Source organism: Bactrocera tryoni, chromosome 3 (assembly GCF_016617805.1).
Source record: "Bactrocera tryoni isolate S06 chromosome 3, CSIRO_BtryS06_freeze2, whole genome shotgun sequence".
In the NCBI taxonomy this organism is placed as follows: domain Eukaryota; kingdom Metazoa; phylum Arthropoda; class Insecta; order Diptera; family Tephritidae; genus Bactrocera; species Bactrocera tryoni.
In genome coordinates this window covers 58,525,787-58,586,734 of record NC_052501.1, presented here as the reverse complement: position 1 = coordinate 58,586,734, position 60,948 = coordinate 58,525,787, and the positions used below count along the sequence as shown (strand labels likewise).

The following is a 60,948-nucleotide window of genomic DNA, read 5'->3' as shown; positions in this document are numbered from 1 at the left end:
GATATTTGTATTAAAATCAATATAATTAACTCAAGGGGTATACCAATATACATATTACGCTTATGCGAAAAATATTAACCAAATATAAACGGAAACCAGTATACATATGTATACCAGTATATATATGTTAAGGAATTTCGACCAGAGCTCGACCGAGTTCCCTCATATTCTGTCTAAACCATATTATGTTTAGGAATCGACCAACATAAACGGATTAAAATCAACTGGAAAGTGATAAATCATTATGTCGGGAGTATTTGGATTGGTCTGGATTGATTGCATTAACTTTTTCCTTTTGACAATGCTCAAGAATACTAGTGAAGATGTTTCCAATCAATATTATGAAGTTAACTCACACGCTGGCATGCATATACGGGATAAAGTTTGCTGGAATAACAAACATGTGAGCTTGGATAATTTGTTGACCGATTTTACTTAATTTTTTTAGATTTTCTTACATATTGATCGATATATATTATATATTTTTTGGGGCTAGGGAATTACGGACCCGATTTTATTGATTTTTGGCTTTATGACGTGCTATTGACCAAAATTAAAACGGAAAGTTAGAAAATACTTATGTTAGGGCTAGGTAAAGTATTCGCCCTTTGTTTCATTTTCGGCACAAATATGCACTGTTGTTAGAAAAAGAAAGATTCCTTCTGTTTCATTAGATAACTTAAATATTTACCGTTATATACAATATAAAGTCAACATATTCGATATCTGGGGGCTTAAAAAGTTACTTTCCAATTTCGACAATTTTTTGACGTAAGGTACCTAAACTTCAGGGCACTCTTTGTAAAAAGTAGCCCGATATCTTCATTGGTACTGTAAAGTTATCTAGTCGTATGAAAATAAAAAAGAAGGAGGAGTAAAACAAAACTTAGTACAGAAATTGTATTTGATTCCCAAGATTGTTTAATAATAAATATTTAATTCATTTGCGAAATTTCTATACTTTCGAACATGTTGCACAAACCAGAAGATCGAAATTTTCATCTAATACTCTTTTTTGTAGAACCTTACACAAATAATATCTTCAAGAAAAGGAGTCTCCCATTTTAGAATGTTCGAAATCGGGCTATGCTTTTTCAAAGCCACATATACGGGATATGTTTAAAACGAAGCGCTTCTGGCTAACTTTGTTCCCAAAACCTCATTCTGAACAAATTTTTCTAAGAGCTTATGGGTTTAAAACCGGTTTCTAGCCAGCGATTATCAAGGCACGTTTAAAAAATTTTAATAATCGGTTGTAAGGAAAATCTCTCCGACTCTAAACAATTATCACTAGAATGTGAAAATGCATTTTTGTATGTATTAAATTTCATTCGGATATCTCAAAAACGAACGAACAAATTTTTATGATCCTTAAAATACTTCGCCTTAAAAATCGCTGTCTTGAAACCAGTTTTAGACCCATAGTCTATTAGGCAAAATTGTTTGGAATGATCCGTAGAACATTTTCCGCATATACTTTTCCGTCTTTTGGGTTCTCTGTAAATCGACTCGCTCTACTGTATATAGATAAAATTAGTTCAGTAGTTCGCATAGCCTCCATATACATATGTATCTAACATAAAGATTTTCAAACATTCGGTGGACTTAATATAGTGACCAATATGTATTACATCTTAGCAGAATTTAAGTGAACGTATACATATCTTGGATACACTAAAATTGGGTGCCGAAATTAGATGAAATCGGTCTATAAATTGCCCCATATGGAACATTTAATGATTTTCGTTATTCAAGTGGAGCTTCTACCTGTTATTAAAAATGGTTCATTATACCCTAAAATAGCCCTTTGTTTCTGTAATGTTTTGTGATAAGGCAATATTAAACTAATAATAAAATACTGTTGTGTTGCCCAGTGTAAATTGGCTTTCAAAGTAATTCTAAAGAGGCAAAATTGCGCGGATTATCTTATCTCCTTGCCATACATAACAAAAAAAGGCAAAATGTTTATGAAAAATTGAATAAGATGAAAGTACCAGTGCATATAACGACACAACTGATAATGAATGATTGTATGGTAATGCGATGAACGAAGCCATACAGTTCAGCAGAGAGTATTGATGTCTATAGTATAGTCCATTTAGAATCACACCATCTGGCAACAAATCGAGACATAAAACGCTTCTAACTACACTTCACACGGAAATAACAGAATATCTTTAAAGTCAAGACGAAGGTGTGGTGTATAAACAAAAAACCGAAAACTATTTATATGTATACAACACTTGCATAAGGCGCTGTAAGAGAAATAATAAAATCTTTAATGCTATTACAATAAGGAGAAATAACAATTTAAATTTAAATTTAATTTTGTACGAAATCAACGATTGCTCTTACGAAAAATACCAAATCGATAAACCAAAATCTTAGCAAACAGAAATAAAATGCTTATCAACAATGTATTCAAATTAATGAGTAGCAGGTAAGTGTGTATACGGATATTTATAGTTTAAATGTACATATACATATACATACATACATACATATATGTAAACACAAACGGATTGTTTGTATTTAGCTAATTTGTTTGTCACGAAAAGTCAAATTAGAAATCGAATTAGTCTGAAAAGTGAAAGTTCGCAACCAGTATTATCGGAGCTGGACCGAAAATACCAGATTTGTACCAACCATGAAGTGTTATAATAAAGAGTTATATAATTGGACTTAAAGAGTTAAATATATGTAATTATGCTTTATCTTTTCAGTTTGTTTACGACTTTAATTTACAAGATGAAGTTAGTGTGTAAAAGGATAAACCCTACCCCAGCCGGGATGACTAGTTGTTCAATTGGTTCATATGTATTAGTTGTTAGTTCATTGTATAGAATATCTGTACAGCTGTTTACTTGTTGTCATTGGAAGTTTTGAAGTCAAAATCCTGACTATTTTAATATATGGTATATACAGTGTATATTTTGCTAAAACCTTCGAATACAGATGTGGTAAAACGAATATAAAATGCAAAATATATGCATTGCACATACATTCTTCTTTACTGGCGTAGACACCGCTTACGCGATTATAGCCGAGTTAACAACAGCGAGCCAGTCGTTTTCTTTTTTCGCTACGTGGCGCCAATTGGTTATTCCAAGCGAGGCCAGGTCCTTCTCCACTTGGTCCTTCCAACGGAGTGGAGGTCTTCCTCTTCCACTGCTTCCCCCGGCGGGTACTGCATCGAAAGCTTTCAGAGCTGGAGTGTTTTCGTTCATTCGGACCACATGACCTAGCCAGCGTATCCGCTGTCTTTTAATTCGCTGAACTATGTCAATGTCGTCGTATATCTCGTACAGCTCATCGTTCCATCAAATGCGATATTCGACGTGGCCAATGCGCAAAGGACCGTAAATCTTTCGCAGAACCTTTCTCTCGAAATCTCGCAACGTCGACTCATCAGTTGTTGTCATCGTCCAAACCTCTGCACCATACAACTTCAAAGTTATGACTGTCAACAGTGACGTGAGAGCCAAGTCGCGAGTGCGGCGACTGTTTGTCTGATGACAAGAGATATTTCGTCTTGCCCTCGTTCACTGCCAGACCCAGTCTGGAGAAAGCAGAACTAACGCCACGGGTGTTGGGCCGATGATATCAATATCATCGACATACGCCAGAAGCTGTACACTCTTTAAAAGATTGTACCTGCTCGATTAAGTTTTGCAGCTCGAATTATTTTCTCCAGCAGCAGATTGAAGAAGTTGGCACGATAGGGAGTCGCCTTTTCTGAAACATCGTTTGGTATCGAAAGTTAGTTCACACAGACGTATTAGTTTAGCGAGTTTTGCACATACATATGTACATACGTAGGAATTAGGAGGGAAAGCACAAAGTATTTTAAATGAACATATTTATATCAACACACTCTATTTAATTTGGATCATACATACTTCGTGTGATTTCACACTTGTAAAATGTGCAAGGGAACAGTAATCGTTTCTGAAATTTCTTGTAATGCAAATTACATGTTAATAAGCGAGGTTTTTGTATACTAAGAAAAAAGGTCAAACGGCTATTTATTGTTTAAGAAAATGCATTGGTGAGTCGGGGTGGCTATAGTTCAAATGGGTTGCGCAAAATCAACAACGCTGTAATTTGGTTAGTAGCTATTTGCAATTTTGATTGGTCAAAAATATTTTATTCCATTAACAATTCATATTCATGATCAATCTGGAAATTCAGTTTTTTTTTTAATGGACTTGTAATACCTATTGTAACAAAACTTAGTTTCACAAGTGATAAAAAATCATTTATCATTTTATTTACATATATTCAAAGTTAAAAAATTCACCAGTTTTAATATCTGAAACTTTAAGTTTTAATTAAGAAATTTTTTATTATTAATGGGCTTTTTTATGTATATTAACACTTCACTAATTTGTTCCAATAATTATTTTTTATTAAATATTGAAAATAATATTATTGTTGTATTTGTTTTTTGTTTTGCCAACGAAAGAACAAAAATTAAATTTATATACACAAAATGGCTACTAAAATTTGAATAGAAAAATATTTTTCAATTAAATAACAACAAAAACGGATTTACGGTTCATATATGTGTGACCTGGTCTACGAAAAAGGGGCGTAGGTGTCAAAAAAAGGAGAACAATTAATGAGATAACGAGAAACTGACGATTATTTTTAACAGTTTTTCCCAAAAAACTAGTTTTCGCACGTTAGCCCCCTTTTCGTAGACCAGGTCACATGTATGCTTTTTATTGTCCCCAAAAGATTAACGTAGGGATCCTCGTGGTTTTTTGTTATTGATTTTCTTCATAAATATTCAATAATCATATGAATACAATTCTGCAGATTGCAATAATTATCTTAAAAAACCAAATTATAACACTCTATCCGTTGAGTATGTGTTCCGTCCAATAGTCCAGTCATTTAAGCTTAAATTAGTTAGAATCTCGGAATTCGATAACCCATTTATATTATATGTCTGTAAATACTTGTATATTGACACCCTAAAGGTATACCTACCATATGTAGGTTTGAGACAACTTTAGGGTGTCAATATACAAGTAATTACAGACATATAAATGGGTATATCGAATTCCGAGGTGAACTTACAATAATGACTGGACTACTATGCTACAAAAGTGTTGTCGGGATCACTATAATTTACTCTTCGATTCTCCTACCCATAGTCGGATAAGCAATTGTATGCTCTCCAATAATAAGTACATATAATTAACCCTTCTGCCACGTTCTTCTTTATTGTGGGTATGAGCCCATCGGCAGATTGTTGGGAAAAACTTCTAAACGCAAATCATGTCTCATTTAATGTACATATGTACATATACACATATTATTACTTTTTATTATTTTATATTTCCCTTTTTCACTTATTTACTGAGTTCTCTAATTTTCCAATCGCTTCGGGCTGGTTAATTTGGCATAGCATATCATAATAATGTAGTGTTCAAGGTACATTATAGAATCATACAAGTAACAAAATAATCATATGGTCGTCAACAGCTGAGATCACCTGATTGAAATAGTTGATTTTTCGGCACAGGGATTTAAAAAACAGAACTTAAAAATAGTAAAGAGGTTGCAATATAGGCGCGTTACCGATTTTTTTGGGGTGTTCGGTTCCCCAGGTTGCCTATTTTCATATTGTATATAATATATACAATACTAAATAAAACTACTTGTAATAATTTAAACAAAAATAGATATATTCTTTAAATATTTTTAATAAAATAGGAATGATTTACCAATATTTTGTTACAATAAATAAAATTTTAATCAAAACTAGGTAAATTACATCTTTATGAATTTTAATTATCGAAATATGTATATTTGAAAATTTAAAAAAACGTATTTAAACTAATAAATTGGATAGCATAACACGGCAACACACTCTTGCCTTTTTTAAGGCATTTGGCCGTTTTAGTAGTAAAATATTTATGTAGGAAACCCTAATAAAGTGTCTGGCCTTTTGCCCTGAGTCTCCCTCATTCTATGGCATTCTTAATGTAATTTCTGTCATTCTATAAGCTTTCGCCTGTGTATTTATGGGTGAAGATTATAGGATTTGTTACTTGTAGGTTTATACAATGTCAAGGTGTACGGACGTGTTTTTAATTCGCTCCGTGAATTCTGTGTATAGTAAAAGCAAAGAAGCAAAATGTAAAAACAAAAAATTTATTAAATTGAAAACAATGCCGTAGGCATTCTTTAAATCAGGAATAATGGGATGATCAACTCCTCTCTCACTGGAAGTGAGAGAACAATTGCTAAACGTCAAAACCACCTAAACTTTGACAGTTGACTGGATTGGGGAGGTTTTGACGTTTAGCAATTGGAAACGAGCGATGGCCTGATTGAAATCTTACCAAAAAAGTATGTAAACGGAGGGATTTGTTGCATCGTTCAAGACCTCTTATAAAAAATGTAAAACAATTAAAATTAAATAAATTTGTGAAATTCAAAGGTATCTGATGAAACGTTTTGTAATTTGAAGCATCATAGTTGTATTTTCAATGGAAAATTATTAAAAACATTTAATGATTGAGAGCTATAAGCTGAAATCCTATCATTGGGTATTGAAAGGACAAAAGTCAGTTGTTATAATATTTTTTAAAAAGATTTAAATAGTTTCTCCATATAATAAATAACCACTATTTAGTATTTTTTATTCGTACTAAATGTTGGGTATTGGGTTGATAAATGCCCAAAAATTCTTATTTTGTTCGATCTGGCCACAATGGAAAATGTTATAAAAAACGCTTATTTTGAGACGCTCTCACACTGGAATAAGTTGGGCATCCCATTATTCCTGCTTTAAATGCCAACTTTAGCTTTGTCGAGCCAACAAAAGCAACTAAGCAAGCGCAGTCAACAGAGAACAGCAATCGGGCAACAACAAATGCGCTGACAGCAACCAGTATGCAGGGACCAGCAAGCACCCGGGCAGCGAAGTAAAACAAAAGGCAGGGTGGGAATGTACCAAGCAAAAAAGAGCCGTCTGTTCAGACTGGTATTGATCGCTATATTAACGTAAAAAGGAAATTAAAGTCTCAATTTGTGACTAGTTACTATTCACTAAACAGTCTCTAGCGTTATTTCCTCAAATTTGAGACCTGATAGTTAGCAGGTCAAAAAACTAAAAAGAACTCTTGTCTGCCATTTTGAATATACCGAATAGAGATCATCTTAGATATTAATCGATTGTCGTTTTTTATATAAGCATACTCAAACACGAAAAGGTTAAAAATAAATAAATTTTACATAAATTTCGTAAACATTATGAAACAAAGTCAACATATATTATTATTTTTATTGATATTTATGTTTTTTGACTTTGTTATAGAAAATTTAATATTTGTTATCGACATATTTATTTTCATTCAAGTGTAAAAACGTCTCTGAATAATGAAATGTAATAGATTTTGTGACTGTCACTTACAGAATAGCAAAATCGTCTCAAGTCTCAAAAATTGTCTCTAACTTAAAATCTCAAATTTAGAGACTTGAGACTGTATCATAGTACAGAATCGTACGGTAAGTCCAGTTAAATCAGCGGTCAATACCAAAAAATTTCAACCAGGCACGCCAAATGATAAAAAGCAAGAAATCCTAAATTGCAACATATTTGCTTTATTTGCGTGAGCGTAGCTCAAATGCACTTGTCTCAAAAATAAGCATTTAATAGGCTCAAACAATTTTCATAATGTGCCCTTGAAAAAAGGTAACATAGATGAAACAAAAATTCAAACATATACTGAAAAATGTTTCATGGATATTGAAAAGTACTTTTCAAACAATAACAAGAATTACTACTCTTACCAGCTGAAGAGCTCAAAAGGCCTAGTTGCTGTCATAAAAGAGTACAATGTACAAACTGCCAAGAGTATGGACACACGAAAGTAAGTATATTGCACTCTACGCAGTGTCTGTGTGGTGTGTGGTGTGATGCTAACTCATCTAGCCATTCCGGCCTCCCTAGGCGAATACTAGCCTAGCAGTCGCTGTAATTACTACAGCGTGGCAACAACACTGCTGAGGTCAGTGGAGCGGTGGTATGACGTCCGAGGCTGTCGACGCCGTGATGATGCTTCACTTCGCCTCGATATGGTTGAAGGAGGGGCTATTAGCCTTCTTTGCCGACCCGGACGGCTGATCTGCTGCGATCTGCGCGCGGAAAGTTGGCGCATTACGGCCCGTTTTGAGGTGCGATGCAGCATAGTGCGATCCAGCATAGTGTTGTGTGGCCGGTTGCACAGTTGGCAGAGGGTGGCTGACGTACACTCCTGCGTGTTGTGTGCCGTCGCCAAACAATTCAGGCAGTGTCCGTGAGCCTGAGCAACCTTCTGGCGTTGTAAGGACTGCATGCCACGGAAAATGCTACAATGCTGTAGCCGATGAGAGCGCCGACACAGGGGACATCGGCAGCGCGGAAGCTTCGCGGCTGGTGCTGAGGACGGTGGTAGTGGTCGCGTACCACTACGAGAAGCGGTTGCAGGAGGCGTATCGCTGGATCTGCCCCAGGGCGTGGCACAGTAATGGTGGACCTCACTGTTGGCGTTGGCACGCTGGGCATATCCACATCCATATTGATTTGTATGAAGAAGTTATTATAATTACAAATTTGTTGCATGCAAATTTATATGGCGATTGTGCCACGGTATGTGGCAAGAATGAGTCGTCATGTAGATTGACCATTGCGGTTAGCTTCGTTAGTAGTTTCGATTAGATTTTATTTGCGAGTTCATCGATTAATTAATTGATTTTTAAAATTTGTTTGCGGGATTATCGGCGGTTGTTTCATTATATGCAATTTCGTTAATATATGGTTAACATAGTTTCACGATCCGTCTTGTTAACAAGCCGCTTTATATACGGAGATCAACGACTCGTACATGACCGTCAGAACCGTAGTGTAGTTTTTCTATGCGGCCAAGCCGCCATTCAGTAGGAGATAGACAATCATCATGGATGATAACACGATCTCCAAGCTTGGGCGCCTTTTCTGGACTCTTCCATCGGTACCTTTAATGAAGGTCCTTTATGTACTTCCATCGGCGGCTGAAATCGTGATGGAGAATTTTGATTCTTTGATTATACGTCAGGCTTGAGTTGGCAAGCCTATCATTCGCACGAAGCAGATCTTTCGTGTCTAAGAATGGGTTAAGAACCACGAGTGAACTCCTTTTATCCATGGGATTTGATTCTCTTAAAAATGAGATTGTAGCGCACTTGCGTGGATGCGATTAGAGCGACCTTTGCCTTCTGGAGTTCTAGGTGCGTCAATGCATCGCATTGGAGAGATTCTGAGTAATTTCCCTTAACTTTAATTTTGAGTTGCTCTATGAACTTTAACATACAGGCGATAACTCGAACGACATGAGGGAACGATGAAAATCGCTCAAGGATGTCACTATCATCCAATGTTGCGTGGAAGCAGTCGATTTTTCGACTTTCCGGGGCAATTATATTGCGCAAGGACGATTTTGGCACTTTGGTATGGGCACAGTTTACGCCAAAGGTACCTGCTTTTAATTTAAAGTCGCGCAGTGGTCTATTAGGAGATTCGCTGGATAATTTGCTGAAAATCTTAATCATCTTTATGTGCGACTATTTGTCGATACATTTTTTCGATATCCCCATTGAAAACGTATTTGTATATTCGCCAGTTTAATGTGAGGAGCATTAAATTTGGCTGAAGCGTGGATCCCGTAACTAAAATGTCATTTAGGGAATTCTTTTAACTCCCAAAATTTCTTCAGTTGTGTATTGAGGTACTCGTTTGAGATTTCCTTAACTTGAGTTGTCATTATTGTGACTGGTTCCGCAACTAGTCCACTTAAGACTCATCAGAAAATGGTATTTTGCGCCAGAAGTATTTTGTAATTTTCTCAACACCTTCAAGTATGATTTGTGGTATGTGATCGCTGCCTAATAGAATGTCTATTTGAGCGGGAGTGTTGCAGTTGTGGTCTGCTAACTTAAGGTGTGAAACCTTTTGCTTGCTATTTATGTAAAAAGTGATTATAACGTTTATTAACAAATGTTGTTTATAATTAAGTTACAATTAATTAAAATGAATGAATGAATTAAAGAATAGAAAAATATTGATCAGCTGCGTTTGCCAACTTCTTCGCTAACTGTCTTCACCAACTGTGTTCACCAACTGTATTTTGCCAACTGTGTTCGGCAACTGTATTCGCCAACTGTCGCTACTTCTTGAGATGTGGAGTTGGTTGCTGCTTGCCAGCCTCACGCAGGGTGTTGCCAACATTACATTCGGTCATCCTGCTCGTCATCTGTCTCAGATGACAAATCTTCATCAACTTCGAAATGTGTCCAGAGCTTCATATTATCAACACTAGTGGATGTAACCTTCGGTCCCATAAAATCTGCTGCTTTTTCGACAGAGTACCTCCCATTGCGTTTGATTTCAATGACTTTATAAGGTCCATTAAATTTGTTCGATAACTTTTTATTTGAAAACTGAGTTACTTTTATTGCGACCAAATCGCCTTTTTGGTATTCTGTACTGCGTTTTCGTTTTTTGTCAAAATTTCTTTTATACGCTTCTTGAGCTTTCTGAATATTTGCTCTGCATTCTTCTCTCATTGTACGACGATCTTCTTGGAATACCTCCAACAATTCTTCTTGGAGTAGTTTTATAATGTCACTAGACATTTCGCTTTTCATCTTTACTCCAAACATAATTTCGTAGGGTGTAAATTTTGTTGAGGAGTGAACATGCGCGTTTATAGCTTTTTGTACCATAGCTGCATACTGGTACCACTTAGCTGGATCATTAGCCGACAACTTAGACAACATAGAAAGAATTACTCTATTGACTCTTTCGATTTGCCCATTGCCTCTAGGAACACCTGTTGTTATTTTTAAATGCTCAATTTTATTTTCGTTACAAAATTTTTTAAATAAATTCGACAAAAATGCTGCGCCTTTATCGCTGATAATACGTTGCGGGTTTCCAAAAATGGTGACCCATGTACTCAAATGCTTTATTACCTCTTGAGTGTCTGTTGTTTTGGTCGGAAATAGCCAAACGAATTTAGAAAAACCATCAACTATTGCGAAAATATACTTATAGTTCTTCGACGTAGAATCCAAGATACCCAAATGATCGACATGGATAGTTGCCAGTGGGTAGTCACCCTTATCTATGCAATGTAAAAATTCTTCCTGCCTTCCTGCTTTGCGATTGTGTACTATGCACTCAACGCAGTTTGATATGTGCTGCTTCACCTTCTTTTCTAAATGTGCTATGAAAAAATCTTGTTGGATCGCGTGCATCGTCTTCTGCGAGTTCAAATGACCAAAATTGTGTACGTTTCGTATAATTTCTTTCTCCATATTTCTCGGTACTACCAATAGCTCTTGACCCTTCGATTGTTTATATAACACTCCGTTTTTCATTACGTAATCTGCGTATGGTTTATCGTCGAGAATTGCAGTTATCGCTTTTAGATGCTCATCATTTTGTTGCGCCTTCTGAATTTGTACTTGTATCTGCGATGTAACAACCATAACCGGATAACGACTTAAGCTGTCAACATGCTTCATTCTCTCTCCTGATCGATGTTCAATATTAAAGTGGAAATCTTGTAGATACATAAGCCACTGAACCACTTCTCGGGGTACATCTTTTTTCGTGGCAGTCTGCTTAAATGCCGAACAATCGGTTACGAAGTCAAATTGAATTCCCATTAAATAGTGACTCAACCTCTTCGTTGCCAAGTACGCAGCTTTCACTTCGAGAAAGTAACTATGTAACCTTTCTTCTTGAGGTGAGGTCTTTCGACTCCAATAAAATACGGGATGCCACTTTCCTTCGTGCTCTTGTACTAATGTCGCACCAAACCCATACTTCGACGCATCTACGTGAAGTTGAGTTTTAGCATTCTGCTTAAAAATTTTCAAAACAGGCTCTTGCGTAAGAGCTGACTTCAAATCAAGTATTGCTTTTTGCTGCGATGGACCAATCTGAAATTCTGCTTCTTTCTTCAGTAACTGTGTTAATGGCCTAGCTATAATGAATGGCATAATTTTGAACAAACTTCCTAAAATATCCCGTCAAACCTAAGAAAGCTTGAACGCCTCTGATATTTTTAGGCACAATAAAATTTTTAACAGCTTTAATTTTATCTCTTCCAGGCCATACACTACCATTATGAATTTCATGACCCAAAAAACTAATTTTATCTTTTAGAAACATGCATTTGGACCATTTTATTTCTAAACCGAAACTTTGCGCCTTCTGCAGAACCATTTTTACATTCTTCAAACATTCGTCCGCTGTCTGTCCGAAAACAACAATATCGTCTACATATAACTCCATGATACCGTCGTTTATCATCTGCCGAAAAATATAGTTTACGTACCGCATGAACACTGCTGGCGAGTTACAAAATCCAAACGGTGCCTTAGCAAATTCAAATAAACCTTCTCTAGTTACAAATGCTGTATATTTCTGACTACTTTCTTCAATCGGCACGTGAAAGAACCCGTTTTTGAGGTCCATAACCGTAAAGAATTTCGCTGATTGCATCTTCTATAACACTTCATCGATGATTGGAACAGGGAAACGATCTTTTAACACAGCAGCATTTAGTTTACGATAGTCTATGCAAACACGATAACTTCCATCTTTTTTCCTTGCAAGAACAACTTTACTGGCTATGTTTGCGTTGGATTCATGAACTATACCAAGTTTTAACCACTCGTCCACTTGACTCTTGACAACGTCACGCTCTGCTGCAGATAATCGGGTCGGACATTGAAATTAATAAAATCGTCTTTTGGTATTATTTTCAGCTGAATTGGATGTTCAATCGAACTAACTACAGGATTGTATTCATTAATTAATTTATTAACATCATTTCTATCTTGAGGCGGAACATCAATTTCTGGCACCTTTTCTATAATATTGTATACGCATTTTAATTCGACCTCTTCTTGTACATTTGTCTTATCGGAGAAAAAATATCCCTTAGCATTAAACTCTAATTGGAAACGCTGAATGAAATCATATCCGACAATAACTTCGTTGTTTATTTTATGATCAGCTACATTTCCCAAACCATACAATTTCGCAAAACTTTTTTGTAGGCTGTGATTGCCAAAATTTTTTTCATAAACACATTGCTGCATAAGTGACACATCTGCACCTGTGTCTATCAAACATGATATGTACTTGTTGCTAATTCGCATTTGCTTACTTCGTTTATCACTTGTTAGCATGTTCACCGTTCTCTTCTGATATTCACAATTTTTTGCGATATGACCATTGCCGTTGCATTTAAAGCATTTTGTTTCTGCCTTACATTCTGCACGTATGTGTGTAGATGACCCACAATTGAAACAATGTCTACTTACTGCGCGATTTTCGCCCTCATCGTCTTTAACATTTTGCGCAAGCTTCGTGTAGTTTCGCTTTTGTACTGCGCTGCTGCTGCTCTTGTAACTCATTTGCTGTATAATCCCGAAACGCTCTTTTAGTTCTTTAAATGTCTTAGAACTATACAATGGATATTTCAGATCTTCACGCACCTTAATTCCGTCCACAATGTATCGAATAACTACTTCGTCTTCTATCGACCCCAGTGCTGCCAGCTTCCTCATTTGCAGAATATATTCGTAAAAGTTCTCGTCGTTTTTCTTTTGCCTTTGCATTAACTTCTGATGTATGTCAGCACTGTTGAACTTTATGTCGAATTCCTCTTTGAGCGCTTCGCACAAAGAATCGAAGTTCGAAACACTCACTGTTTCTAGGAACAGTTTTGCCGTTCCTCTCATTTTATTCCTCGCATTTACATATTTCTGCTTTTCCGTAAGCTCATATGCGTCAGCATTCTCGTTGAAGTTTTCCAACCACTTTCCAATAGGAATTGTCACGCCATCGTATTCTGGAACAATTTTTTCGAATTGGTCGACTGACACGTTTTTGCCTGAGTTCAGCATTTTTAATAGCTCTACCAGATCGCTTGAATTTATTCCACTATCACACACGTTCGAGTTCTGATTTTCGACTTTTTCCTCTGTTTTCTCCATTTCGATCAACTTTAATGAAAATGTGTTCTCTGTATCAACTTTTACCAACTCTGGATCAACTTTTTCAGCTTCAAATAGATTTTTTCCTGCTACTTCCTTCTTCTTTTTGCTCGATCTGCATACAGGCATCGTTCTTACAACTTATCCGTTCATAGGTTGAGCTTGAACGACTGAACGTTTGAGCGGTTTTTAGGTTGAGCCCCCATGTAAAATGTGATTATAACGTTTATTAACAAATGTTGTTTATAATTAAGTTACAATTAATTAAAATGAATGAATGAATTAAAGAATAGAACAATATTGATCAGCTGCGTTTGCCAACTTCTTCGCTAACTGTCTTCACCAACTGTGTTCACCAACTGTATTTTGCCAACTGTGTTCGGCAACTGTATTCGCCAACTGTCGCTACTTCTTGAGATGTGAAGTTGGTTGCTGCTTGCCAGCCTCACGCAGGGTGTTGCCAACATTACATTTATATTATTATAAGAGTATGATAGCTTGGAAGCATGCTTGTTAGTTGCGGTAAGACAATAGCTTCTGCTTGAATGCGCTTATCCGCTTGGGGAGAAATTAGGGTAATAGGGCAGATTTTATGGAGTTTTGAACTACTCTTCCGCCCATTCCCGTAATTTCAAAATTGGCTAATTTTGTAGGCAGTTGTAGACTATTTTGTGCCTTAGGCGCTATAAATGATAGTTGTGATCCTTGGTCTATTACGACGACTGCTGTGGGTAGTAATACCCTACTGTAGTTTTCGCTATGTAGCGTTTGGGTTTTTAACGCCTTTGAGCAGCATGGTGCTTCTTGGCAGTTTTCTGAATTTGTTGTTGCAACTAAACCTGTTGCTCTTTTTACGGTTACGCTGTTTGGGCGTGAGCTGGAAAAATTGGTAATATGTAACATCGAATGATGGCGTTTATGGCAATAAACGCAATTAAATTTGCTTTCACAGTCTTTAAGCACGTGTACATATGATAAGCAGTTTTAGCAAAGTCTTTTTGACTTTACAAAAATGTTTCGGTCAATTATATTTAACTTCTTAAATTTCTCGCATGATTTAAGTTTATTCCCCCCTGTGCATAGTTCGCATGACGTTTGTTTGTACTGTTCAGATGTTTGATTTTTGAATAAACTTCTATTTAAATTGTTGTTGCTACTGGCTTTGAGTCTTTGGAAGCTTCTATTAAGGTCATTGGAAATCCTTTTTGGTTTAATTATCTTTTTATCAACCCTTTCAGCGATTTCATACTGGGTAGTTAGGAAATCTTTCATTTGCTGCCAGGTGGGGTATTTTTTCCTTGATGAGAGAGAATGCTCCCACAGCAATAATGATTTTTCTGGTAATGCGGCGGAACGTTTGGGAACGTTTTGTGTCGCTAAAACCGACAAACAGTTGGAAACAGTGGATTGAAGTTTCATATATTCTTCACTTGTTTCCTTTTGAATTTTGGCCAAGTTCATTCATATCGTTATTTTCTTATCTACCCGTATTCGTTCGTTTTCGTACCTTGATCTCAGAGCTTCCCAAGCCATATGGAAATTGTCGTCATTTAAAGCAAACTGTTTTACGATGACGCCTGCTTGACCTTTAGTTTTGTATCTGAGGTGATACAACTTTTGAGCATTTAATAATTTTGGATGGTTTATGTAAACGGCTGTGAACAAGTCCCGGAAGGACGGCCATTGTTCATAACCACCATGGAACTATTGCGTCATAAGAAGCTTGGAGGCGTATCCAAAAATTGTCGAGATTTTCCCTTTTGATTTCTAATGCCGATTCAGAGTTGTCCTGCTTCTGCAGGTGTACATGGCCTTTTTTCGTCAGAAATCATCTTTGAGACCTTTAGCAGCTGAGTTGGCTTAAGTTCTTTTGAGTCTGAGCTCATTTAAAAGATGAAATGAATAAATCAAAATGTTTCAGTAAAACCTGAATAGTAGAAGTATATAAATGGTTTCGTATAATGCATGTATAATATGTCTCAAGAAGACTTTTTTGTAAGTAGAGCTGCAAAGAAAATCGATAAACCTGTAATTTGTTTTAATATACTGAAATTATTTGTTGAATTCCAAGGTAGATTTCATATATGTAAGTACGTATGGTTAGACGAGAACTCTTTTATGTAAATAAGAGTTTTGAATTAAATTAATAAACAAAAACGCTTTTAATTGCCGTATACTGAAAACTCTTTTAAGTTAAATAAGAGTTGTTTTTCCGAGTATTCAATTTAATTTCGCTTTAATTTTATTAAATTACTAGAGGACCCCTCCACGCTTCACTGTGGCTGATACATAGATTAAACTACTACTACCATCCATATGATTTCTATGTATTAGTTGGATTATAACTATTAGTTAATAAGATATAGCATTTTTTTAAAGCAAATTGTGTTAGTTTGCAAAAAAATGGATCATAAAGCATTTCGTGTGTTAATAAAGCAATGCTCTTTTGGGGAAAATACAGTTAAATTTGGGATCAGGGAAATCCACCGTTTAAAAGATATTTGCTAAGCTGGAAACAGGCGAAATGAGCAAAGTAGGTGAGTTCATAATCCAACAAAAACAACGAATAACTGATTTTGAGAAGTGTTTAAGTGCTCTCTAATCGGAATAAAGGCGAAATTTTTCGTCGGTGATAGAAACATAGCTCCATCATTTCCCACTGGAGTCCAATCGACAGTCATTCTAGCGGACTGCACATGATGAACCGGTTCTCAGGCGTGAGAAAACGAAAAAGGCGGCTGAAAAGGTTATCACATCAGTCTTTTGGGATGCACGTGGTATAATACATACTCAACGACTTATTACTGAGCCAGTTATATTCTATTTCACTGCTTATTTGGTTGCAGTTCTTTTCTTCTATTTCAAATAATAATATAATATTTAACAATTGTATTATTTTTGAGAGAACTCTGTTTAAACTTGTACGCATATATTCAAATATTCCTACAAACATGAAGTTAGAACAAATGCTTATTATTTGAAATATAATTTTTGTATTTTTGAGTTGTATTAAACTTTGGCACAAAGAGATAAAAGGTATCCTATGTCCTTACCCTGGTTCTAAACTACCTCTCCACCAATTTTCAGCCAAATCGGTTCAGCTGTCCTTCAGTTATAAATGGTGTAACTAACAACAACTTTCTTTTATATATGTGTGGGGACAGGGAAACCCTATAATAGCGTAACGCAAACCAGAAGTCTGGCAACTACGAGCAGCATCAGAAAAATATCCACAAGAAGATTAAAAGAGTCAAGTCGCGTTTTGAAAAGCCGAAGACGAGAACGATATTTTGGTGTCTGCAGTGTTTTTATAAATTCAGTTTAAACTGTCATTTTTCTTCAAATCATTTATTTCATTTTAATGTAACAATTAATGTTAACAAATTCTAATTAACTAAATAAACCTTAAATACGTTTTCCTAACTCATTTGTGCGGCTTGTGGGTGGAATCCTACATATGTATATGTATAGATTTTTTTTAATATTAACCGCAAAAATTTTTTGTATACACGACTGTACAAATTTTTAATTTTAATATATTATTATAATAAATTTTCCGCCGCTTAATAACGTACTGATGATCAGTATCAAATTTTTTATGCTTTAATTGAGAAAATTTTTATTTTATTTAAATTGTACCCAATGTAAATGTGGTATATTTTTTACCAGATGTTTTTCCATACTTATAATGATCCCGTATGTACTTGTACATAAGTACGAGTGTACATATGTATGTACATATATGCTTGCAGTAAGGAGAAACCGCGAAAAGAAAATTAGCAAAATAATTTCCGTAACTTCAATTGTTTGTGGATATGTATGAATGTACTTATATGTGTATGAAAATGTATATGTAGGTATTATTCGTATAAATTATATGTCATATATAAAGAAGCAAATTATACTCTTGTACAGTATATATACATACATATGTATGTAAGTATACATATGTTGGAGATATGACAAATACATGTATGTGGGATATAAGCATGTAAAATTTTTTTTTTTTTATTTACACATATGAACGTATATACATATGTATGTATGTATGAATATGTTTAAGCTTGAATATTTTCTTTATTTTGTCCGCTTATATTATGCTTATTTTGAGCAATCCTGCTTATACTTGATTAAGAAAACCGCAAAACTTAATGACAACGCTACAAAAGGGAGCTATGAAAACGTGGTGAAAGGCAATACTACTTAAATGCAATTGCCCCAAAACCAACCAAATGGAAGCGTTGAAACTATGATTTTCAACCTTACGCACATTTAGGAACAGCAGTGTTGGTTAGAAAACGGTTAAGTCCCACGCATTAGATTCTTATGCCACAGAGCAATTACAAGCTACAATAATAACTATAAAAAACCGCTGCGGCGACTTAAACCTGACGGCCAAATACTGCCCACCTCGGTTTAAAATCACAGGCATCCAATTTAAAGACTTTTTTGGCATACTAGGCCATAGATTTCTAGCAGGTGGAGATTACAATGCAAAACATGCGTATTGGGGCTCACGACTAATTAATCCGAAAGGACGACAACTGCATCACACTATTATAAATAGATACAATAACCTTGATATAATATTTCCTGGTAAGCCTAGTGATCGTAAAAAAATACCAGATTTTATTGATTTTGCTGTAATCAAAATTATTGATAAATCGCACATAAGAGTTGATACATGTACTGATTTATCTTCTGATCACTCTCCTGTACTAAAAAAGATATGTGAACAACCTATATTCGTTGATCCAAAAATGGGTCTATCATCTTATAAAACGATTTGGCTAAAACATAAAAAATACGTGAGTAGCCACATTATTCTTGAGCACAAAATAAATACAGGAAGAAATATTGACGATTGGAGGATGGAGTCATGTGTAGAAGTTCACGCAAGTGAGGAAAGTTCTCTGATCGCCATTCACTTGATAGTGGCCAGAAACGATTCTTTTACATATGGCGCAAGCAGCTCACGACTTCCGGTCTTTGACCAAGTATCCTCTGGGTAGCCTAAGAACATCCGTTTGAAGGCGAGCTAAAGTGAGAAGGCGAAACATCCCCTACATAGGGTTGTGCGCTGACTTTGGGACCAAAGATGCCTTCTATGAGTGCTTGGAGCGCGCTTATGAGAGCTGCCCCCGCCACGATGTCAAAATCGTGCTTGGCGACTTTAACGCCAGGGTGGGCAAAGAAGGTATATTTGGCACTACGGTCGGTAAATTCAGCCTCCACGACGAAACATCCCCAAATGGGTTGAGGCTGATTGACTTCGCCGGGGCCCGAAATATGGTTATCTGTTGTACTAGATTCTATCACAAGAAGATAGATCAAGCTACCTGGCAGTCTCCGGATCGAAAAGCCACCAACCAGATCGATCATGTTGTGATAGACGGAAGACACGTCTCCAGTATTCTAAACGTGCGTACGCTCCGAGGTGCTAACATCGACTCGGACCACTATCTTGTTGCAGCCAAGCTTCGCATACGCTTCTGTGCAACAAAAAGCGCATGTCAACAAATACAAAGAAGGTTCGACGTTGAGAAGCTGCAATCACAACAGACAGCCGAACGATTTTCTACTCGGCATGCACTCGTGCTCTCTGAGAACAGTCGTCAACAACTCTGTATAAGGGAACTGTGGGACGGCATTTCAAACTCCTTACGTACAGCTCCTACCGAAACCATTGGTTTTCGGAAAATGCAAAAGAACAGCTGGTACGACGAGGAGTGCCGTGTCGCAGCGGAGAGAAAACAGGCTGCCTACCTCGTACCGTTACGATCCACCAAAACACTTGCGGAATGGGATAGATACCGAGAGTTGAAGAGGGAAGCGAGACGCGTTTGCAGACAGAGAAAGGAAAGGCCGAAATGAGTGAGTATGAAGAGCTTGATAAGCTAAAGGTTTCAAGACCGGAGCATACTCTTGTAGAACCCCCAAAGTGATCTAGTCACCGATGCCCAGAGCATACTTAAATTATGGAGGGAAAACTTCTCAAATCAACAACCGACCAGATATTCACCCATGAAAGAAGAATCGACACACATCACGCCTTCGTCGATTTCAAAGCTGCATTCGACAGCACGAAAAGGAGCTGCCTTTATGCAGCGATGTCTGAAATTGGTATCGCCGCAAAACTAATACGGCTGTGTAAACTGACGTTGAGCAACACCAAAAGCTTCGTCAGGATCGGGAAGGACCTCTTCGAGCCGTTCGATACCAAATGAGGTTTCAGACAAGGCAACTCCCTATCGTGCAACTTCTTCAATCTTCTGCTGAAGAAAATAATTCCAGCTACAGAACTTAATCGAGCAGGTACAATATTTTATAAGAGTGTACAGCTGCTGGCGTATGTCGATGATATTGATATCATATCATGATATCATATAAAATTGTGGCAGAAGTTCAAGAAAATCCCAGAATTTCGGCAATAGAAATTGCGAAAACCTTGGAAAACTCGGATATTGCTTCAGTGCATCCAGAAACTGTACGAAAGTGTTTAAGAGATGGCGGATTTCATAGTCGTGTACCCAGGAAAAAACCGTTTATTAGTGCAATTAATAAACAAAAACGTGTTGATTTTGCTACAAAATATATTGAAGCAGATGAATGTTTTTGGACCGATGTCTTATTTAGCGATGAAAGCAAATTCAACTTGTTTGGTTGTGATGGGAAACAAAAAATTTGGCGCAAAACCAAAGAAGCGTTATTATCCAAAATTTTCTTCTTACAGTCAAACACGGAGGCGGTTCCGTAATGGTGTGGGGTTGCATGTCAGCGGCTGGGGTGGGTAATTTAGTGTTTATCGAAACAACAATGGATCGTATGGTGTATCTGAATTTATTAAAAAATAATCTAAGGCAATCCGCAGATAAAATTGGTCTTGCGGAGGGTTGGTACTTCCAGCAAGATAATGACCCAAACCATACTGCACGTATTGTTAAAGAATGGCTGCTATATAATGTACCTCATCAACTTCATTCTCCTCCCCAGTCGCCTGATTTGAACCCCATAGAGCACTTATGGGATGAATTAGATCGTCGTATCAGAAAAAGAATGATAAAAAACAAACCGGACCTAAAAAACGCACTACTAGAGGAATGGGATCTTATTTCAACAGACTATACAAAAAAAAATGTTTTTTCAATGAAAAACCGATTAAACGCTGTTCTGCAGAGCAGAGGTGGTCCCACTAAATATTGAATAAAATATTATTATTACACTTTTTTTTTGTTGAAAATACGTTTTGGTTAGGAGTATGTAGACTTTTCTGTGTTTGGAAAACAATTTTTATGAAATATTTTTTAAAAATATAGAAAAATTAAAAAAACTTAGTCAAAATATCTTTTTGCTCTTAATACGTATAAGAGTTCGTTTGATATGCATTTTGTGTTTCCATTGTGCATAGGTGACACAGAACTGATCTTTTCGGGGGGGATGTAGACTTTATTGGGTGACTGTATATACAGCAGATCTTCCTACAGCTAATAATATATTAACATCAACTTTTGCGGATGACACAGCTTTAGTGAGCCGTAACTGGCGTATAAATGTGAATGAATATGTAAGCATGTCACGTGTTCGCTAAGACCAAAAATGTGTCCGGCAGTAAAAAGTAAAAATGAACAATATTTTAGTACCCCAAGCGAATGAAGTAACTTATCTTGGTATTCACCTAGACAGAAGACTTACATGGAGAAAACATACATATATCTAGTAAAATAACTTGCATGAAGATAAGAGCTGCAAATTTAAATTGGCTTTTAAATAAAAACTCCAAACTTAACCTAAACAACAAAATGTTTTTATATAATGCGGTCATAAAGCCGATTTGGATGTATGGCATCCAACTGTGGGGTACGACCTGTGCAACTAAAATTGATATAATACAAAGGTTCCAATAGAAAATACCTAGAACAATCACGTGTTCACCATAGTTCATGCGTAATGAAAATATCCATAAATCCCTTGGTATTTCTATGGTAAAGAAAGGATTAGAAGACAGCAGAATTAAATATATGTATGTATGTAAGTACATACATGTACAAACCCTTTGGCTAATGCTTTGGAACATTCCTACGAAGAAGAGATATGCCTGCGTACTAAGGAGTAACGTATCACCAAAACAGCTCAATCACTTGCTTGAGCTTGTCGAGTTTTTAATTATTAAAATTTTATAACTTATTGTTAGGCTTTTAAAACAAAAAGCAGATTCAATAAATAAAAAGGTAATGCAAAAAAACACAAAAAAAGTTGGTATAGCACAACAGCTTCTCGGTAATAATTGAACGACTCGGATATTGTTGCGGTCGATAAAACTGTTTCTTCTCACTTCTGTTTGAAACCAATGCATAGCATATGCAAGCATTAAGTAAACAAAATTTACAGATGTGGTACTTTTCGCGATACCGTTATCAGCTAACGGAAATTTCCTTTGCAGCGTCGGAAGAACTAACCATGTTCTTGCCCGCTAATGTTCGCACCATAGATTTTCGAGTCTATTTCAATGCGGACAACTATGGGTATATTCCACTTTTTTTAATTCTTCCAAATTTGTTATACTCCTTCGTACACCGCAAGTGGTGGAGAGTCCATCGAAATCTATACATATGTGATCCTTAATTAAAAGTTTATTTTTTTTAAATATATGATAACATATGTAAAGCTTTTCCCATTTTTGATATACATACATAGGTATGTATGTATTTTGGGTATACATATTCTCTATTATTTATTACTTTTTTTCGATGACACAAAAAAATAGAGCAATAACGAATGAACAAAAATTAAAATAGATAACTAATTGCTAATGTATGAAAGAAGATAACAGAAGTGAAAAACTCATTAAAAATCGAATGTTAAATTGAATTGGTGCATTTTTCAACTTTAAATGCAAATATCTTATGAACTATAGCGAAAACTATTTATACATACATATGTACATATATGTTTATGCATTTATGTACATATAAGTACATATATCGGGTGATTTTTTAAGAGCTTGATAACTTTTTTAAAAAAAAAAACGCATAAAATTTGCAAAATCTCATCGGTTCTTTATTTGAAACGTTAGATTGGTTCATGACATTTACTTTTTGAAGATAATTTCATTTAAATGTTGACCGCGGCTGCGTCTTAGGTGGTCCATTCGGAAAGTCTAATTTTGGGCAACTTTTTCGAGCATTTCGGCCGGAATAGCCCGAATTTCTTCGGAAATGTTGTCTTCCAAAGCTGGAATAGTTGCTGGCTTATTTCTGTAGACTTTAGACTTGACGTAGCCCCACCAAAAATAGTCTAAAGGCGTTAAATCGCATGATCTTTGTGGCCAACTGCCCATGCATCCCGAAAAATGCACTGTTTGGTGTGGTTTGTACGCTGGTGGAATCATTGGACCGTATTTTTTCAAAGATGCTGTTGGACGCAACGTTACGGTGAATGGCGATCGCTATCGTTCGATGCTAACAAACTTTTTGTTGCCAAAAATGGAAGAACTGAACTTGGTTGACATGTGGTTTCAACAAGATGGCGCTACATGCCACACAGCTCACGATTCTATGGCCATTTTGAGGAAAACTTCGGAGAACAATTCATCTCAAGAAATGGACCCGTAAGTTGGCCACCAAGATCATGCGATTTAACGCCTTTAGACTATTTTTTGTGGGGCTACGTCAAGTCTAAAGTCTACAGAAATAAGCCAGCAACTATTCCAGCTTTGGAAGACAACATTTCCGAAGAAATTCGGGCTATTCCGGCCGAAATGCTCGAAAAAGTTGCCCAAATTGGACTTTCCGAATGGACCACCTAAGACGCAGCGCATGGTCAACATTTAAATGAAATTATCTTCAAAAAGTAAATGTCATGAACCAATCTAACGTTTCAAATAAAGAACCGATGAGATTTTGCAAATTTTATGCGTTTTTTTTTAAAAAAAAGTTATCAAGCTCTTAAAAAATCACCCGATATATAGTTAGCGCCTAAAAATAGGCTAGTGCAGCAATGGTTAAAATTGTATTTACTCATTTCATAAATTTTTGTTATCAGCTGAACAATATAAGAAACATTTGTCAACACTTTTTGTGGAACCACAATAATGGACGACACAGAATGACTGAGTATTTTATTTATTTTGTGGAGGGTTAGTTGCTGTAAATATTATTTACGAATAAAGCAACGTTATTGTCGGTATAAGAATCTACGGTATTGCATTTGAGGCTTAATTTTGAAAGTAATTGACACAAATTACAAGGTCGCAGAAAAAAATTATGAGTATTTCATAGGTAGATATATTATTCAAAATTATAATTCTTATTTTTAGGTTTTTTTCATTTTGAACACATGCTTATGTTTATAACAGAGAACGTATATTATAGAGAGAACGTATATTATTCGCATGAATTCAGTCGCTTTACATATATTTCTGCCATTGCACATGCTCAATTCTGCTAAATAGCAGCGAGAATGGTGAAATTCCGTGTCGCAATTTTATAAGCTCTGTTAACCGTCCAATCGAACATCATACAGAATTCAGAATCTGTATGACGGTTCGATTGCGCGGCTAACAGAGCTGATAGAATCAGATGGAGGAATTCGCCGAGCTCTGGCTATTTAGCAGAATTGAGCACTTTCAGTGGCAGAAATATATGTAAAATGACTGAGAATAAATAAAGAGAATTGCTTTGTAGAAAAATATACTATATATTTTGTAAAAAAACATTCTCTGAGTGACATATGCATGCTTATATTGTATTATATGAACCATCATATCGTCATGTGACATGTATGTATGCGTGATTACTTTGTGCTATAAGAACCATTGTTTTCCGAAAAAATAGTAAACATTTTATGTGATAAAATTAAATAAAAAATAATTTTAAATAAATTATTATTTCAAAAATTATATTAATTTCGTCTATTATAAAATGAACTTAAATGTGATCATATAAGCACTTCATTCATTCCTTTCATTTCTTCAAAAAAAATTAATGACCTTCATGAAATATGCATATTCGCATTATTTCGTTATCATTTCCATATTTGTACCAATAGAATTTCTATGGCATACACATATGTACATATATATGTATGTATATTATTTCCTTGGCACATTTGTCTGTATGTTTACGAAAGCAAATGCGAGCCATATACATATGTACATATGTACATACCAGAGAATGTAAAGTATAGAGAAGGTGCAGGTTCGACTGCGAACATTTGATAGATTCAGATGGAGGAATTCGCCGCATTTGTTAACATTGAAGGTCGGAATTCGCCCCGCAATTTTAACATTTTTAACAGTTCTCCACATATTCAACAAAGAATATGAGAGAAAGAAATATATGTATGTATTTTCGGCATATGATGGCATGGCATATATGCCAAAGCAGATAATATGAAGAGAGATAAATATATTAACATGCCCATGACGATTTTCATTTTGCTTGTTTATATTTTATTTCATTTTGAAGAGCGAAAAATGTGTACAAAACACACCTCTCACACAGAGAACATAAACAAATTTTTTATGTTCTCGTCTCACATGCCCAAGAATATGAAGAGGCATAAATATATGCATGCATGCTCCTTATGCTGCTCCCAACAACAGCATTGTGATATTTTCATGCTTCAATTTTTCTTTCAACTTGGGAATCGCAATGTATGCAAATATGTATGCTTTTGCGTTTTGCCGTCGGCAATTCAATATTGACATGTAAACATAATTATGATATGAGTATATTTTATATGAATGCATGCATAGTAATATTTATAGTCAATTTGGACTTGCATACTCAATAATTTTCTTTGATTTTTACATAATATACTATTCTAATAAATATTTCTGTATTATATTATATTTCCTACTAATAGAAATTAAATTTATCACAACAATATATGTACATACATACATATGTATATGTACATATGTATGTATATATGCATGTATGTACATCTTCTATCATATTAATCTTATGTCTCTGCACATGCTCATATCATAACCTTATTATGTACATATGTATGTATACGCATGTGCGCGTTCAGAAATTCAAATCATGATTTTATTACATGTGCGCGCATTGATCTGCATGTTATTCATTCTTATACGTGTATACTTATATGTACATACATATGTATGTATATTTGTATACACTGCCGAACAAATATTGCACAAGCATACAAACATACATATGCGTACACATGTGAATATTTAACCAACAAAAAATTGAAACATTGTTCTACAAAAACAACAATTGTCTAAATAGCATAAGCATGGAAAGCCAATATGGCAGCCGAATTGGCGAAGCCCAAATGTAGTAAATTTTACAACAAAAACGATTTCATTCATAAACGCACACGCATAATCCACAAGCGACCTCGCTTCATTCATAAAAACAGACGCCGTAACATCTCTCTGAGCATGCCTTTGCCAACAAGCATCATTTCGCGACGATGGCAAAAGCTAAAAATCATAAATTGAACAACTTTCTGATGCTTCTTCACAGAAAGAAGTGACAAAGTGGCAACATAGCCGTTGTCGATTTACAATATTTGTCTAAAATATTTTTCCGTGACTCGCAAAAATCTGCGTCGATATGTATGCACGCGCATACATCTTCATACATATTTACGCTGGTTTGTAGGCGACGCTGTTCGAGCACAAAGGAAGCGGTAACAATCGGCGATCGTTTGTTAGTTTCTTTTTGGCACAGCTCGGATTTTCTACCAACAACACAATGTTGTGGCGCTTTACCGTCGCGTCAGTGTTTCGACACATAGAAGTACTGAACCAATGAGCGCGACAAATATTAGAATACACACGTTCTTAGGGACACAGTTATTAAGCCAGCTGCACAACTACATAACTGTGTCCATAAAAACGTGTGTATTTTAATATTTGACAGATGTCGCTTGCAGTATGTCGTGCTCAATTTGTTCAGCACTTGACTCTTTGACAAAACGCAAGTTTCGGCCATTGGTTGACCGTGACAACGGAGATGCGAAAGAAGCGTGCGACACTTGTTATTATGAATGTATGTACATATGTATGTGGCTCGCATTTGCATTCGTCAACATACAGACAAATGTGCCAAAGAAATAATATATGTACATATGCATGTGTCATAGAAATTCTATTGGTACAAATATGGAAATGATAACGAAATAATGCGAATATGCATATTTCATGAAGGTCATTAACTTTTTTAAGAAATGGAAGAAATGAATGGAAGTGTTTATGTGAACACATTTAAGTTCATTTTACAATAGACGAAATTAATATAATTTTTGAAATAACAATTTATTTAAAATTATTTTTTGTTTAATTTATTCACATAAAATGTTTACCATTTTTACCAAAGTAATCATGCATATGTGACAATGGCTCATATAAATAAATATAAGCATGCATATGTCACTCAGAGTGTGCTTTTTTACATTCTCTGTGTGTCTTTATATATTTTGTATATTTTTCGACAAAGCAATTCTCTTTATTTATTCTCAGTCATTTTACATATATTTCTGCCACTGAAAGTGCTCAATTCTGCTAAATAGCCAGAGCTCGGCGAATTCCTTCATCTGATTCTATCAGCTCTGTTAGCCGCGCAATCGAACCGTCATGCAGATTTCGATTTGCACCTTCTCTATACTTTACATTCTCTGTCTATACTTTACATTCTCTGGTCACGGTCAACCAATGGCCGAAACTTGCGTTTTGTCAAAGAGTCAAGTGCTGAACAAATTGAGCACGACAGACTGCAAGCGACATCTGTCAAATATTAAAATACACACGTTCTTATGGACACAGTTATATAGTTGTGCAGCTGGCTCAATAACTGTGTCCCTAAGAACGTGTGTATTCTAATATATTCGTTTGCAGTCGGTCGCGCTCATTGTGTTCAGTACTTCTATGTGTCGAAACACTGACGCGACGGTAAAGCGCCACAACATTGTGTTGTTGGTAGAAAATCCGAGCTGTGCTGAAAGAAACTAACAAACGATCGCCGATTGTTACCGCTTCCCTTGCTGCTCGAACAGCGTCGCCTACAAACCAGCGTAAATATGTATGAAGATGTATGCGCGTGCATACATATCGACGCAGATTTTTGCGAGTCACGGAAAAATATTTTAGACAAATATTGTAAATCGACAACGGCTATGTTGCCACTTTTGTCACTTCTTTCTGTGAAGAAGCATCAGAAAGTTGTTCAATTTATGATTTTTAGCCTTTGCCATCGTCGCGAAAAGACGCTTGTTGGCAAAGGCATGCTAGGGGAGATGTTACGGCGGCTGTTTTTATGAATGAAGCGAGGTCGCTTGTGGCATATGCGCCTGCGTTTATGAATGAAATTGTTTTTGTTGCAAAATTTACTACATTTGGGCTTCGCCAATTTGGCAGCCATATTGACTTGTGGTGCTTTTGCTATTTAGACAATTGTTGTTCTTGTAGAGCAATGCTTCAATTTTTTGTTGGTGACATATTCACATGTGTACGCATATGTATGTTTGTATGCTTGTGAATTATTTGCTCGGAAGTGTATACAAATATATGTATGTACATATACATAAGTATATATGAATGTATCAACATGCAGCTCAATGCGCGCACATGTAATATGTGTATTAATAAGTGATAAAATCATGATTTGAATTTCTGAATGCGCACATGTGTATACATACATAATAAGATTATGATATGAGCATGTGCAGAGACATAAGATTAATATAATAGAAGATGTACATACATGCATACATGCATACATATGTATATATTGTTGTGATAAATTTAATTTCTATTAGTAGGAAATATAATATAATACAAAAATATTTATTAGAATAGTATATTATGTAAAAATCAAAGAAAATTATTAAATATGCAAGTCCAAATTGACGATAAATATTACTATGCATGCATGCATTCATACAAAATTATACTCATATCATAATTATGTTTACATGTCAATATTGAATTGCCGACGGCAAAACGCAAAAGCATACATATTTGCATACATTGCGATTCCCAAGTTGAAAGAAAAATTGAAGCATGAAAATATCACAATGCTGTTGTTGGGAGCAGCATAAGGAGCATGCATACATATATTCATGTCCATATGTCTCTTCATATTCATGGGCATGTGAGACAAGAACATAAAAAATTTGTTTATGTTCTCTGTGTGAGAGGTGTGTTTTTTACACATTTTTCGCTCTTCAAAATGAAATAAAATATAAACAAGCAAAACGAAAACCGTCATGGGCATGTTAATATATTTATCTCTCTTCATATTATCTGCTTTGGCATATATACCATGCCATCATATGCCGAAAACACATACATATATTTCTTTCTCTCATATTCTTTGTTGAATATGTGGAGAACTGTTAAAAATGTTAAAATTGCGGGGCGAATTCCGACCTTCAATGTTAACAAATGCGGCGAATTCCTCCATCTGAATCTATCAAATGTTCGCAGTCGAACCTGCACCTTCTCTATACTTTACATTCTCTGCCTTCTCTATGTTTTATGTTCTCTGAATGAATATATGTAAAGCGACTGAATTCATGCGAGAATGACTAAAGAGAAATGCTTTGAAGAAAAATATGCAAAGTCACACAAAGAATGTAGAGAAGCATTCTCTAAGACACATATGCGTGATCTTGTATCATATGAACCATTTTTTTCAGAAAAATTGTAAAAATTTTAATTTTTTACAAAATCGTAAAAAATTAGATAAAAAATAATTAATTTTATTTTTTAATTATTTGAAAAAAGTTATATTTATTTCGTCTATTACAAAGCGAAGATGTGTCAAATGAACTTTATTTCTTAAAAAAAATTAATGACCTTCATGAAATATGCATATTCGCATTATTTCGTTATCATTTCCATATTTGTACCAATAGAATTTCTGTGACATATACATATGTACATACATATATTATTGCTTTGGTACATTTGTCTGTATGTTTACGAAAGCAAATGCGAGCCATATACATACATATGTACATACATTCATAGTAACAAGTGTCGCACGCATCTCCATTGTCACGGTCAACCAATGGCCGAAACTTGCGTTTTGTCAAAGAGTCAAGTGCTGACCAAATTGAGCACGACAGACTGCAAGCGACGTCTGTCAAATACACACGTTCTTATGGACACAGTTATGTAGTTGTGCAGCTGGCTCAATAACTGTGTCCCTAAGAACGTGTGTATTCTAATATATTCGTTTGCAGTCGGTCGCGCTCATTGTGTTCAGTACTTCTATGTGTCGAAACACTGACGCGACGGTAAAGCGCCACAACATTGTGTTGTTGGTAGAAAATCCGAGCTGTGCCGAAAGAAACTAACAAACGATCGCCGATTGTTACCGCTTCTCTTGCTGCTCGAACAGCGTCGCCTACAAACCTGCGTAAATATGTATGAAGATGTATGCGCGTGCATACATATCGACGCAGATTTTTGCGAGTCACGGAAAAATATTTTAGACAAATATTGTAAATCGACAACGGCTATGTTGCCACTTTTGTCACTTCTTTCTGTGAAGAATCATCAGAAAGTTGTTCAATTTATGATTTTTAGCTTTTGCCATCGTAGCGAAAAGACGCTTGTAGTCGAAGACATGCTCGGGGAGATGTTACGGCGTCTGTTTTTATGAATGAAGCGAGGTCGCTTGTGGAATTTGCGCCTGCGTTTATGAATGAAATCGTTTTTGTTGTAAAATTTACTACATTTGAGCTTCGCCAATTCGGCTGCCATATTGGCTTGCCATGCTTATGCTATTTAGGCAATTGTTGTTTTTGTAGAACAATGCTTCAATTTTTGTTGATGACATATTCATATGTATGTGTACGCATATGTATGTATGTTTGTATGCTTGTGAATTATTTGTTTGGAAGTGTATACAAATACATATATGTATGTACATATACATACAGAAGTATATATGAATGTATGAACATGCAGCTCAATGCGCGCACATGTAATATGTGTATTGATAAGTGATAAAATCATGATTTGAATTTCTGAATGCGCACATGCGTATACATGCAATCAAATGGGCAGATAATAAGATTAATATGATAGACAATATATTTATATATACATATGTATATGCATTGTTGTGATAAATTCAATTTCTATTACTAAGAAACATAATACAAAAATATTTATTAGTATAGTATATTATGTAAAAATCAAATTAAATTATTAAATATATGTACAAGTCTAAATTGACTGTAAATAGTACTAGAATGCATGCATTCATACAAAATTATACTCATATCATAATTATTACATGCCAATATGTAAATGCCGACGGCAAAACGCAAAAGCATACATATTTGCATACATTGCGAAAGCAAAAATTGAACCCTGAAAATATCACAATGCTGTTGTTGGGAGTATCATAAGGAGCATGCATACATATTTATATCTCTTCATATTCTTGAGTATGTGTGAGATCTGTATTTGTACACATTTTTCGCTGTTAAAAATGGAATATCAAAGAACTTATTTTCTTCAATATTCCCTGATTGCGCATACATGCTATGGCATCATAAGCCGTACGTATTTATTTCTCTTCATATTCTCTGTTTGAGTATGTGGAGAACTGTTAAAAATGTTAACATTTCACAGCGTGAATTCTGTATTTGTGTGGTGAGATTCCGTGTCGCAAATTTATCAAATGTTCGCTGTCGAACCTGCACCTTCTCTATGTTTTAAGTTCTCTGATTGAACAATAATCTTTCGGTGGAAAAATCACGTCAATCAATCTACCGCCTAAGTCACGAACATACTCAGATTCGTATAAAAATATATTTATAAGTACATACATACATATACATATGTATAACACAATCATTTACGTATTATTTCTGTTTACGCTGTAAATTATTAAAAATAAATAAATTGAACTAATACCAGATAAGAGAAAATGTTTCCAACTCATTATTCAAATATTGCTAGTTCATACATCCGTACATATGCAAAGAAATTATTTGCAATGTAGATATCCATAAGCATACATTATGTTAGCTGTTTTCGATTCACCAAATTTTAATACTCTTGCAACCAGTTGCTACAGAGTATTATACTTTTGTTTTTGTTCACCTAACGGTTGTACGTATCACCTAAAACTAAGCGAGATAGATATAGTGTTGTATATACATATGTATGTACATATATAAAAGTACAAAAGAAATTTCGAATTCGTAGATGGGCGTAATCGGATCACTGCCACGCCCACAAATCGAAATTAACCAAAAACACATAAAGTGCCATAAACAAGCACTAAATTAAGATATAAAGCTGTAACAGAGGATCGCAGTAGTCAGGTGCACCTGGGCGCAAAAATTTATATACATACATATGTATATATAGTATGTACATACATATGTACATATCTCCTAAAGCACTTAAGCTACAACAACCAAACTTGCTGAGCACAAATCCTGTAAGAACTTCTACCCACAGTGTGAGAATCGGAGGATAACCCCGCACACTCCCCATATAACGGTACCGTTAAAAACTACTAGAAGCGCAATAAATCAATAACTAAATACACCAGAGACACTAAATTTTATCTGCGAGAGGGTATGAGAGAGCTTTATAGGAGCTGGAGTGAAAATTGGACGATGAGCACCCTCCAGTAGACAAAAGTAATCAAGAAGTGATTCATATAACGGGATAAAACATTGCGCAAATAATGCCTTTAGGGTATGTTCAAGACCATAGGTAGTGAATTTTTGGAACCCGGTACCTATTGTTGACTTTTGATCGAAAATATGGGTCAAGGCGTGAGATATATAATTAAAATTAAACGATTATCCTTCTCTGATAATGGTATGTCTGTATGTCAACAATTGGTTGATTTAGTACCTTGGTACCCCATATACTTAATATAAAAATTTTCGAATTACGGCGAGACTTTGTACCGCATATATCGGCCAATACGTAAGTTATCTCAACGAAAATGAGAGAGCGTGTTTCACTGATAACGAGTTGCTTGGATTTCGATGCTCAGGTTGAAATTTTGCACCATAAAGTATTTGCCTGGCTTTGATTCTTGTAAATTGCAAGAATATAAAATGTTCGGTTGCACCCTAACTTAGCCCTTCCTTACTTGTTTTTCACTATCTTTGCGCGCTGCTCTCTTGTCAAAGGAATAAAGCATGTATAAAATAACAACAAAGTTTTTGAGTTGAATGGATACAAAAGAGAATACCGATATAGTGGTATAGCCGAATCTTCATTGCTAGCATGTTTTGTTTTACACCTTTTAGACAAGTTTACTTATGTATGTATGTATGTATATGTAAATATTTATATTGAGTTTTTAGTCTTAAGCCTTGAAATAAATTTTGACATAACGGTTGTTTGTAAGTCTCAAACTAATGCAGATAGATGTAGGATTATATCATATAAATTGCGACCCTGTGTCTTGACATTTTTCGCCTAAGAAAGCTATAACGATCAATCCACGTTCTAACGCCCTTCTACATAATTATATCCGATTATTCCATACTTATACTATATTTGGCAATAGTACCTTCTGTTCAGTTTTGGAAGTACCAATCACATGTCCACATGTGTATTTATGTTTGAAAATTAATGCAGATAAATACATACATATACATACATATGTACGTATTTATACAAATTTTATGATTGCGGATTTGTAATTAACCAACAAGCACGAAAGTCAAAGATAGTGGAACCGTATGCAGGTAGTTTTAAATATAAAAACTTCAACACACTAATAAAAAAATTATGGTTTTCCAAGTACTACATATGAATGTATGTACATATATATTAATTGGCCGCCACGCGCTACAACGTAATTTCTTATTGATAACACTGGCATGTGCCTTAAAGTCAATACATACTGTATATTTAAATGTACATACATACTTAAGTATATGTACAATGTATTGTGCTCTATGTTGTATAGGTTATTTATTTGTAATTTGTATAATCGACTTTTATATGTGTAGTTTTATTTCGTTTCATTTTACGAATATTTGGACTTTGTCCGTCGTAGTCATTCCAGTTTCAACCACCCTCATTTAAGTCAGATAAGCGAATCACCTTTTGGAATTTATTTTCAAATTTCTATATAATGTTGTGTTAAGTATGTCTGTGTTTCCTTTTCCTATGGCATTGTACATTATTTGTGTATTCGTATTTCTAAGGAAAGATGGTAACGTCCGATCTCAATCCTAAAAGGAATTCTGAAACTTTTCCGCAAATGGGGTTTTGACTAGTTACGCGAATTAACAGAACTATTGCATTACTATTAAGGGTAGAGATTTTTGATTGGGCGAGCAATTTGTCAATTTTCGAATGCTATTGGCTGAGGAAAATATGGAACACACAAGTTTTTTTCTGAAAATGGATAATATCGAATAAATCCACGCCTAATACCCATATAATATAATTTCAAATTCCATTTGATTCTTACGTTTACAAGTCAACAAACAACGCAGTAATCGGATTAAAACTTTGTACAAAATAATCGAAATCGGATCAAAACTTATCAAGTTCGCAGATACTTATTACATAAGTATGTATCTTAGACTGAGTGCCTATGGCTTTCATTTTACCAAAAATAACGGTAATAAGCGATAGTGTTCTGTGGGCGTGGTAACCCCTCTTGGGTGTCAAGGAACATTTGAAACAGTTTCATAATAATACAATATCAATTTTTACTCAATTTAACATTTGTGTGGTCCAACGTCCATATACATACATACATATGTAGATAAGTTAAGCAACTGTCTGGGACGCCAGAATTTTAGACGGTATTTGCTTATAAAACAATTTATAGTATAACTTCATTTGTTTCATTTGACATTTTTGCATTTTAATACAAATTATAAACAACAACGGGAGCATTATTTTTTTTTTTATAGGAGCACCTAGCGCTTATTGTTGTCCTGCGTGTTTCCGGCTTAGCTTTAAAGTTTATAGCATTCATAATCACTTTTGTCGAGCACAAGAGAAGTTTTGTTTTAAACTTAAGTTTCTTTGATCATTAGTACAGTGCTTCCCACGCCCCACTAAAGCCCAATATAACAAAATTTATTTTATATTTAATCTGAATAATACCACCATAATACCCTTAATTGGGAAGGTGCCGCAGCCCAGCTGGTTGATGTCCTCGTTAGAGTGAAGGCTGACATCACCGACGTCCAAGAAATGCGATGAACAGGACTGAGACGAGTCGGTCCTTGTGGCATTTACTACAGTGGCCATATAAAGGAGCGCAAATTTAGTGTGGGATTCGTGGTGGGAGAGAAACTCCGTCGCCGAGTACTGTCATTCACCCTCGTGAATGAACGTCTAGTCACAATTCGCATTAAAGCGAACTTCTTCAACATATCGCTGATCTGCGCCCACGCGCCGACGGAGAAGAAGGATGATGTGACCAAAGATGCCTTCATGAGTGTTTGGAGCGCACCTATGAGAGCTGCCCCGCCACGATATCAAAATCGTGCTTGGTGACTTTAACGCCAGGGTGGGCAAAGAAGGTATCTTTGGCACTACGGTCGCTAAACTTCATCCTTCACGACGAAACATCCCAAATTGGTTGAGGCTGATCGACTTCACCGGGGCCCGAAATAAGGTTATCTGTAGTACTAGATTCCAGCATAAGAAAATTCATCAAGCCACCTGGCTGTCTCCGGATCGAAAAACCATCAACCAGATCGATCATGTTGTGATAGACGGAAGACATGTCCCCAGTGTTTTAGATGTGTGTGCGCTCCGAGATCCTAACATCGACTCGGACCACTGTCTTGTTGCACCCAAAATTCACAACACAAGGAAGGTTCGACGTCGAGAAGCTGCAATCACAGCAGATAGCCCAACGATTTTCTACTCGACTTGCAATCCTGCTCTCTGAGAGCACTCGTCAACAACTCGGTACAAGGGAATAGTGGGACGGCATTCCAAGCTCCTTACATACAGCTGCAACCGAAACCAATGGTTTTCGGAAAATGCAAAAGAACAGCTGGTACGACGAGGAGTGCCGTGTTGCAGCGGAGAGAAAACAGGCTGCCTACCTCGCAACGTTACGATCGACCACAACACGTGCGGGATGGGATAGATACCGAGGGATGAAGAGGGAAGCGAGACGCATTTGCAGACAGAAAAAAAAGAACGCCAGGAGAAATCGAACCCGATTCCCCACTCGATGACGATGGAGCAAATGTTCCAAACGCCCGACCATGAAGAAGTTCGAATAGCAATTACCCGTCTGAGGAACAACAAAGCAGCGGGATCGATGGATTACCGGCCGAGCTATTCAAACACGTCGGCGAAGAACTGGCAAGGAGCATGATCCGGATTCTTTGTAAAATATGGTCGGACGAAAGCTTGCCCAAAGATTGGAATTTAAGGGTGCTCTGCCCAATCCACAAAAAGAGAGACCCCACAATCTGCGCCAACTACCGTGAGATAAGCCTCCTCAACATCGCGTATAAGGTTCTATTGAGCGTATTGTGTGAAAGATTAAAGCCCACCGTCAACAAACTGATTGGACCTTATCAGAGTGGATTTAGACCTGGTACATCCCAAAGATTGGAATTTAAGGGTGCTCTGCCCAATCCACAAAAAGAGAGACCCCACAATCTGCGCCAACTACCGTGAGATAAGCCTCCTCAACATCGCGTATAAGGTTCTATTGAGCGTATTGTGTGAAAGATTAAAGCCCACCGTCAACAAACTGATTGGACCTTATCAGTGTGGCTTTAGACCTGGTACATCAACAACCAACCAAATATTCACCATGCGCCAAATCTTGGAAAATACCCGTGAAAGGAGAATCAACACACACCACCTCTTCGTCGATTTCAAAGCGGCTTTCGACAGCACGTAAAGGAGCTGCCTCTATGCCGCGAAGAACCTCTCCGAGCCGTTCGATGCCAAACGAGGTTTCAGACAAGGCAACTCCCTATCGTGCGACTTCTTCAACCTGCTTCTGGAGAAAATAGTTCAAGCTGCAGAACTAAACAGAGAAGGTATCATCTTTTATAAGAGTGTACAGCTGCTGGCGTAAGCCGACGATATTGATATCATAGGCCTCAACACCCGCGCCGTTAGTTCTGCTTTCTCCAGACTGGACAAGGAAGCACTCACGATTTGGCTCTCACGTCGCTGTTGATAGTCATAACTTTGAAGTCGTAGATAATTTCGTCTATCTTGGAACCAGTGTAAACACCACCAACAATGTCAGCCTAGAAATCCAACGCAGGATAACTCTTGCCAACAGGTGCTACTTCGGACTAAGTAGGCAATTGAGAAGTAAAGTCCTCTCTCGACGAACAAAAACCAAACTCTATAAGACACTCATAATTCCCGTCCTGCTATATGGTGCAGAGGTTTGGAAGATGATAACAAGTGATGAGTCGACGTTGCGGGTTTTCGAGAGAAAGATTCTGCGAAAGATTTATTGTCCTTTGCGCGTTGGCTACGGCGAATATCGCATTCGATGGAACGATTAGCTGGCTAGGTCATGTTGTCCGAATGAACGAAAACACTCCAGCCCTGAAAGTACTCGCCGGGGGAAGCAGAGGGTGAGGAAGACCTCCACTCCGTTGGAAGGACCAGGTGGAGAAGGACCTGGCTTCGCTTGGAATATCCAATTGGCGCCACATAGCGAAAAGAAGAAATGGATCAAATTGGCCAAAAAATGTGTGGATTGTGGAATCAAGCTGAGCGACATTATGTGTTTTCGATACGTTTTCATTGACTATTCACAAATTTATTTGTTTGTTTACAATTCGAGTTTCGTTTATTTGAAAAATTCGTTTAATCCGTTCAGGAATCCCGGTTAATTTGACAATCAATTAGAAAATATTATATGTGCATTATAAGTAATTTTTTAGTAATGATATCTAAATAATGTCTTTAACTTTAAACGGAAAAGTATAAGGAATAAAACAAGACCATGCACTTATATTTAGAGATCATCTTATCTTCTTATATTTATGTACTTATACATATAAAAATGAATCGCAAAATGTGTTGCTAATCGCATAACTCAACAACGCCTGGACCAATCTTGCCAATTATTTTTTTAAAATGTTCTTTGAGGTTTAAGAATGGTTTTTACGGCAAGAAAAGTTCGAATAATTGCCGGAAAACGCCTAAAAACAGCCCTTTTTTCCCATACAAACGTTATATAAAAACAAGTAAGGAAGGGCTAAGTTCGGGTGTCACCGAACATTTTATACTCTCGCATGATAAAGTGATAATCGAGATTTCATTATACGTCATTTACATATTTTTCAAATACCGTATTTTTGTAAAGTTTTATTCCGCTAACATCATTGGTTCCTAATGTATACTCGTATATTATACAGAGAAGGCATCAGATGGAAGAAGGCGTGGTTGTGAACCGATTTCACCCATATTTCGTACATGCCATCAGGGTGTTAAGAGAATATTATGTACCGAATTTCATTGAAATCGGTAGAGTAGTTCCTGAGATATGGTTTTTGGTCCATAAGTGGGCGAGGCCACACCCATTTTCAATTTTTAAAAAACGCCTGGGTGCAGCTTCCTTTTTTTACTTCTTCCGTAAAATTTAGTGTTTCTGACGTTTTTTGTTAGTCGGTTAACGCACTTTTAGTGATTTTCAACATAACCTATGTATGGGAGGTGGGCGTGGTTATTATCCGATTTCTTCCATTTTTAAACTGTATATGGAAATGCCTGAAGGAAACGACTCTATAGAGTTTGGTTGACATAGTTATAGTAGTTTCCGAGATATGTACAAAAAACTTAGTAGGGGCGGGGCCACGCCCACTTTTCCAAAAAAATTACGTCGAAGTATGCCCCTCTCTAATGCGATCCTTTGTGCCAAATTTCACTTTAATATCTTTTTTTATGGCTTAGTTATGACACTTTATAGGTTTTCGGTTTCCGCCATTTTGTGGGTGTGGCAGTGGGCCGATTTTGCCCATCTTCGAACTTAGCCTTCTTATGGAGCCAAGGAATACGTGTACCAAGTTTCATCATGATATCTTAATTTTTACTCAAGTTACAGCTTGTACGGACGGACGGACAGACAGACATCCGGATTTCAACTCTACTCGTCACCCTGATCACTTTGGTATATTTAACCCTATATCTGACTCTTTTAGTTTTAGGACTTACAAACAACCGTTATGTGAACAAAACTATAATACTCTCCTTAGCAACTTTGTTGCGAGAGTATAAAAATGAATGTTTGTTTGTTGGTAACGCTAAGAGAACGGCTGCACCAATCTTGATGAAATTTTCTGAAGTTATTCGATGTGGATCGGGGATGGTTTAAAAATAAAAATACCGCATTTTTTTTGAAGAAAAGTCGGAAAATTGGAAAATTCCAAAAAGTAACTTTTTTCAGTATAAATTTTTTTTTTCCAATTTTTGTTTGTTTTGTTTTTTATTATTTTGATTTTTAAATTATTTGAATCGTTCAATTTCGGCCGCTTGCTTTTTGATTCCGGCTATTGAAAAGAAAAATTATTGAAAATTATTCAGTAAACACTTTATGTGTGTTTCACACAAACTGATCAATTACATATTGAAATTTGTTACGAAGCCACGAAGAGGTCGCGCTAATATCGGTCGGCGTTCTTTTCGTCACGATGTCACAGTACGACTTTTCAAACAACAGCTACAATGTTTGATGGACTTTATCTTGAAATGAAGGATGTATTCTGTTGAGTAGCAAAAAAGAGGTTTGCCGCACCCACACATTCTTCTTTGGATGGGGATGGTGGAGTAACCAATCAAATTGATGAAATCATATCCGCGAAAATGCCTCATCCAGAGATAGATCCAGAATTATACGAAGTGGTGAGTGGAAATGATGAATAGCCACTGTATCGGCGTCGCTCAGCAGACAACAATGGCAGAACATTTAGCATGCAATTTGGAGGCGTGAATATCGAAGTTGACAACACATGGATCGTACCATATTCGCCACTGTTGTCTAATTCACATTCAAAACTCATGACAATGTTGAGAATTGGAGTTTGGTGAAATCGATCAGCAAGTATCAAATGGGTCGATACGTGAACTTTACTTTTGCAATTCATGAAAGTTTTCCGACTGTTGTGCGCCTTGCGGTTCAATTTCATTTGAGGCATTGCATATTGTGAATGGTGCAGTGTGTGCAACTTTTTGAGAAGCATGCCAGCAATTGCAATTGCTGAAACATGATAATAACTAGAAACAAACGATGGACAATGCGGTAGCTACTTCGCATGCCACTGAAGTTCGCACACTTCTCGCGAAGATCATTTCGACAAATCAGCCTTCAAATTCGCGTCAATTATGGGATACGAAAAAAATTACATTGCCGAAGAAATTTTATATCGTATTCGCTAAGAATTGGAAATGGGCAAATTCCGGTTGAGTCTTCCAGTGCTTTGATATCAATTTCACCTGCCTTTTGTCAATTCACTTCAACGAAAGATTAACACATCACGAATTTTTATCGGAACATTGGCCAAATTATCTCAACTGCGATTAGTTTCCAAAATACCGATGTTAATGATGACTTAAGGGGTCCCGGTGGTCTAGAATTTTCAATAAATCGATTTCTTTTTTTGATAGTTCGTAAGTATAGTCCTTTAACACACGTTATTTTAGCTTCTACAACCGTTTTAGCAGGTAGCGCGCGGTCTCCAAAATATAGACACTCTAAACTTTAAACTCATTTATCTCAAAACTACTTTTTTCGGCGTGCCGTTGATGAAAAAAAAACTATCCATCCGAATCACTTGAAATTTTAATATGGTGTTTATAAGATCCATATCTATCGCTGGGACTACGATCAAATTTTAATCTTAAGAACTTCGATTTTTTTCGATCTAAAACTGGTCCAAAAATAGCTGTTTTCAGAATCTGAACTTCAAAAGCGCCAAATTTTTTTAATTTTCAATTTTTTTTGGTTGTATTCCCAGCGATAGCTGCACTCCTACTGGTTAATAATTTATTTGGTTTTTATGTTTCAGATGTTCAGAAGAGTAAAAATCAACAACGGCACCGGGAGTCATCTTTTAAGATAGCTTTTTTTCACGCCATTTTTAATATTGTTAAAAAAATTTTTTATTTAATAAAAAAATATTTTTGTACTTTTCATAAGTGTATAAATAAACTGTAAAAATTTTAAATTGATTGCTCTTTTTTTAAACCTTAAAAAAAAATCCAGAAAACACTCTTAATTTGAGGGTTCTAGACCACCGTAACCCCTTAAACAGCAAGATTCAAAGTCAAATTCCAGTTGGCTTGCGCTCATACATATCGATCGATCATCTTGACAATGAAGACGAAGCCGTGAATTATCCAGTGGAATTTCTATATTCTTTAGAGAGGCTTGATAAGCCGCAGCATCATTTGCGTCTCAAAGTTGGATCTATCACTATTATGTTTCACAATCTTCATGCGCCGAAACTATTTAATGGAACCTGACCGATTGTGACGCAGTTATCGAATGCAAGGGGACAGCGATTTCAGTTCAGACGTATTCAGTTTCCAAGGAAAATACATATATGTACATATCTTTTACAAATTATGCGGAGAAAAAATTAACCGGACTCAATGACTCTTAAGTGATTCAAATAAGCGGGAAAATACGTTAACCGTAACGGTGACCAATTAAGTGGGGAATACTGTATTTGTGCATGGAATGACACAAGCATATATTAAATGACAATTAAGGGATGCCAAAATATGTATGTATGTCTCTCAATAATAGTAGATACCGATTAAAATAAGTGGAATGTGAGTTTTCAAGTAGTCTTCTGCAAAAACTGGTTTTCAATGTGCATTCGTTTGACCAAAAACTTGATCAAAACACAAGTTTTGGGGCGAAAACTATTTTTTTTTAAGAAAACATGTTTTTAATGTCGGTCCGAACATAGTAACCGTTATGTGAACAAGACTATTACACTCTGTAGCAACATATTGCAAAAGTTCGAGTTTTAGGTATGATTTGGGGGCTAGAATTATTATTGATCCGATTTTATTTACATACGTAAGATAACATCCATACTATGCAAACATATATGTAAGTATACATATGTATATACATATATGTATGTATGCAGATATGTTGGCGCGTATAACAGGCAAAATAAAATAACGAACATACATTTCTTGTTATTCTTAGAACATTAGTATATTGTTGCTATTATGGCTTTACGTAGTTTTAATACGTACACATGGTTTTTGTGTACATACATACATACTTGTGAATTTATGTTTGGGTTTATGTGAATTCAAAAACAAGTTTTGTTTTGGGGGCCCGGCTTGCAGACTTAAGGTTATCAGCAGTTGGGCGACGATTATTTGCACATATATACATACATATGTACATACATACATAAATATATACACGATAAGAAATAAAGACGTCGTATTTATTGCAATCAGAAATCATTCCCTTAGCAGTTGTAGGCGAACAAGAACAAGTTTCAGACGGAATTTACACAAAAAGAAACTACAATTGAATTGAACCTTGAACCAACGCAAAGTAAATAACATATTTATAAGCCGAATTATCTTTTATTACGTCTATTTTTGTATTCTGTTTTCGTTCTTTTCTAAAGTTTTAAGAAAGGAAAATATATCTATTACATACATCTATATTTAAATAGTAATAAAAGTTGTCAGATCTAACCTTTTATCTTTAATGTAACGTTAATTCTGCAATATTTTATCGAAAAAAGATTCCATTGTAATCAATGCGTAGGAGTTTGTTAAGAATTCAATGAAATCTAAATAAGCGGACACTGGCGAAACCATTCTTTCTATCCGATTAATAGAATTGTCCGCTTTATAGATTGTGCTAACAAAACATTTATTATTTATTTGAATCTTTTTTTACTTCTTTTTGCTTTAGAAGTTCAGATTGGAAAACTGACTCAATACGTTTCAGTTGGTCAAAGACATGGAATTTATTTTTTTGCAAGTGTTTTATTTAGCCTATAGCTTCAGCCCTCATTTACTAATATCAGATTTTCGAACATCCGGCTGATATGGCATGTTAGTACATACTTAGTAATATGTGGGGCTGTGTTAGCGCAGGGCTGCACCCCAAGTGCTGCTCGTTTGCTTGAGCATCTTTTATACATACATATGTATATAGGCAAACGGCAAAGTTCTACCTCAAAAAGTTGGGTATATGGAACTATTTTCAGTGAAACTAGGAAAATGGACGTAGAATAACGTAGTACATATATTTTAAAATATCAATACTATTGGAGTGCTAAGATTTCCGATTATATTTGGCCTTATTAACTTTCTATAATCAAAACAGGACTCACAATATGTCTAATATTTTAATAATAGCAAGCTAGAAAATCTTCCTCCATACTCCAAATGAGAACATACGACCAGTTTTGTCATTCCCCTTTTCATAATTTTTGGTTTTTTTATTTGGTAAAGGCTTATAGCGGATAATACCTCTCTTTTGTTTCTTTCAAATTTTGCTTCGTATATAAAGTGACTTGGTTTTAAATGATTGTTAGGACGTATCCTTAAAATTGCATGTTTTGATATACTTTATTCATTCTAATTAAGTCATTATAACTACGCTTACCTACAACTCTTGTCCTGTAAAGTTTAGTACTTATATATATAACTTTAGATATGTATACATATATGTATATATATATATATATATATATTAAAATATATTTATTTTCAGCTGGAAGCTATTAAACACACCAAAAGTGTTCTACTTAATTTCGCCCGTTGCCTCAAGACGTGCATTGTCTGTGCAGTATGGCAATTACGGTCTTCTCACAGCTGGTGCCAAAGCTTACTTGAATAAATGCGTTCATTTATGTCAACCAGATCACATACATATATGTGATGGAAGTGAAGATGAGAGCAAGGTATTGCAAGAATTGATGCTGAAGCAGGGGACCATAACTCCGCTTAAGAAATACAATAACTGCTGGCTTGCCCGAACTAATCCGGCAGACGTTGCTCGCGTTGAATCCAAAACGTTTATATGTACTGATCGCAAGGAACAAGCTGTACCCGTCACTCCAATTTCTACCGTTGGCGCACTTGGCAACTGGATTTCGCAAGCTGATATGGAGCAAGCTGTTCAAGAGAGGTTTCCTCAGTGTATGAGAGGCCGAACAATGTATGTGATTCCATTTTCAATGGGCCCTGTGGGATCTCAGCTATCAAAGATTGGCATTGAAGTTACCGATTCCCCTTATGTTGTAGAATCAATGAAGATTATGACTCGTGTTGGAAATCAAGTCCTAGAAAAATTACAAAGCAAGGGTAATGAGTTTGTGAAATGTTTACATTCAGTGGGTACCCCGAAAGACGGAATAATTACGGTACCTTCTTGGCCATGTGATCCTGAACGCACAATCATTCTTCATAAGCCTGATACCAACGAGATCTTGTCTTATGGGTCCGGATATGGTGGTAATTCTTTACTAGGTAAAAAGTGCTTTGCATTGCGTATTGGTAGCACTATTGCGAAACGCGAAGGTTGGTTGGCCGAACATATGCTTATATTAGGTATCACGAATCCGAAGGGCAAAAAGATATATATCGCAGCTGCGTTTCCATCAGCTTGTGGTAAAACAAATCTAGCTATGATGACTCCAACACTGCCAGGTTACAAAGTGGAGTGTGTCGGTGATGATATAGCCTGGATGAAATTCGATAGCGAAGGTGTGCTGCGAGCAATAAATCCCGAAAATGGCTTCTTTGGGGTTGCCCCAGGTACTTCCATGTCAACAAATCCTATTGCAATGAAGACCATTTTTAATAACACTATTTTTACAAATGTGGCATCTACTTCGGACTGTGGGGTTTACTGGGAGGGAATGGAAGAGACAAATATTAATAATGTTATAGTAACCGATTGGATGGGTAAGCTATGGTCTAACCAATCCGATAAACCAGCAGCGCATCCAAATTCTCGTTTTTGTACACCCGCTATTCAGTGCCCCATTATTGATCCATCCTGGGAAGATCCACAAGGTGTACCTATAAGCGCAATCCTATTCGGTGGTCGTCGCCCAAAAGGTGTTCCACTAGTATACGAGGCCCGTAGTTGGGCACACGGTGTATTCATAGGTGCAGCAATGCGCAGTGAAGCCACAGCAGCCGCCGAGCATAAAGAAAAAGTAATAATGCATGATCCATTTGCAATGCGTCCTTTCTTTGGTTACAACTTTGGGGATTATCTCAAGCACTGGCTGAGTATGGAAAAAAGAGGAAGAGTACCGAAAGTTTTTCATGTTAACTGGTTTCGTAAAAGTACAGATGGAAAATTTTTATGGCCAGGTTTTGGTGATAACTGTCGTGTTTTGGACTGGATTTTCAGACGTGTGCATGAGGATAGTTGCTTTGTAGACAGTCCTATTGGTTATTTGCCTAGCGAAGGTGGGCTGAATATAACAGGACTACAACCAACAGTCAACCTAAATGAACTTTTTGACGTACCTATTGGCTTCTGGCAAAAAGAAGTCAATGAAATTGAACAGTACTTTAAAATGCAAGTAGGTGAGTTTCTACCAAAATCAATATCCCAGCAATTGAATGAATTAAAGAAGCGCTTAAATAAATGATAATGCCAGAATAAATGATACGTTTTATTAATTAGTAAGTTAATTGTTTATTAACCAACGAGAAAGAAGAGTTAGGATTAAGTGCATGCGAAAATTATTTACTCTTGAAAATATAAAAAATGTCACCCATGCAAAAATATTTAGACTCGGTTCAGCCCATTCCACAGTACCCAGGTCCGAACTAATGATTTTCTACCTTTTAAGGGTTCCCCCGAACCTATGACTAACTTTAAACTGAAAAAAATATATATTATTTGAATATATTTTCAAGAAACTGTCCAGATTTTCATTATTCTGGTTGACTTTATACAATATACAATATATGTATACATACATATGTAAATCAGTGCCTAATATACATACATATCTTAGCAAAATTAATTGGAACGTGCCATATACTGTTGGTTGCTGTTAAAGGTAGAGTGCGTTCATTTTGTGTAGGAACTTTTATTGGGAAAAAATTTGGTAATTATAGAAATCATATAGTTTTGTGATAGCTGACTTTTATTCAATACTTGCTCCATTCTCCCGCGTTTTCAATTATAGCCAGACATCTTTGATGGCAACGTGCAACTAAAATATCTGTAAATTAAACAGGAAGCGACCTCCAATTATCTGGTCCCCTGAAATCTTTCTTGATATTTGGGCTTTCATTAATGGTCAAAAATTTCTATATTAGATTGACGTCTGGTAACTGATTACCAATATGGTTTTCTTGAGTTTCATTGAGTACAGAGTCGGCTCCTATGTTTCGGGTCATTTTCTTCATGAAGTATCCAATCAATGTTTCTTTGTTTTTTGTGGCATTTCAGCTGACTTCAGCACAACTATTTTATGCAATTTTATTATTTGTTCAGGTTTTCTGTGAAGAACCTCAAACTGCAAATCAAAAAACAGAGAAGTGGTTGTTTAACACTCCCTTGAATAAATGTTTATCCATTACTTAATCAAACACGTCTCTATAGATACATATACATATATCTAATACACACTTTTTGAAGTCACGTGCTTTCTGCCTCTCTTATTATCTACGTTTCCAGTTCTTCATTTACTTGGTCAGACCACCTCTTTACAAATGTACAACTCGTATTTAAATACTAAAAATATACTTATTCAGTTTATACATTCGCTTATCGTTCCTTCCCTAGCTCTAATGTGATTGAAATAGATATTTTATGGAAAATTTTGTAATATCTGGATATACATATGTTCATGTGATTAGTTCTAACAAATTTCTAGAGTATGTATAAATCATCTGAAGCGAAGTTAACCCATCGTTACTGACATTCCTAAATAAAAGCTACAGCGGGTTGGTTGGGTGTAACCGAAGAACTTTTTATACTTTTGTAACGACAAGGATCAAAGCTAGCTAAATACCTTCAACTGTTAGCAATATTGGAAAATGTAGGGAAAGTGTGCAACATTGTTCGACGAAATCGTGAATAAACCACAATCAAAGCGAAAAGTATACTGAAATCATCCTCAATCGATTTTATCTTTTTTTTATAATACCACATACAATTAACATGCCTAAGACTTATAAAATACTCATTAAGATACCGCTTACACCATCACCATGCAAAGTCAGGCGGATGTTCGAAAATTCTGATAATAGTTATATAGGGGCCAGCTAGTTTTCCTCTGATTGAAAGATACGCTGTTATACATAAGTAAAATTCGCTTTCTCCTTTTCACTGAGATATCTCACATATATGGAATATAAAGTCACCCGGAAGTTGGAAAATCTTCGAAATAAGGGATGTATTGACCTGATTCAACCAATTTATGAAATGCAGGCGTACTATTATAAGGAAAGGATTCTCTCCGAATTTCAATTATACATATATCTCACATATTGGGCGGCGCCACGCTTATCGTAGAGTTTTACACCGGTTCCTATAAAGCCTTCTCGAATATAAAATTGAATGTCTCTGACGAATTTAGTTATTGATTGGAATTTTGAATAGATTTAAAAAAGCCGTTATATGAGGAGTGGGCGAGGTTATCATCTGAGTTCGCCTATTTTCACATTGTCTTTAGAATAATTAAAGAAATTTTACCTGTGTAAATTGGGTTGACATAGCTTTATTGGTTTGGAAGCCAAATCTCTCCTAACATCCTTACAGATAATGTTTTAAATTACAAATTATTCATCAGAGCTATTTTATGGTTCTGTTGGTAAAATAATTTAGATTTGATAAAGTTTTGAATAATTTTACATTTGATATACTTACATATTAGTGGCAAGAACACGTCTGCTCATTGTCGTCAGCAAAATTAGAAATGGTTTAAATTTAGCAACAACTGCAAGTCTATCTCTAAAGGACTGTTTCCATAAGAAGGTGAGTATTTTAATTTTTGACAGAAGCTGCCTAACGCTTGTCACCACCATGTGTTCAATGCAACATTTTTCAGAAATATTGAAGTGGTAAATAACAGTTAATAAAGTTTGTAAAGTATTAGAAACAGTTCTGCGAGAAGGGGGCTTCCACATTTGTTCCTTTCTATTCCATTTTGGGCTAAGGTTTTCCACTTATTTTATTAAAAAATATACATATATACTCACGTAGTTACATATGTACATATGTATATCCATTATTCGCAAAATCATACAATGGAATCCTAAATTTTCAACTTTCCTTGCTTGCATTGATTGTTTATTTATGAGAGAGTACAAAGTGTGGAAGAAATTGACATTGTAAATTTCCTCCGTTCTACTCGACATAAGCATGCAGCTAATATACTAACCATTTATGAACTTATAAGAACTTTATGTATACATACATTTAAATATATGTATGTATAAGAATAAGTCTGGGAAATTTTAATCACAAAACAATAGTTAATTTCAGTTTATTTGATTACGTAGTTATTATTTTGTTAACGTTATTATTCAAGGACGACAAAGCTAGGTTGTACTAGCTGCGTCGAAAGATAATGTTATATTCCCGTTTCATTAACATTCTCTGAATGTGGAGAAATATCTTCTCTAAATTAACTGATGCTGCCTAATGGGTTGCTTAGATGAATAAAAACAGAAGGAGCTAACACTCACAGGTCTATTTTATGAATGATCAATAATAAAACTTAGTTTGGCTTTGGTTTTGAAAAGCGTTAATATTTATACTATATTAATGCACAGCTTTCTTATCTGTGGAGTCGTATATTGAAGTTAGTTATCTACACTAGCAAGGATAGAACCAAATTCGATCATAATTTTGTTGGTATGTATCTCTTAGAAAAAAATCGGAACACTCACGATGATATAATGCTATAAAAACTGATCTGAATTGTTCCTAAGTTTCCCTGCTATATGAAAATAAATAAGAATAGAACTCAGAATAGTGTCTTGAACACCATATCGCTGTTGATTTATATCTCCAAATATATAATATCCTTTATATCTAATACATACATACATTTATTCCTAATACATTTTCATACTTATATTATTGGAATACATTTTCGCAAGAAATATCTTGTGCTGGGACAGAAATGTATAGTATACAGACAGCATGTGGCACATTTGTTTATTAATTTACTTTTTATTAGATTCGTTGTTGTTCGATTTTTAAATCGGCCAATTAAAAACTTAATATTATCATCAAACTTGTGGTATGTTCGGAGATCTGCAGGACTTTCTCAATTCACTTGATTATACATATACAGAAATAAATGCAAGCTTGATATATGTATGTATATTGTGACAAAAAAACACCCAGAAATTGTAATTAAATATCCCGGGTAAATGATATTGCAAAACATGTATTTTGCTAAGTCAAATTTGTCTCAAATCTTGTATTTCTAACCAAATTTCGTGTGTGGAATCGTTATGATTGTTGGAAAAGGTTCAGTCGGTGATTCAGTTTTATCAAAAACACAAGCCTATGAGTGGTATAAAGCCTTCAAAGACGATGTAGAGATCGTTGAAGATATGCCTTGTCCTGGACAACCTTCATCCGATATAAATACTAAAAAAAGTGAATAATATGGTGCTTGAAAATCGTCAGACAAGTGTTAGAGAGATGGCAAGAGAGCTTGATTCTCTCGCGAGTTCGTTCGAATGATTTTCGTAGATATTTTGGGTATGAAACGCATTCTTCTCGACTCGTCCCGACAAGGCTGAGTTTTTTTTTTTTTGAAAAAGAGTACCGTGAACCGGTTTATTTGGATATGCTTGGTCGTGCGATTTCCGATCCCACATTCATTGAGAGCATTTCAATTGCCGGTGAGAAATGGGTTTATGAGTTTTACATGCAAGCAAGTCAGCAATGCTACTACTTTATATAAAAATATAACAGACTAGCTGACCCCACAGGCATTGTTCTGCGGGAAATTATGTGTTTTGAAATGAAAAGAAAGTTGAATTTATATTCTGTTGAAAATCATTTATTTGCGATTTTTCTACATTTTTTCAATGTAACAACATTTTTTGGTTTCGGTTTCGATGCGTAAATATAATAAACAGAGAAGATGGTTTTCCAACTCGTGAACACGCTAACATAGCATTTCCAGATTTATGCCATACACTTCTAACGACTTTCCTTGTGTTCTGTTGATTGTCATCGCAAATGCAATTTTCACTGTAAACTGAAAACGTTTGAACTGAAATGGCAAATCCTTGAAACTCAAAGGAATTCGTAGAATCAAGCTTGTAATCCATAGCTGAGTCACAATCAGTCGGGTTCCATTGCACAGTTTCGGCGCATGAAGATTGCGAAACATAATAATGACAGATCCAACTTTTAGACGCAAATGATGCGGCGGCACACCAAGCCTCCAAAGAATTTGGAAATTCCATTGTATAATTGATGGCTTCGCATTCTTTGTCAAGACGATCGATCGATTTGTATTAGCGAAAATCTCCCGGAATTTGCCTTTGAGTCTTCCAGTTTAAGTCATAACATCGGTATTTTTGGCAGCTAAAATAATTTTTACGATGATTTGGTCAATGTTGGCATAAGCATTCGTGATGAGTTCATCTTTTGTTGAAGTGATTTGACAAAAGGCAGGTGAAACTGATATCAAACCACGGGAAGTATCAACCGGAATTTGCCCATTTCCAATTCTTAGCGAATACGATGTAAAATGTCCTCGACAATGTCATTTTTGTTCGTATCGCATAATTGACACGGATTTGAAGGTTGATATGTTGAAATTATCATAACGAAAAGTGTGCGAACTTCAGTGGCATGCGAAGTAGCTTTCGTATCGTCCATGGCTTCATTCCAGTGATTATCATATTCCTGAAATTGTAATTGCTGGCATGCTTCTCAAAAAGGTGCACACACCGTATCATTCACAGTACGCAATGACTCAAATGAAATTGAACCGAACATCTAAAGTGGAAAAATATCAATTTTCGTCTAAATATATACATACCTCGTTATTTTTCAATGGTATTGCTTATGGAGAGGAACTGTTGGCAGTGATCCTTCTCCTCAAAAAGAGCAACACCGCCAACGGTAACAAAAGCACCTTAGAGAAGGGGTCGTGGAAACTTCACTTGTTCTACAGGACGTGGGGAAATAACCCCTTGAGCAGTCTGATAGTCCGAAACCGGGCGATCAGGGTACTCCAGATAATCCAAACATATGTAAATTCGCCTTTGTCGAGCTTCTTCTCAAATTATAGAAGGGCGACTATGACATGCCTTTAGTCCAGGAACCGTGATTTGCATCGGATAACGTGGCTAGGCTGAAGTCAGCAAACCTTGCAACATACACCTCGAAGTATGAATAACAATATAAGAACGGCGATATTGATCAAAAATTTATATTGCCATATAGACTTCAGTATTTCTACAAATGTGGCAGTAAAAAGTGTCAAGGATGAGCTATGCAAGGGGTGCATCCTTCTATATGCCATAAGATTGCGTAGCACCAACGGCAGAGCACCAGGATAGCGGCTGGGAAGGGCTGCGTCGTAGGCATAAACTTTTGGTCTAAGAGAGACTAAGGTTGTTTTCATACCAAAGTCAGGTATAAACAACCGAACCTACTCGAAAGAGTTTAGGCCTATAAACTTAAACTTCCTGCTGTTAACTTTAGAGAAAATCTTGAACGTGCACATCAGCGCCGCAGTACCTCCTGGAACCTTGCCCACAGCGCAACCTGCATACACAAAAGGCAGATCAGTAGAGATTGCATTCCAAACACTGGTGTTTTATAACGAATATGGAATGAGCTATTTGAGTGTTCTTGGACATTTCTGGAGCATTCAACAACGGTTTTACAGAATCTACAAGGTGTTTTTCAAAGTTAACAGGACTTAAAAAAGCAGAACAAATGTTTTTTTTTTGGCAAAATCAATTTATTTTATTCAAAATAGTCTCCTTCTGCTTCAATATAGCTTTTTGTACGGTCCAAAAGCAGGTCGAACGAGTGTTTTAGCTCGTTGGCCGGTATGGCCGCCAGTATGCTGGTGCAAGCCTTTTGAATGGCCTCTATGTCTGCATAAGGCTTTCCTTTCTGGTTTTTTGGTCAAATAATCGGTCACAAGTGTCGATCGATGATACGACGCATTATCATGCAAGAAACGCCAACTTTCATCTTCGCAATTTTTGGGTTTCGGCTCATCCGGTGCCTTCCATTCAGCACTCTGGCGTTTCGTTTCGGAATCATATTGGAAACACCACATTTCGTCACCAGTCACAATATTATAAAGGAATTTTTTGTCTTTTTTGATCTCTTGAATGTTGGATTCTGAACAATTTTTGGTCGTCAGCCAATTTGTGCGGAACAAACAATGTACACACCTTTCGTAAGCCCAAATGTTCTGTCAAAATGTGATAAATCGATGTTTTGGAGATGTTCAATTCCATTTCCATGAATTTCAATGATGATTTCGGCTGATTTTTGATGAATTCTTGTACAGTTTCGATGGAATTTCCGGCGATCACGGATTTTGATTGGCCCACATATTGATCGTCATTTATGTTCTCACGACCACTTTGAAAACATTGCAACCACTCGCGCACTCTGCTACGGGATAGGCAATCATCGCCATAAACTTATTTCATCAATTGAAATGTTTCGGTAAAAGTTTTACCAATTTTAAAACAAAATTTAATGTTGGCTCTTTGTTCGAAGCTCATTTTCGCACCGATAACACAAACATACTGACACTTAAAACGCAATAACTTTACTTCCAATCGATCAAATATCAAGAAGTTTTCACTGGACAATCGATAAGGATAGCAGATTCTAACGCACCAGTCGACATACCAGGGGGCGCTGGATTCAAAAAGTCCTGTTTACTTTGGAAAACTCTTTATATGTATCCCGCTAATAGGTGTTGATCATGCTATACAGCGGATAAACTACTAAGAACTTAGACGACAAATCCCTAAGATAGTGGCATAAGCGGACGACATTGCTATCTTAATAACGTGAAGGTGTAATGACCACCATTCTCAATATAATCCAGAATTGGCTACCGCAGCGAGTCTGGGGTTGAATCCGGAGAAAACGTATCTACTTGTGTTCTCAAGAATATACAAAATCCTTCCAAGGAGGCGCCCTTCTCTTGATTCTTGATGCTCGGTACAACCGGGAGGCTTTCTCCCTCTCTTATGCACGGTGCTACACAGACCAATTTGGATAATTTTGGATGAAATATGCGCAGCAAAATCAGCGTAGTCACTCCGCTGATTGTTGCAGAATATATCCATATAGATCCTTCGTTCATAGATCGGTGGGTATCTGGACAAATTCATGGCCAGGGAGGTTAATATTTGATTAAATGATATATCCGGATGCAAACCTGAAAAGCTCATATGCAAAGCGGTTGATCAAAAATACACAAAGTTCCTGTTCATTCATGATCGCAGAGACTGTAGAAACATGATTTGATGATGATTTACATACATATGTATGTACATGTATATTAATTTGCTTTAAAATTAATGAATCCAAATGTCATTTGCGTGCATCTTCATTTCTCATCAACATAATACAGTAAATCACTCGATAAAAATCAGATTAGAACTGTTAAAAGAAACGAAAAAAAATATTCTGGGAATAGTTAAAAAATAATAATAAATTTTAAATTTGTTTCCAAGTTGAGGGATTGATTTTCTTATTCTGTCGCCATTTTCAAACTCGTATTTATAGTACATATGGAATTTTGATTTTATGAAAAAAAGTAAAGCAGTGTAAAAAAGGTAGCTAGGAGGTGCACAAAAAACGTGTAAAAAAATTTTACAAAAATTTAAACTTACTTATTCTGTATTATACAGGAAAAACATACATATAGACATATTTTTGTAGGTATAAGTATATATCGTACCATATGGTTGCATCATTTGCCTTTAAAAATGCTTCTTCGCAATATACATATACATACATACATATATGTATGTATGTAAATGAACCCCTAAACTACTGAACCGATACTATTTTGCACACTATGTGCAGTTTGATCCAACTTAAAAGGGGCCATACACTACACAATGTGCGTTCGATCTATATGAAATCGTTTCGCCATACACGTCATACAAATCCATTTTGCGTTCGTTCTTCACACAGTGAACATGTGCGCCAGGCAAACGGAACATTTCTTGGAATTTATTTCTAATGTAGCACTTTATTCTACATATATCTTTGTATTTCGTTAATAAGTTATTCCAAATTTTATTTTTATATCTTTTCGTTTGCCAAATTGCCAACTCATTTTTTATAAGATCAATAAATTCTGATACGAAATCTTTATTAAGGGATGAGCCTGCTTTAGAAGCTTCAAACAATCGATTTTTTTTTGCTTAAATCTCTTTAGAAATTATCTAAGAATATGTCCCCAAAGTTATACATAGATTGAAATTCGAAATATTATCGAAGCTAGAAGGGAAATAGTGACCGAGCGTCTAGCAGGTATATGAGCACTTGGGCAAAAAGCGAATTTCTCGGTTTTTAATTTTTGCGATTATTCTTAATTGGCGGGCAGGATAGAAAAAAACCTAAACGTCGTATGGAATTGGGGCAAAGTTTATTATCTTTAGCATAAAATTATCTTCTATCTAAACTAAAAAAACTAAGATGCATATGTCAAGTTTGAACATATTTTTAAACAGCATAAAATATAAAATGCACATGCGAGATGCTAGATGCAACGGGCAATTGCTTCCCAAAGGCAGAAAATCAAAGATTTCGTATCCAAAAAGTTTGTGAAAGATGTTTAAATATATAACTATAAAGCCTAGAAATTTCGCTTGAATCAATTATTTCTTTCGCTCCCAAAAAAATCCTTAAAAAAATCGATTTTTTGTTCGTCCGACACGAGAGAAATGAGATTTTGTGTGCACACAGTGCCATACACGACACACATGTGTGTCCCGATGAAGGGAGTGTCCAAAAGGGTGCTGGTGTTTATCCCAGTATGGGGGACTGCGTTTTCTTGGGCCGACCAGCGGTCGTAGTATCGAGTTTTATCGACCGCCTGGGTGGTTGGTCCTACTGATCCGGTCGGCACTGGAGGCGCATTTTCCGGCGCATACAGACACACGCCCGCAAACCTTGGGCGCTCTAGCTATGCTCTAAGCTACTACCGGGGGGGTCGGCAGATCGCGGTTAGCCGAACGGCCTGTAGTAGCAGGTTAGTTGCGAAGTAATTCAAAACGAATAAGCAATCCCCGACGAGGAGCGGCAGGAGTGAAGGATGCGGCATAAAAGCTAGCAGATCCGCTGAAGCTCCTGTGACTGTGGCGAATCGACACCGCCACATAGAAATATGTGTCCCCTCATTTTGCAGAAAAGCAAAATCCAGGCGCGACTGACCCATAATGGGCGGCTTCCTGGTCAGCGTCTGTTCACCATGTTAGGTGCGGCTGATATTACAACTTGACCGGTACACAGCGCGGCGCACTGGGAGTCCTTAGTTGTCTTGACAGCGATGTCTTTCGCTGGTAGGATGGAAAAGGTGATGTGAGCTTGCTCTGCCGAGGTGTTAGCCGCATGGTATATCAGTAAACAGCCACTTCGGTCCCTGGTCAGGGAGTGTGCATTGGGTGCAGGGGTAGTAGCCTGCGTTGTCCCGGGCGAGTGCCGGTCCGTCCGTGTTTTCCGGGACTGGTAAAGCGAAGGACAGGCCTCAGGGAACTGGGGTAGGAGCATGGTTTCCGAGGGTACACCCGTTCCTGTCTATTTCGGCCCCCCTACACACGATGCGCTGTAAAAAAAAACGAATGGAACATTTTTTAAATAAAGATAACAAAAACAAAAGAAGCAGTGTACAAGACTGCTTGACGAGCAACGGCACTCAAAGCACTGGCTGTAAGATACCAGAATCGGAACAATCCAGGAGAACGACGAGTAGTTTGATCCCTTTATACGCGCACCAAGATTGATGCAATCACCGAAACAGGGTCTCACCGTGGAAAGGCCTGAAAGAGCGAGATCGTCGCCAACAGCGCTACAAGACAGCACGCATCGAGCGGAACTAACGCAACCAGAAGGGGACATTATATCCGGGATCTGCTAACTTCTGTCACAAAGCTCCATGAACGCGCCCAAAGCAAGTATAACGAAACTAAAGCAACCAGGCGAAATGTTCCTTTGAGACACACAGGAGTAGATTCAACTCCAAAAAGGCCCCGCGAGGATGAGCAGCAGACGCGAAAGACCCCGCCAAAAAAGAAAGCCAGCCAAGAAGAAGTCCAAAAGAGGACCACTGCGTGGAAGAGGAATGAAGTAAACATTCTACAAAAGAACTTAAGGCAGAGGAACAGGAAAATGAATGGACACAGGTGAAACCAAAAACACAAAACAAGAATAAGAAGACGGTTTCTGCTCCACGTCCGAGGCCCGATGCAATTATCATTGCACGCACCGGAAACATGTCGTACAGCGATATGCATAGAGCCGTCAAAAAGGAAGATGCTCTGAAAGAGCTTGGAGAAAACGCATCCGGAAGACGGTAAAAGGCGAAATACTTCTGGAAATGAAGAAGGCCCAGATGAACACGGGAGCATATGAAAAGGAGATATGCAAGGTTCTGGGCGACCAGGCGCAAATAAGAGCCCTAACCCACAAAGTATCAGTGGAGATCCGAGACTTGGACGAAATAACCACCAAAGAAGACATAGCAGTGGCAATACGATCACAAATCAAAGAGCTAAATTCCTTTGCGATCAAAACCATGAGAAAGGCGTACGCGGGCCCGCAGACGGCAGTCATCAGCTTTCCCGCAGCGGACTCAAAACGACTGCTTGACGCCCATAAGATCAAGATTGGATGGGTGGTCTGCAGAATAAGGGAAAAGCCGAACCTCAGAAAGTGTTTCGGGTGCCTGGAATACGGCCATCTAGCGAGGGCATGTACGAGTGAGGATAATCGAAGCAAATGTTGTGCTAAGTGTGGTGAAAAGGGGCATTTCGCAAATGAATGTGATAAAATCCCGTCGTGTGCAGCATGCAAAAGCAGTGGGAAAAAGGAGACAGGTCACGGTATAGGAAGTTGGAAGCGTCCTCTATATCAAGCGGCATGTAAAAAGATAAAATAAAAGTTGTCCAAATCAACCAAAATTATTGTAAAGCTGCTCAAGAGCTGCTGAAGCAAACAATCTTCGAGGAAAAAGTAGAGGTGGCGATAGTGTGTGAGCAGTACAAAAACATAAACGCAGCCACATGGATCTCCGACAAGGAAAACAAAGCTGCCATATAGGCCTAAGGGGGCAACGCCTTCCAAGATAAGCCGCTCCTGGGCAGATCTTACCATAAGCGAGCGAAAATAGGTGGCATTAATTTTTATAGCTGCTATATTCCTCCGAGTGTGCTGCAAGGAGATTACGAAAGAAATCTCGAAGAACTAGTCCGAGACGCCCTCACTACTACGCCAAACATGATAGCAGGCGATTTCAACGCATGGGCAATTGAATGGGGTAGTAGCTACACAAACAGGCGGGGTAATGCTCTACTCAATACCGGCGGTAGAAATTCTTTTGAAAAAAATGGACGCGGATTGGTAATAGATATTACTTTCTCCAGCAGCACGCTGGTTCGATCTGCAAAATGGAAAGTGTGCGACTTTTACACACATAGCGATCACCTGGCCATCCTGCTGGAAATCCGCAAGCAAATACAAACCCGATCCAGCGTAAAAAAAATTGCAGAAAAAAGGGTGGAAGGTTGAAACGTTGGATGAAGAAATTTTTAAACTTATTTTGGACAGGCAGGCTGAAAACCTAGGGAAGCACATAAGTAAAGCCTGTGATGCTGCTATGTGTAGAAAAAGGCACAACATAACCCAAAGGCCCGCATACTGGTGGAACGAGGAGATCAGCACATTAAGAAGCGAATGCCATAAAGCGAGACGCCTATGCCAAAGAAGCCAAGGTACGCCACACCATACAAGACTGCGAGAAAGTTTCAAAACAAAACGTAAGGAACTCAAGAAAGCTATCAAAAGAAGTAAATCCTCAAGTTTTAAAGAACTATGTGGAAGGTGGACGAGAATCCGTGGGGTGACGCGTATAAAATAGTGATGGCGAAAATCAGAGGGGGTAAAAGTCAAGGACCAACCTGTCCGACCCTCGTAGAAAAGATGGTGAAAACGCTTTTCCCAACGCAAGAACCCCAATCGAGTAGAACGTTACCAACCGTGATGGAATTTCCAATTGTCGACGAGAAGGAGGTACTGGACGTGGCGGAGAGATTTGGCAACGCAAAGTCACCAGGACTTGATGGCATTCCGAACTGAAACTGAAAATTGCCATCAACCATAGCAAGAAGGCCTTCACCGAACTCTACTCACGATGCCTAAATGAAGGAGTTTGCCCAAAAATTTCGAAAAAAACAGCAGCTGGTTCTTCTTGAAAAGCCAAACAAAACAGCGGGAGAGCCGAGTGCGTATCGCCCGCTCTGCATGATCGACACGATGGCCAAAATACTGGAAAGACTGATTTACACACGCCTAGAACGTCACCTAGAAGAAGTCTCCTGGTTTATCTGAAAACCTATTTGGATTCAGAAGACATCGGTCCACTTTAGACGCAGTTGGAAAAGTGACGGGCATTGCGGCCAAGGCCATAGAGGGCACCAGATGGATGCATGGAGATAAAAAATACTGCGCTGTGGTTACTCTTGACGTGAAAAACGCTTTCAACTCTGCATACTGGCCACATATACTGAGGGCATTAGAGGCAAGAAACACCCCGGGGTATCTTCTGAGGACAATTAGCAGCTATTTGTCTGACAGACTACTGCTGTATGATACCGACATGGTGACAGGTGGAGTACCCCAAGGCTCCATACTAGGCCCATTGTTATGGACGCACAGGTAATTGGCTATGCGGACGGCATTGCCGTAACGATCGTTGCTAAAGATCTCTTCCAGATACAAAACATATGAAATGAGACCGTGTCGAAAATTAAAGACTGGCTTACGAGTACCAAGCTGCAGCTTGCAGGTGAAAAAACAGAGGTAGTGCTCATCACGAGCGGAAAAAGGCTAGAAACGGTCAGTCTGAACATTGATGGATATAACATTGTAACGTAAAATTCACTGAGATACCTTTATGTACCTCATTATGCGTTATGATCGATACGAGGCTCAATTTCAAGGCGCACATTGAAAAGCCCAGTGGTAAGGCGGCTAAAGTGACTGCGGTCCTGTCGAGAATCATGGCAAACATTGGTGGCCCAAGTCGAAGAAGGAGAGCACTGCTGGCTAAAGTTAGCCAATCAATACTTATGTACGCAGCTCCGATATGGGGGACAGCCCTTCATCAAAAAACCTGTGTCAATATGGCCAAATCTGTGTCCAGGTTATGCGCCCGACGAGCGCAAAAAGGAGAGGAAGACAAGTCTCGAGGAGTGGCAAAAGCAATGGGATGCGGCAGACAAAGGAAGATGAACATATAGACTTATTAACAATGTACCGGCCTGGATTGGCAGACGACACGGGGAGACAGATTTCTACTTAACGCAGTTCTTATCGGGCCATGGCTGTTTCACGGAATACCTGTACAAATTTGGCAATGATGACGAAACATACTGTTCTTTCTGAGGAAATGCCGCAGAAAACGCAGAGAACATCTTTTTCTCCTGCACGAGGTATGCAGTAGAGAGAGAGATCATAGAAAAGCTAACAAATGAAAGGATGACGCCCGACAACATAGTTAATCACTTGCTGCGATCGCTGGTGTGGGCTAAAATGAAAGAGTGGACTGCAATAGTGCTCCGAGAACTCAGAATGAAAGAAAGGCAGCGCAGAAGCATAAGACCACATGAATAACCCTGGAGGTAGGTCGTGAAGAGGCAGTTATCGCCCAGCTTGGTCCTGCGAAGTAGTGCTTAACGGCGGTCCCGCAGGTCCAAATGCAAGCTACAGCAGCCGGAGTTAAGGGTTTAGTTCGTAGGCATACTCTTTCGCAAGTCCAGCATAGTGATTTAACACTGTCTGGGCGTGGTCCCGAAAGCGGTGTACTCTAGCGAACAATATGAATCGTGCATGCTACCAGCCTCACCCTGGCTGTATCTTTAGAAGATTCCCCCTTCGAAAAAAAAACACACATATGTGTGCACACCGATCGTAAAAAATCAAACATTTTCGCGAACATGGATCGGTATGCGCACAAGCCCATACACGAGTAAACCGCGATCGCAGACTGACCGATTGAACCACATGTGTGTCATGTATGGCTACTTAAAGGGGTCAGTAGGGTAATCTGACCTGTTTTTTGACATTTTTTTTTCAAAGAAATGTTTATTCTACAGTAGAACTTTTTTCACATATCATGAGGTATATCGTGGAGTGTAGAAACAATTTTTTCGGAATTTTTTGATGACATTTGTCAGAGAAATGGCTGGGTGAATGAGATGCGTTTTTTCACTGGCGGAAACGATTTCTCATGTTTGGATCATCTGAAACACAAAAGCCCAATTTATTCTTAAATGAATGGTTATCGTCCCTACTAGAATCATGAAAAAATGTTGATAAATAAAAAAGTAATTAACGTTTTTTTTTTGTTTTTTTACATAAATTTTCTCATAACATTGTCAATAAATTATAAAAAATTATGAATCTAGTAGGGACGATAGCCATAGTTCGACCGGAATCATATCCGCCAGTTTAAAAAATTGTTTTTTGAGAAAAACGCGATTTCATGCGCCAGGTGTGCACTCCAAGCGCTCCGACCGTCGAGCGGTATTATTATTTATGGGACTTTTTCGAAACCTTCCAATGGCAAAGTGGGTTTCTACATTAATTCTAGGGTATAAGGGAACAGAAAATGCAAAAAAAAAAAATTTTGATATATTACCCTACTGACCCCTTAAAAAATAGCATTGATTACATATGAGTATCTAAATTTAAA

At 36.9% G+C, this 60,948-nt stretch overlaps 1 protein-coding gene across 1 annotated transcript; it reads left to right on the top strand.

Moving 5' to 3' along the window:
• The first annotated feature begins 2,052 nt into the window (after window positions 1-2,052).
• Window positions 2,053-45,654, top strand: LOC120770005 (phosphoenolpyruvate carboxykinase [GTP]-like). The gene is made up of 2 exons (XM_040097097.1): window positions 2,053-2,440; window positions 43,743-45,654. The coding sequence occupies exons 1-2, from the start codon at window positions 2,403-2,405 to the stop codon at window positions 45,637-45,639; spliced, it is 1,935 nt and encodes a 644-aa protein (XP_039953031.1). The 5' UTR covers window positions 2,053-2,402; the 3' UTR covers window positions 45,640-45,654.
• The last annotated feature ends 15,294 nt before the right edge of the window (window positions 45,655-60,948 follow it).

What these genes read in the sequence shown, in the direction of transcription:
- LOC120770005 (XM_040097097.1), top strand. Translation starts at nt 2,403, where the DNA reads ATGCTTATCAACAATGTATTCAAATTAATGAGTAGCAG. An exon ending in TTCAAATTAATGAGTAGCAG is followed by an intron (nt 2,441 to 43,742) that starts GTAAGTGTGTAT and finishes ATTTATTTTCAG; the next exon opens with CTGGAAGCTATTAAACACAC.